The sequence below is a fragment of the Nelumbo lutea genome, chromosome 3, assembly GCF_056320005.1.
Source record: "Nelumbo lutea isolate HS-2025 chromosome 3, American lotus-T2T, whole genome shotgun sequence".
Classification (NCBI taxonomy): Eukaryota; Viridiplantae; Streptophyta; class Magnoliopsida; order Proteales; family Nelumbonaceae; genus Nelumbo; species Nelumbo lutea.
Genome location: NC_142686.1, coordinates 78899613 through 78971133, shown reverse-complemented (window position 1 = coordinate 78971133; position 71521 = coordinate 78899613). Strand labels below are relative to the sequence as shown.

General features: G+C 40.7%; 2 protein-coding genes, 2 long non-coding RNA genes and 5 other non-coding genes across 9 annotated transcripts; 8 read left to right on the top strand and 1 right to left on the bottom strand.

Moving 5' to 3' along the window:
• The first annotated feature begins 17299 nt into the window (after positions 1–17299).
• Positions 17300–21209, top strand: LOC148865911 (uncharacterized). The gene is made up of 2 exons (XR_016110821.1): positions 17300–18987; positions 20685–21209. It is a non-coding gene; the product is annotated as an uncharacterized LOC148865911 (long non-coding RNA).
• LOC148865916 (small nucleolar RNA U31b) lies at positions 17411–17494 on the top strand. The gene has a single exon (XR_016111756.1). It is a non-coding gene; the product is annotated as a small nucleolar RNA U31b (small nucleolar RNA).
• LOC148865915 (small nucleolar RNA Z195/SNORD33/SNORD32 family) lies at positions 17647–17725 on the top strand. The gene has a single exon (XR_016111752.1). It is a non-coding gene; the product is annotated as a small nucleolar RNA Z195/SNORD33/SNORD32 family (small nucleolar RNA).
• LOC148865914 (small nucleolar RNA Z196/R39/R59 family) lies at positions 17802–17889 on the top strand. Its single transcript, XR_016111753.1, has one exon. It is a non-coding gene; the product is annotated as a small nucleolar RNA Z196/R39/R59 family (small nucleolar RNA).
• On the top strand, positions 18126–18276 carry LOC148865913 (small nucleolar RNA snoR137). The gene has a single exon (XR_016111754.1). It is a non-coding gene; the product is annotated as a small nucleolar RNA snoR137 (small nucleolar RNA).
• Positions 18332–18456, top strand: LOC148865912 (small nucleolar RNA snoR86). Its single transcript, XR_016111901.1, has one exon. It is a non-coding gene; the product is annotated as a small nucleolar RNA snoR86 (small nucleolar RNA).
• A 14508-nt stretch (positions 21210–35717) lies between the features above and the next one.
• LOC148865910 (FtsJ-like methyltransferase family protein) lies at positions 35718–68402 on the top strand. The gene is made up of 11 exons (XM_088976148.1): positions 35718–36373; positions 60881–60928; positions 61008–61163; positions 61297–61343; positions 62146–62302; positions 62405–62466; positions 63212–63398; positions 63506–63595; positions 66266–66411; positions 66486–66615; positions 66996–68402. The coding sequence occupies exons 1-11, from the start codon at positions 35900–35902 to the stop codon at positions 68016–68018; spliced, it is 2520 nt and encodes an 839-aa protein (XP_088832274.1). The 5' UTR covers positions 35718–35899; the 3' UTR covers positions 68019–68402.
• On the bottom strand, positions 68391–70041 carry LOC148865909 (photosystem I reaction center subunit psaK, chloroplastic-like). The gene is made up of 3 exons (XM_088976149.1): positions 69636–70041; positions 68831–68911; positions 68391–68701 (listed from the first exon to the last, which is right to left on the bottom strand). The coding sequence occupies exons 1-3, from the start codon at positions 69732–69734 to the stop codon at positions 68474–68476; spliced, it is 408 nt and encodes a 135-aa protein (XP_088832275.1). The 5' UTR covers positions 69735–70041; the 3' UTR covers positions 68391–68473.
• Positions 68809–70337, top strand: LOC148865908 (uncharacterized). The gene is made up of 2 exons (XR_016109517.1): positions 68809–68943; positions 69100–70337. It is a non-coding gene; the product is annotated as an uncharacterized LOC148865908 (long non-coding RNA).
• Positions 70338–71521: the final 1184 nt, after the last annotated feature.

The following is a 71521-nucleotide window of genomic DNA, read 5'->3' as shown; positions in this document are numbered from 1 at the left end:
TGAGAAAAATACAATATGTACTAAAAATATATTAACTTAGTCAATAAATAGTATAATCACAAATAATAGTTTAACCTCTAATAAATAATAATCAATAAGTTGTAACAAAAATATAAAAAATACAACAAGTACAATAAATTAAATTTAAAATTTTGAAGAATAGTAGTTTAATCTCCACCAATTATTGATAATTTCCTGTTAAATAACAAAAAAAAATAAATTTATACATAATCATCGAAAATAGATTTATCACAAAAAAAACAATAAATAATTATTGAAATACCATAAATATTGATTTTAGTATATATAATTATACAATAAATACAGATTAAGAGTTTAAAATTATTATTAATAAATAGTAATTTTTTTGAAAGTTATTTTCTCGAATTATTACTTGATATAAGTGAAATTTGTATTTTACAATATTATGTAAAAATATTAAATTATTATTATGTTATAATTATTTTTCAACTTTTCAGAAACTTTTTAAATTTATTACGTAATTTCTTTATTTTAACTATTTAAAATCTAGTTTTGGTAAATATTTTGTTATTTAAAATACCTAGTTATTTAAATACTTAAATAATATGTAAAATATTTAAATTTTAAAATATTAGTTATTTATCGAACTTAATTATCTATAAAATCATAATTTATACTATTATTACATAATTTCATTATTAATTTTGGAATATATTAAATTATTATTATTTTCAATATTATGTTATAATTATTTTTCAACTTTAAAGAAATTTTTTAAATTTATTACATAATTTTGTTATTTTAACTATTTAAAATCTAGTTATGATAAATATCTAGTTATTTAAATATTTAAATAATCTATAAAATATTTAAAATTTTTTGTTATTTGAATTTTATTTATTTAAAGCTATTACATATTATTAAATGTTTGAAAACCATTTAAATGAATGATCCAGAAAACATAATTTAAATTGTTAGTACATAATTTCGTGATATATTTTGTAAAAATATAAAATTATTTTTTATGTTTTTAACAAATATTTTAAAGTTATTATATAATTTTGTTGGAATATTTAAATAATTCTTAAGATTTTTAATCCAATTTTTTCTTTAGATAGATATAGAAAAAAAAGTAGGGGAGAGGATAAGTAGGAATTAGAGATAATTTTTGGAGAAAGTGGTGGACATTGGGAGAGGTAGTTTAGGATAAATTTTAGGAGAATAGAGTATTTAGGTTATTGGGAAAGTACATCTCATTGGGTAGTTTAAAAAATGACATGGAATAAAAAAAATAAAAAAATCAAAAAAATGAGAAAATTTCTTGACCGCTTCATTTTAATATGTATATATATATATATATATATATATATATATATATATATATATATATATATATAGAGAGAGAGAGAGAGAGAGAGAGAGAGAGAGAGAGAGAGAGAGAGAGAGAGAGAGAGAGAGAGAAAGAGAGATACTAGCGGGGACCCGTGACGCAAATATTTTATTAAATGAAAGCTAAATAATAGAAAGGGTAATTTACTAAAATAACTCTTATAGTTTCATGGATGTACTAAAGTTTACCCTATAGTTAGCATTTTACTAATACACCACTTATAATTTGTAATGGATTTAATCAATCTTACATTAGATGACATTAGAAAATGATAATGTTGATCCTAATGTTCATTTAAATAAATTTAATCAAAAGAAAATAAAAACAAAAATATCATTTTTACCCTTAATAAGACACAGGCAACCACTCTATTGGCTATATTTGGTCAATTTTATTTTTTGTGCAATAAAAGTGTTAAGGGTATTTTTGGAATAAAAAATCGTGGGCCTAATGGCAAAAGAAACACCCCTTAATGAAAGGTTGATTAAGTAAATAAGTTGTAAAATATATGGGATGTTTTAATAAAATGAAAACTATAAAGTAGGTTGGAGTAAATATGCAAAACTATAAGGTGTGTTCTAGTAAATGACCCTAATAGAAACACAAAAGAGTATATAGTTTTTTATATATATATTTTCAGCCTTTTAAATATGTAATAATTATTCATATTTTATATACTACTTTTAATAATTTTTTTATAATACAAAAATAACAATAATTAATTTCAATTAGGTTTATTCATCAAACTGATCAAACCGACCATCCCGATCAACTCGGCCTAAGTTGGTCGGTTTTCTAGTATTTTAGGTCAGTTTGATTAAAAATTTCTCAATTTGACCAAGTTAAATCAATTTCACTTTGGCCATTTGTAAACCGATCAAAATCGAACGACCTAACCATGGATATATAAAATTTTATATTTTAAATGTAATTTTTAATATGGAAAAGTGGGAAATTTCCCATATTTCTTAGTCTAAAATGATTTATAACATAAATCTAATTTTTAAATTTATTTTTTAATAATTGCATTATAATTTTTAAAATTTAATTTAATTTTTAAGTTTAAATCTTTTGAACCGACTAACCAAACCAAAAAATCGACCCAAACCCATACAACTTGAGTTGGTTAGTTTTCACAAAAGGTCAATCAGTTTCAGCTGACCAACTCACCAATCTGACCAGGTGAATTTGGTTGGCCAAAGAGCCTACGACCGTAGCAAACCAAATAATGAACACATAATTTCAACTAAATTAATAGTCTCGTCTATGATAAATAACAATAGTTTAATCTCCAATAATTATAGAAAATTTATATAAAAAATAAACAATTATTGAAAATATAATGATAAGGAAAAAAATACAATTAGTACTACAAATATATTATCTTATTCAATAAATAATATAATCTCTAATAAATTTCAATCAATAAATGATAACAAAATTACAATAAGTACAATATATTAAATTTAAAATTTTCAATAATAGTAGTTTAATCTCCAAAAATTATTGAAAGTTTTCTATTAAATAGCAAAACAAAATAAATTTATACATAATCATTGAAAATAGATTTATCACAAAAAACAATAAATAATTATTAAAATACCATAAATATTGATTTTAGTATATATAATTATATAATAAATACAGATTAAAAGTTTAAAATTATTATTAATAAATGCTAATTTTTTTGAAAGTTATTTTCTTGAATTATTACTTGATATAAGTTAAATAGTTATTTACAATATCATGTAAAAATATTAAATTTTATTAATTTAATATTATGTTATAATTAATTTTCTACTTTTCATATTTTTTTTATTTATTACATAATTTCTTTATTTTAACTATTTAAAATCTAGTTATGTTAAATATTTTGTTATGTAAAATTTTTAATTATTTAAATACTTAAATACTTAAATCTAGTTATGTTAATTATCCAAAAAATCATAATTTATACTGTTATTACATAATTTTGTTATTAAATCTATAAAATATTTAGACTATAAAATATTTAGATTTTTTTGTTATTTGCATTTTATTTATTTAAAGCTTTTACATATTGTTAAATATTTGGAAAACATTTAAATTGATAATCCGGAAAAACATAATTTAAATTGTTAGTACACAATTTTGTGATATACTTTGTAAAAATATAAAATTATTTTTTGTGTTTTAATAAATATTTTAAAGTTATTATATAATTTTGTTAGAATATTTAAATAATTCTTACATTTTTCCGAACTTTCTTTAGATAGATATAGATAAAAAGTAGGGGAGAGGATAAATAGGAATTAGAGATAATTTAGGAGAGAAACTCTCTACTAAGTTAGGGATAATTTTGGAGATAAATTGGAATTAAAGATAATTTAGAAGATAAATAGGAATTAGAGATAATTTTGGAGAAAGTGGGGGAGATAGTTTAGGAGAAATTTTTGGAGAACTGATTATTTATGTTATTGGGAAAGTACATCTCATTGGTTGTTTTAAAAATGACATTGAATAAAAAAATCAAAAAATCAAAAAAATGAAAAAATTTCTTGACCACATTATTTTAATATAAATAACTTTTGTTTTACACACTATAATAAGTATAGGGCTACTACACCTAAATATAATGTTGTTTAAAATTTACTATTTATTTGGAATATATAAATTGAATTTGTCAGTTAACGTTTAATGTATAGTTGACAACTTATTTCATACCAAAAAAAAATAATGGAACCTACACCTTTGATAGTCTTTTATTCAAACTCCTTGTATGAATCCACTGAATCCTCTTTTTACTAACTAGCAAGTAGATGATTTTCCAGGTTAATCAATGATTGGGCTCAATCAGAATTAGTGTTAAAGATCCAGCATCTGAGGAAAGCAAGGTTGGCAGGCGTGGGCTAAATTACACGCAACGTTGTGTCAACTCGTTGTCTTCTCGAGCCTTTGCCTTCCTAGTTGACGGTTCGCACTAGATAATCATTGGCATTTATAACTAGATTATGTGACCCTCTCGGCCACCAGCAGCCACCCATAAGCGATTGCCGCTGGTCACTAAATTCATCTAAATTAAAAAAAAAAAAAAAAAAATCAGCTGGTGGTTGCCGCTAATAAATATTGAAGTATTGAACACCTCATTTTCTTCTCAGATTAAACTATGTTATAAGGTGACTGAATGCACTAACAATAAACAGGACCAGCCTATGCGTGAACATCAAGGGGACACCAATAGACCGAACTCGCTACTGGGGCCCGAACTCACCTTTGGCCCAAAATCAAAAAGTAATCCGAACTGGCCAACCTCGCAATAGCTCGGGATTTATCTCGCCGAACTGGTCAACCTTATAATAGCTCGGGGTATATCTCGCCGAACTGGCCAACCTCGCAATAGCTCGGGATATACATCGCCGAACTGGCCAACCTTGTAACAGCTCAGGTTATACCTCGCCGAACTGGCCAACCTTGTAACAGTTCGGGATACACCTCGCCGAACTGACCAACCCTATAGATACCACCGAACTCAATACTTCGCCTCGCTCACCACTCCGCGTCACCTTTGGGCACCAAAACCAAACAAGTCGTACCATGCTTGACACTGAGGAAGTCCGTGCGCGAGGGCGCTGCACCTGACTGACTTGGGATCTGACGCTTGGCGACCGCCCTCTAAACGGCCACCTGCCACCGCCACTGACACCACCATCTTCGGTTAGAGAGACGGTTAGGCAGTGATGGTTCTGTCCCAACAGAAAGGACGACGGTCGAATTGACAAGCGCAAGGGTAATCATACCCGACCTGACAAGGGCCTCGGAGTGAGTGCGCGAAGAGATTATAAGAGCCCCCTGCCCCCAACAAACAAGGTATGCAAACTTTGCGCTATCTGGTTTTATCTTGCTTTTGAAGGATTCTAACTTAAGCTTCGGAGCCGTTACACCGGGTTCCCCCCGGAGCTTCTTCATCTCCTCCGTTTCAGGTTCCCTGCTACCCAGTTCAGAAGCAAGGTCATTGACAACTAAGACCGGCCGGATCGCGCTTCATCAATTGGCGTCGTCTGTGGGAACGCTTCAAAAAACCTCCCTCCAAACTTCCATAACCCCTTTTCTTCAAAAAACACAACACTCATGGCCTCCTCCAGCAACGCCGGACGTGACATGGAGACAAACACCATCGGGGAACAATTTCAAGTCCCCGTGGTGTACGTTGGATAGTTCACCATCCCCCATTCGGTGGATGGGATCCCCAGCTTGAACGCACCACAAGCAGTGGCGCCCGTAAACCTTCCTACCACAAGCATCCCCTTTCCTCCCCCTATTGAGACAACATTTACTGAATCGACTGTCGTCCCCCTGGCAGCCAGCCAAAACCGGTTGGACGACCTGATGCAGTGCATGCGGGCAATGCAAGCCCAAATGCAACAGTTCCAACAACACCAGCTTCACCAGCACCAAGTGTTTCACAACATCTCCCAGTATCACTATCAACAGCAATTCCCCCAACTACCACTGAACCAACCACTACTTCCACCTCGCCACCCCGCTCTGAGGCCGGTCAAGGCCTCCCCGCAGGATGGACGCCCCCACCAGGGAAAGGCCTCCCAGCCCTAGAACCCCCTAACAGCCAGGCCTCGTCCCCAGGCCGAAGAGAGAAAAAAATCATCCCCGCCTCGCAGCTCGCAGGCGGGTTGGGAACCTCGCCCGCGAGATCGGCACCTTGGCGCTCCAAGCCCAAGTTCCCGCTCATGGAAAACCGATTCGGCGCCCTGGCGGTAGACTACCAGCATTCCGGGCCCATCGAGCTCGGTAACACGAAGGCCAGCAGCGCTAGTACAAGGCCCACTCAACAACGAAGGCGCCGGCGAAGTCGCCGAACCGCCACCCGTGTCTTGTCAGAGCTCAAAGGAAAAGAGACGAGCTCGGACGAGGTAGAAGCTGCCCCGATTCTCTCGGTTCCTTCCCCCCTCGCATCAAAACTCCTGGCGGTCCCCTTACCCAGAAATTTCAAGCTCCCACCTCTGGACAAGTACGATGGGTCCTTCGACCCCAACGACCACGTTGACGCTTTCCAGTCCCAAATGCACCTCGCCAGGGCCAGCGAATCATGCATGTGCGTGGCCTTCACCACCACCCTCAGTGGGGTAGCCCGCACTTGGTACAGGAACGTGGCCCCTGGGTCAATAAAGTGTTGGACCCAGTTCGTGCAGGTCTTCACCGCACACTTTGTCACCAGCCAACGGTGCTCCAGAACAGAGGAAAGCATCTTCGGAGTAGTCCAAAGGGAAGGAGAATCCATCCGGGGCTACATCAAGCGATTCAACGAAGCATGCTTGCAGATACCGCGGTTGGACCCCACAGTGCAGCTCGCGGCGGCCAAAAGAGGGGTAACGCACAAAGAATTCAAATGGCACATGGTGGCTAACCAGCTCGCAACCGTGGCCGAATTCCTCAAGCTCACGGACAAGTTCATGAGGATAGAGGAAGAAATCAACCAATGAACCGAAGGCGGGAATGAGAAAAGAAAGAGGGAAGGCGAGCTCTCCAACCCGGTCGACAGGAAAAACCCGGCCCGGGAGCCGAAGCCGAACCAATCGTTCCGAGCTCCCCTAGCAGTTCGGACGGATTACACGCCGTTAAACACAAGGCAGACCGAGATCTTAATGACGATCAAAGGCGCCCCCCCCCCCCCGTACGTGAAGTGGCCACCTCGCCTAAAGGGAAATCCGAACGAGAGAAATAAGAATTTGTATTGTAGTTTCCATAGAGACCATGGTCATAGTACCGAGCAGTGTAATAACCTCCGGGACGAGATAGAGGAGCTCATCCATTGCGGATACTTGAGAAACTTTGTACAGCACAACAATAATAACAATAAGGTAGGTCAGCAAGGGGAGCACGAAAAGGATGCCCCCGAGTCTAGCAGCAGAACTGCCGAACCATTGCAGCGACAGCCTCTAGAAGAGAGGCCAGTTCGGGGAACCATCCATGTAATTGTGGGAGGTTCGGTGGTAGCAGGGTGTACCTCGGCAGCGGCCCGAACTTCAGTTCGCAAAGCGGCCCTCAAGGAACCGAACCCCCCAAAGAGACCAAAGACCGAAGAACCAATCTTCTTCACGGAGGACGACGCGCGAGGGGTCCGCTACCCCCATGATGACGCGCTTGTCATTAAACTAAGGATCAGCGACTTCGAGGTCAGACGCGTACTCGTAGATTCGGGCAGCTCAGCGGACATCCTCTTTAAATCAGCGTTTTACCAGCTACAGTTACAGAGGAGCGAGCTGAAGCCCGCGAACACTCCCCTAGTGGGTTTCAGCAGAGACGAAGTCAGGCCCCTCGGAAAAATAACGGTACCTGTGGAAGTCGGCACATGGCCTTGTGCAGTCAGACTCAACCATGATTTCCTGGTGGTCGCGACCCCCTCCCCATACAATGCCATAATAGGGCAGCTGATCACGCATATCCTACGGGCGATGGTCTCCACCTACTATTTGGCCATGAAGTTCCCTACGGACATCGGTGTGGGGGTAGCGCGGGGTGACCAGCTCGAGTCCCGCAAGTGTTATGTTGCCGCCCTGAAGGGAAAAACCAAGGCGGCCGACAACCTCAAACTGGAGCGGCCTGCGGAGCAAGGTGAGGAACAAGCTTCTCCCATAGAGGAAACGGTCGCAATCCCGACTTCGGCTACGGACCCAGATCGCACACTTCAGATCGGAGCTTCCGTCGAGGAACCCCTACGAACCGAACTGGTGAGTTTTTTACTTCAAAATTTAGATATTTTTGCCCGGTCCGTGGCTGACATGCTCGGCATTAGCCCCAGCCTGATAACTCACAAACTTAATACTGACCCTGTAGTCAGACCCGTTAGACAGAAGAAACGCAACTTAGCCACAGAACGCTGGAGGGCGGTCGACGAGGAGGTCGAGAAGCTCCTCACAGCAAACTTCATAAGGGAAGTCCATTACCCGAGCTGGGTGGCCAACCCGGTGTTGGTAAAAAAGGCAAACGGCAAGTGGCGCATGTGCGTCGACTACACCGACCTGAACCGAGCTTGCCCGAAAGATTGCTTCCCCCTCCCCAGAATTGACCGCCTAGTGGACGCGACCTCGGGACACGAGTTGCTAAGCTTCCTGGACGCCTACTCGGGCTACAACCAAATCCGGATGGACCCATCCGATGAGGAAAAAACCAGCTTCATAACCGAGTTCGGCCTATATTGCTACAAGGTCATGCCCTTCGGATTAAAAAATGCCGGGGCAACTTTCCAAAGACTTGTAAATAGGCTGTTTCGGCCCCTGATTGGCACGAAGATAGAGTGCTATGTAGACGGCATGGTCGTCAAGACTCGGTTTTCACAAGAACTAATACAAGACTTAGATTCTGTCTTCCAAATCCTGCGTCAGTTTAGCATGAAATTGAACCCCAACAAATGTGTCTTCGGCGTCACCTCGGGCAAATTCCTAGGCTACATTGTCAATCGGCATGGTATTGAGGCCAACCCGGACAAGATAAAAGCCATTCTAGATATGAGACCACCTCAGAAAGTAAAAGAAGTTCAGAGGCTAAACGGCCGCATAACCGCTTTAAGCCGCTTCATGTCCAAATCGGCAGACCGCTGCCTACCTTTCTTCAAAGCAATCAAAGGCAAAGGGTTCGAGTGGACCCAGGACTGCCAGCTCGCGTTTGACGAGCTAAAAGGTTATCTCGCTAGTGTACCGACTTTAGCCCGGCCCGAGGAGGGCGAGGTCTTAGAACTGTACCTCTCGGCAAGCGACGAGGTGGTCAGTTCGGTACTAATAAGAGAAACAGACCGGGTCCAGCGACCCATCTATTATGTTAGTAAAATTTTGCAGGGAGCAGAGACAAGGTACCCGCAAATAGAAAAGCTAGCATACGCACTGGTGATAGCAGCTCGGAAACTCCGCCCATACTTCCAGGCTCACACCGTCATCGTCCTGACTGACAAACCTCTGAGACAAGTTTTACTCAAACCCGAGGTTTTTGGTCGACTGACGAAATGGGCCATCGAACTCAGCGAGTACGACCTCCAGTACAAGCCAAGAACTGCTATTAAGGCCCAAACTTTATCAGATTTTATCGCCGAGTGCACTTTCAGCCACGAAGCCCTACAGGTCGAGCCCGAGGTCCCCAGTTCGGGCGAACCTGGAGCTCCCGAGCCAATATAGTCTGAACCCCGTGAAGTAGCAGCCAGTGTGGCATCTCTCCTAGTCAGGCAAAACGCGAACTGGGATGAGGAGCCCTGGATCCTTCACGTGGATGGTTCCTCGAACCAGCAAGGCAACGGAGCTAGAATAGTCTTATGCGGCCCGGGCGGCACAAAATTAGAATACACACTACGCTTTGAGTTTGCGGCATCCAACAACGAGGCAGAGTATGAAGCACTCATAGTTGGGCTGGACCTAGCGCGAAAGGTAAAGGCAAAACACTTGGTCATCTGCAGCGATTCCCAGCTCGTGGTCAACCAAGTTACGAGCGAGTATGAAGCATGCGAGCTCTCCATGATCGCATTTTTGGCGAAAGTAAAAGAGGCCCTGCTCAACTTCCATTCACACTTCATCAGGCAAATCCCGAGGTCAGAGAACATTGAGGCCGAACCCGAGGGTCCACGTATGAGCGGACCCAGAGTGAGCAGGAGCACTTGAGTATGCAGGAGCGCCCGTATGAGTGGTCTCAGCGTAAGGCACCCCAGCAGTTTCATGCATCAGTGGAGTCACCTCGGGCTCCCTGGGCAGATCCTCCAGCGTGTGGTCTGGAACTTGGGGCTCCTCATCCAGGGGCAGCTTGGTACGAGTTCGCTTGGTGACCCGCTTCCTCCTCTTCATACCTTGGAACAGACGCCCCCCACGAGTTCTCTCCGCGTCCATCACACCTGCAGAAACGAGTTCGACAACAGAAAAAATGAAGGAACAGAGCAAGAAGGAAACCGCATAGCTAGAAACCTACCCGAACTCAGGCCGACCACAATAAGCTTGGCCTCCGTTAAGTAGTGATGGCACTTTAAACCTTGTCGTGCCCATTGCTGGAGGCCCTTCACCGTCTCTTTATCGAGAGTAACACCTGAATCAGGAGCGGCCTCACCCCACCCGGTCTGAAAGGGCCATCCTTGTGCACTTCGCACACCGAAGTAGTCCCGCTTCCACGAGGGACCTTATTAGGAAGATCGTGCAAAAGCTTAAAGCCCTGGCGAGGAGAAAGGTAATATGCCCGTCTTCCCCCAGGAAGAGAACCCGCCTGTCTCTTGAGCATCAAGATGGAGGAGAATATCTCTAAGGGGAAATTCTGCTCGCAAAAAAGGGAAACTGTCCCCACCAGGTTTTGAATAGAGTTCGGATGAAGTTGGCCAATGGTGACACCGAAGTGGTTTATGACTTCGACGAGAAGGGGGTGGAAAGGAAGTCGCAACCCCGCAGCGAGCTGCTCTCGAAAAATCACGATCTCATCAGGACCGTGTTCCCAAGGAAAGCTACCCGAAGGAATAAAATATGTATACCCCCCAGGAAGGTTGTAAGACATAAGTATAGATTGAAGCCCCTCAGGCATCATGGTCGAGGGACCAAACCTGTCTAGCATCCGACCTCGGCGAGAGGTAGATGCCAAACTACCTGAAGCGGCTCGGCCTACTGGTTCATAGTCCTCGAGTTCCACCTCAAGATCACTGAGGCAGTCGGGGGATACGGCTCGGTTTGTAGAACCTACGTCAGCCCTACTTGAAGAGTTGTCTGAGCTATCAAAGCTAGACATTGAGGAAAAGAGGTGGATTCAGGAAGGTACTCACTGGAAGAAAGTTTTGAAGGCTCCGAAGATGGGAACAAGCCAAAAAAAACCTTGGAGGCTATGTAACCAGCCTAAACGCGAGCTGAAAAAACTTGGACGTGAGCCGAAAAGTTGGATGCGAGCTTAGTAGGCAAACCGCAGAAGTGACAAATCGACTGGGGTCCCCCACTATTTATAGCTACAGTAACCAAGAACCAACTGTGCAGATCAAAGACGATCCGACGGCCCACATTTGCGCTGACCGCACGTCCCATGAGGTCGAGACGTGATTGGTGCACGTCTTTCCGAAAAGAGTGAAACGTCAGCGCACATCTTCTTGAAACTGACGTCGCGCCGACTGCGCCACACGTCTCCCTGACAGCCGCCCGCGCACGTACAGCAGTGGCACGCTTTTTTTAAGTTTGAATGACCCGCTGTCACATCTCAGCGGCGCGAATTTTTGAAATTCAAAACGCGCAATCACAACTATCAACATTTATGAGTAGTAGACACGTTTCCCGCCTTCTCGGAAATCGAAGAACCCTGGCGAAAGCAACTCGCGCAGTCAAGATTCGAAGGATGGGACAAATCCACCTACCACCTCGCGAAACTCCCCGCACCAGGGCAAGACCCTTGGCGCGAGGAGTGGGGGGCAATTGATGAAAGAAGATTTGGCCCGACCTCACAGTTATGCGATACGTGGCAAAAACAACAACTCGACAAAAAAAAGCAAGCCTAAGGTGTGAACACCAAGGGGACACTAGCGGACCGAACTCCCTACTGGGGGCCTGAACTCACCCTTGGCCCAAAACCAGAAAGTAATCCGAACTGGCCAACCTCGCAACAGCTCGGGATATATCTCGCCGAACTGGCCAACCTTGTAACAGCTCGGGGTATACCTCGCCGAACTGGCCAACCTTGTAACAGCTCGGGGTATACCTCGCCGAACTAGCCAACCTCGCAACAGCTCGGGATATACTTCGCCGAACTGGCCAACCTTGTAACAGCTCGGGGTATACCTCGCCGAACTGGCCAACCTTGTAACAGTTCGAGATACACCTCGCCGAACTTACCAACCCTATAGATACCTCCGAACTCAAGACTTCGCCTCGCTCACCACTCCGCGTCACCTTTGGGCACCAAAACCAAACAAGTCGTACCATGCCTGACACTGAGGAAGTCCGTGCCCGAGGGCGCCGCACCTGACTGACTTGGGATCTGACGCTTGGCGGCCGCCCTCTAAACGGCCACCTGCCACCGCCACTGACACCGCCATCTCCAGTTAGAGAGACGGTTGGGCAGTGATGGTTCTGTCCCAGCATAAAGGACGACGGCCGAATTGGCAAGCGCAAGGGTAATCATACCCAACCTGACAAGGGCCTCGGAGCAAGTGCGAAGTGATTATAAGAGCCCCCTGCCCCCAACAAACAAGGTATGCAAACTTTGCGCTATCTGGTTTTATCTTGCTTTTGAAGGATTCTAACTTAAGCTTCGGAGCCGTTACACCGGGTTCCCCCCCGGAGCTTCCTCATCTCCTCCGTTTCAGGTTCCCTGCTACCCAGTTCAGAAGCAAGGTCGTTGACATCTAAGACTGGCCAGATCGCGCTTCATCACTATTAAAATTATTTTTTAATATAAATAAATTAATTATGAATACCATCAAGATTATGAATAATGTTAAGTATTATTAAATTAATACCCTAATAAAGATTATGAATACTAATGGTGATAACTAATGGTAAATAAATATTGTTATATACTGAAAATAAATATTGTTAATACAGTTACATTCTCAAAATTATTTTTTAATAAATGTTGTTAATAAATACTAATAATTCCTATTTAATACTGTTACTGTTAATATTGCTAACATTTAAAGAATTTATTTATAAGTAAATCACTCAAACTGGTTTAAAAATAACCATAGATAAATACAGTTAAAAATAATACTGAAAATACTGTAATAATACTGAAAATAAATATAAATTAGTTCTGTAATAAATTCTATTAAAATTATTTCTATTAGTATTAAACTCGTAACTAAATTATATGAATACCATAATAAATAATGTTAATAAATATAATTTTGATAAATTTTATCGATAAATATTACTATGAATTACTGTTAATTATTAGAAATTTTTTGAAACAATGGAAATAAAAATTACAAACATGTGTCCTTATATACTGTTAATAGATACCGATAATAAATACTATTTATAAGGTAAAGTTTTGAAACATATATTGCTATATTAAATACTATTAATTAATATTACTAACATTTAAATAATGTATTACACGTGGGATGCACGAAGTGTTGGATTTGACTTTTGCTGTTGAATCATTTTTTAATTAATCATATTTAATTATTTAATAGTTTTTCCTTTTAGCAAATTTTTTATTTTTAAATATTGTATTAATTGTTCAATTATTTTCTTATTGAATTAGTCAACTTTAATTACTTGATCAAATTTTTATTTGAATAAAGTAAATTATTCAACTTTTTTCTTGCTAATTTAATTCTTAATTAGTAAATTACTTAATCATTTTATTATTTAACTATCCATTCTATAGTGAATAATCAATTATATTTGTTTAATCATATTATAGTACTTTTCTCAAATTATTAATTATTTAATAATGTTTTGTTTAAGTAAATTTTTTGAATTATTTAATCATTTTTGTTCGTAATTGAATAATTTTGTATTTCTCTTATCAATTTGTTAATTATGTAAATGAATTAATTAATTAGTTAAGTTAATTGAATTAAGGTAATTATTGATTAATATAGAAAGAAACGTGTGCTTACTTTTTTGTTTTCCTAAAAGTAATGTATGCCTACCCACGAATGAATTGAATTACTATTTCCTGAAAAATGTGGGTAGTTGAATTGAAATTCTATTTCTTGTAAAAATGGGATGCCATGTGTTTGAATGGAAGGAGACTATCGCCTGAAGACCTTCCCTTAATATATATAACCCACTTTATTTGGTATTTACTATTTATCTAATAAATCTATTTTGAGTTATTTGTTTTTAATAGTTAAATTAGGTTGCTTCCTAAAAGTTAAATCAAGTTTTTAATTAATAAAGTATTTTCTTTTTGAAAAAAAAAATCATTTAAAAACAATTGTGGGTTTATGGTAATCTTTAAATGGGTCTCACCATTTGTATTTAATAGACTATCGATAAACATGTATTAAACTAATAAATAACTGTCTATTGAAAAAGTTTAGGAGTGAAGCTAACCACTTTTTGAATCCTATTTCTTGAATTAATAGGATGCCATGTGTCTAAATAGTGGTAGTGGGTCCACTATATATATATATATGACCCATGTGATGCATGGGATTTATTAAGCGAAAGCAAATTAATAGAAAGGGTCATTTACTAAAATGCCCCTTATAGTTTCATGGATTTACTAAAATCTACCATACAATTAGCATTTTAATAAAACACCGCTTATAATTAGCAATTGATTTAATCAATCTTCCATTAAATGACAGTGGAAAATGAAAATACCATTTTCATTTAAGTAAATTTAATCAAAAGAAAATAAAAACAAAAAAAATACCATTTTTACCCTTAATAAGACACGGGCAACCACTCTATTGGGTATATTTGGTCAAATTTGTTTTTTGTACAAAAAAAAAAGTGTTAAGGGTATTTATGGAATACAAAATCATGGGCCTAATGGCAAAACAAATACTCCTTAGTAAAATGTTGATTAAGTAAATAAGTTGTAAAATATGTGGGATGTTTTAGTAAAATGAAAACTATAAGGTAGGTTTAAGTAATATGTAAGACTATAAGGTATGTTCTAGTAAATGATAATAGAAACACAAAAGAGTATACAATTGTTTTATATTTTCGACTTTAATTTATACTACCTTTAATAATTTTTTATAATACAAAAATAATAATTAATTTCAATTATGTTTATTCATCAAATTGATGAAAACCTACCAACCTGATCAACTCGACCCGAGTTGGTCAGTTTTCTAGTATTTAAAGCCAGCTTTGGTTCAAAAATTTCTAAGTTGGATCAGTTTCACTTTGGCCATTTGTAAATTGACCAAAATCGAACGACCTAGCAATGGATATATATTAATATTTTATATTTTAAATATATTTTTGAATATGGAAAAGTGGGAAATTTCTCATATTTTCTTAGTCTAAAATGTTTTATATTATAATATAAATTTTAATTTATTTTTTAATAATTGCACTGTAATTTTTAAAATTAAATTTAAATTTTAAGTTTAAATCTTTTGAATCGAATGACCAAACCAAAAAATTGACCCAAACAAGTACAATTCGAGTGGGTCGGTTTTCACAAAAGGTCAGTCGGTTTTAATTAACCAACTCCCCAACCTCACCAAGTCAATTTGATTGGCCAAATACCTTACGACCAAACCGAACCAACTCATGAACACTGATAATTCCAGTTAAATTAATAGTCTCATATCTGATAAATAACAATAGTTTAATCTCCCAAAATTATTAAAAAATTATAAAAAAATACATAATTATTGAAAATACATTGATAATGAAAAAATACAATAAGTACTAAAATATATATTAACTTAGTCAATAAATAGTATAATCTCAAATAATAGTTTAATCTCTAATAAATATTAATCAATAAGTTATAAGAAAAATATAATAAATATAATAAGTACAATAAATTAAATTTAAAATTTTCAATAATAGTAGTTTAATCTCCGATAATTATTGAAAGTTTTCTATTAAATAACAAAACAAAATAAATTTATACATAATTATTGAAAACACATTTATCACAAAAAACAATAAGTAATTACTAAAATATAATAAATATTAATTTTAGTATATATAATTATATAATAAATATAGATTAAGAGTTTAAAATTATTATTAATAAATATTATTTTTTTGAAAGTTATTTTCTTGAATTATTACTTGATATAAGTGAAATTAGTTATTTACAATATTATGTAAAAATATTAAATTATTATTAATTTCAATGTTATAATTATATTTCTACTTTTCATTTTTATAAATTTATTACATAATTTCCTTATTTTAACTATTTAAAATCTAGTTATGTTAAATATTAAGTTATTTAAATACTTAAATAATATGTAAAATATTTAAATTTTAAAATATTAATTATTTATTGAATTTAATTATCCATAAAATTATAGTTTATACTATTATTACATAATTTCAGTATTAAAATTTTAATATAGTAAATTATCATTAATTTCAATATTATGTTTTGATTTTTTCTAATTTGATGATTTTTTTAAATTTATTACATAATTTCATTATTTTAACTATTTAAAATATATTTATGATAAATATTTAGTTATTTAAATATTTAAATAATCTATAAGTATTTAATTTTTTTGTTATTTGAATTTTATTTATTTAAAGATATTACATATTATTAAATATGAAAAACATTTAAATTGATAATCTTGGAAAACATAATTTAAATTGTTAGTACATAATTTCGCGATATATTTTGTAAAAATATATATATATATATATATATATATATTTGTGTTTTAAAAAATATTTTAAAGTTATTATATAATTTTATTATAATATTTAAATAATTCTTAATTTTTTCAATCAAACTTTCTTTAGATAGATATAGATAAAAAGTAGGGGAAGGGATAAATTGGAATTTGAGATAGTTTAGCAGAGAAATTCTCTTCTAAACTAGAGATAATTTTAGAGATAAATAGAAATTAGAGAGTTTAAAAGATAAATAGGAATTAAAGATAATTTTGGAGAAAGTGGGAGAGATATTTTAGGAGAAAAGTTTATTTAAGTTATTTGGAAGATGCATAATTATTTTAAAAAATGAAATGAAATAAAAAATAAAAAATAATTCAAAAGAGTAAAAAAATTTTAAACTTTCTTATTTTAATATATATATATAATTGACAATTGTCAAATAAAAAAGCTACTTTGCTGATTATATGGATAACGTGGCTCTATCATCCGTCGTTGAAGGGAGCCCTTCCTCCCTTTTAGGAGTGAAACTGTGGAAGCGAATCCCCGATAAGGGCATTTACGGCAACGCGGAAGTATGAACCCAGAAAGACTCCAAAGTCCAAACCCTAATATTCTCCAAGCGAAACCCTAAATTTGCTTCTTTAAATACCTCACTAATCTCTTCCTCTTCCTCTCCATCCCTCCGTTCTTCTCTGTCAAAGCTTCTCTCTCTCTCTCTTCTTTACATATCCTCTGATCTTCGTCTCTCTATAGTCCTACATTTTCAGTCTCAAAGCAATCTGAAGATGATGATAGGTTTTGTCGCCCCAGTCTTACAAGCATCTCTTGATGCGACATGGTGATCGACAAATTCTATATCTGATTCCTCTTACAAAACCCAAAAGAACCACTTTCTATTTTCCTTCTTTTTTTTCCCCAAAAATCTTCTGTAATAGATGGATCCGATCAAATTTTGCTGTTTTTGATTCCTTTTTCCTCTTCAGTTTTTATCTATTTCTTGTGAATCTGAAATTTGCAGAGAGACATGAAGAATTTTATCCACCTGTTCTGTCTACGGAATGATGAATTCTAAACATGCACTACCATCTGATCTCTCTTGCTTTCCATTTAGATCTCTTTTCTTCTCTTTTTTCATTTTCGTTCGTTCTTTTTGATTTCAAAACCCTAATGTTTGCAATCAATGATGAAGGCTTTTAATCTCTCCTGAGGTTCTCAGTGATTATTATCTCAAAAAATCACCATCTTTCGGCTGAGATTGCATGTATGAATTATATTTCCAATATTAGTTTGATTCGTAGCTGCAATGCCTGAGGTATCTGATGCCTTGTCTGCAACTTCCAATAGCTGGGCGTCTCGTTTTGAAGGCAGAGATCGAAAACAGATCTTGCGACACAGGTCGCTCACGTTCCAAACAAGCTTCCTGTTACTTTATCTCTGTTTACATCATCTAATTTTTGTAGTGTTATTATCATATAATTTTCTTATTTTAGTATGTTGTTGCTTCTTACTGGTGAACTCGCTCCTAGATATGTAATGGAGGATGCTCATGTTTCAGAAGCATATATTGATAGAAGGAATCTCGCCAGTATAAAACAGCACGGTGGGTTCTATCTGGCCTCACTGTGTTACCTGTCTCCTGGTACATGAGATGGAATTCTTCTCTCATCTGTTTTCAACCTATAAATGACGAAGCCAATTTGCAGAGCAAGGGCGCCCAAAAATTAGATGACGCTACTTGCATTGAAGGTTGGCAATATCATTCAGCGATTCTCCGTGCCTATCAAATCCACTCCATTTTGAATATGGCCTCGAACAAGTCGCTACATTCAATATTGAAATCCACCACGTGAACATTATTGTTCAGTTGGTCCTTGGTGACCTTGGGAGTTGGGAGAACAACAACCATAAACCTAAGCTTAAAATAGGGCAAAACCTTGTAAAGAATTTGCATCACTATCTATGTTCTTCACTACAGAGCTCAATCGCTAGGCGAGGATTATTGGATGGGTTCACCATTGTGAGTTCAAGTCTTTACAACTAGATTCAAGCATGAAGGCTAAGGGATGGATGAATTTGTTTGCAAGCGATAGAGACCGGCTGGGTAGAGAGCAAAATGGGTGAGTGACACTCGAACCAATAATGGGATTCCCATTACTAAAGCTATCATGAGTGTCTGAAAGGGTGGCAAATTCTGCATTGATACTAGCTTAGTCCGAGATACTGCATCAAGCTCATGGTTTGTCACGTAGGAGGATTCATGAAATCTATTATGGGTGGGAAAAAGAGCAAGGTGCAGGTGAAATCTACTGATCTTGCCTTCCCATCGAGAGCTTTAGCCCCTAGACTGCAGTTATACTGGTATAATCTTATAACCGATTTTTATTTTTGTTAGGGATGTAGAGTGAGATTATCTCAGTCTCAACAATTATTAGGTCACCGCCGTTTTATTATTGCTCTTCTTTTCATGCCAATTCTAGGACTTTGTTTTTCACGACCGGGACAGTTACAAGTAGTCTTTGATTCATGTTTCGAATAAACAATACACCGTTCACATGCCAGTTTTTGCAAATAATGAAATAGAGACGAAGGCAGAGATGACACTATAACCATAAAGGGTATTTTAGGAATTTTTAAAAATACATCATGTCATGTCTGAATGGTGTGGGACGGGAAAAATGGTTTTAAACAATTGTTAAAGAACATAAGGATACTTTAAGATAATGTCTAAACAATAATATTAGAGTTATTCAATTTCCTAATTCATATACAGGGTACTTTTAGAAATTTGTCCCAAATTTAAGGGAAAATTCCCAATTTGTACGTTGTGTTTTGGGCCTTCAAAACGCAACAACTTACTACCTAAAGTTTTACAATGTGCCAGGCATGTTGTTAATTAGTCGTTAATCATTCATATTAAGTGGCATTTGAAAAGACACAAATGCCCTTTCATTGTCATTTAATTTTCTTTATCAATCATTCGATCTTGACAAAATATGATGTGACATTTTTTTTTAATGTTTGGATGATTAATAAAAAAAATTAGATGCCATTCAAAGGTCATTTGTCTTTTCAAATGCCATTTAACTGATGATTAATGGTTGATTAATGATAGGTACGTGATTGTCAGTTTTAAAAGTTTAGGTATTGAATTGTGGCATTTTAAAGTTTGGTGACCATATTGGCATGACCAAAATTGCACTAAGCCCCAGATACAAGGCACTAATTGAGAAATTTCCCTAATTTAATGAGGAGTTTATGTTTAAATCCTTCTAATAATATTTTGAAATTTGTAACCATTTAAGATGGGTTGTAAAAACCGGATGGATCCTTAGACCCAATCTGTTTTCTAACAATATTTTAAAATTTGTAACCATTTAATGACCCAAACGAATCATAAAAACCGATTGGATCATTGAAAACTGGTGATTTTACCAAGTTTTAAAAAATCTACATCTCCTAAAAATGGAAATTCCTTCCGGTTCATGAATTAATCGATTTGACCATCTGATCCGGTCCGAATCTTAAAACATTGCTCACCATTCCTTTTTGGGCAAGTTTCTTAAATTATCCTTACTATTATTAATAAACTGTACCTTTATTATTTAACTATTGTCTTAAACCATTCCTATTATTTATTAGAATTATTATCTCCATCAAGTCGTAACTGAAAGGACGAAATGCCCCTTTTGCCTTTTGGTATCTTCCTCGTTTAACCAAATTTGAAAAATCAACTATTCATTCTCCCCTATGCACAACAACGAACTGAAAGAGAGGGACGGTGAACAAAAGTGATCTTGATCCCTTCAACGACGATGTTGAGATCAAGCACACAATCAAAATTCAACGATCTTGATCCCCTCATAAAAAAATGTCACCTACACCTACAAACTCATATCTTCATCAATTTCAAGGACCGTGTTCATCGGCATTTCCCCTCGCTCCCTTTTGTTCACCGACCGTGTTAGTCTACAACAAAGGGTTTTCGAACAAAGAACATCAAAATTCAATTGAATTTTAGGGCTGCCCAATATTGAATATGAATTGTCTTGTTTCAGGGGAAACTATGGCTATGGTTCTGTTTGCAACTATGGTTAAGGATGCAAGAAACACCCCGGCATGAGCTTCTTTGGCGAGAAGACAACCACTAATATCATTGTTGTTGGGATTTCTCCTTAGAAGACATACTCAGAAGTGTTTGAAATGAACTCTAGAGCGGATAGCAAAGGTTGCAGGTGCGGATCCAACTGCAGTTGTGACCCTTGCAACTACAAATGAGGGGGGAAAATTGAAGAATAATGTTATGTATCAAAAGATAATATGTGGTACGTGTGTGTGTTGGTTCTTGTCCTCTTGTGAAGCTTGTCTTTGTGTCATGGCTTCTTCTGCAGATCCTAATTTGTGGAATTTGTAGTTGATGTTGTTTTCGGTACCTTGTATGTCACTGCAATATGCGTATCATGGCTCTTTCATGTATGATGACTGTGTGTACTAGAGCCCTTTTGTGTATGATGACCGATGAGATGAGAGACTTTGTATATATTTGCAGTTAATGAAAGATAGACTCCTTTCTACTATTAAAACAATATTGAATCTGAATCTAAATTCACAATTGAATAAATATCTTATGTTGGTTTCTATTGTATTGTTATAATTATAGAAAATTAGGCAAAGATGATGGGAATGAGAGAGAGGATGGTAGAGAGGTGGTGGCGGTCGAATCGCTGCTGTTATAGCGGCAGTTTTACAGTGGAAAAAAGGAAGATGAAAATTGAGAGAGAGACCGGGGCAAGTGGCTTTTCGTCGGTTGTGTTTCTAGATGTATTTTTACAAACCATAGTGCTTTTGAGTGTTTGCATATTGGGGTCATCGAATTTGATCTTCCTCAAAAGTTTCTTTCATAGTAGATCATGCGATAGTAAGGAGCTTGGAAACCTTTCCAAACTCCAAACATTGAATCTTCCCAATCATCAATACAATGGAATTAATCCTTGTTCAAAATCAAAAGCCGATTAGTCAATTAAAGGTTTGAAAACAATGACTTGTGGAAGCTTCCAAATGTGATGATGATTTGATGTTCTCTGTTCAAAAGCCCTCTGTTGTAGACCGACATGATCAGTAAACAGAAAGGAGATGGGGGAAATGTCGCATAATTGCAAAAACAAGAATTAGACAATCTCGTTAAAACAAAAACATGAGTTTTATGATTTTAGAGAAAAGGGTATTACTTTCATTTTATCAAAATGTAACAATGACTATATGTGAGCAGATTGTGACGGAATCCTAACAGTAGAGAGTAATTTGTCAATTGTCAAAAATAACAAGGATGGTTTAGAACAATAGTTAAATAGTAAGGGGTAAAACTAAATAGTAAGGGTATTTTAGAAATTTACCTGTGAACATTGTTCACCATTCTGCCCGCTATCTTTTAGAAGGGTAAATTACAAGGACCCCCTCCTACTATGGAGTCAGTGACAAAGATCACCCTATACTTTCTTACCCCTTGAACTTTCACCGTTAGACAAAGACCCCCTTTCGTTAATATTAAGTCAGTTAATTTAAAAGAAAATTCTCATCTAACTATTTAATTTTTTTTAAATGCCTGAACTACCCTTTTCTAATTTACTTTAGAAAAGGGTATTGTGAATAATCTTCCATTCTTAAATGAGGAATGTTAGGCAGAAGAACTCCATGGAGCAATTGTACTCCTACATACAAGAACTCCAAGAAAAGAAAATCAGGTCTGTTACAATTTCAAACAATTTTACTCCTTGAAATTGACTTAAAGCTCCTAGTGGAAGAAAAGAAAATCAGGTCTATTAGTTCCTGGCTAACAACTTACCATAAATGTGAATGAGTAGAATCTTTGGGTCCTAAACTCCCGTCGTACTGAAACCTCAAAAACTCTTTGTTCATCAAAGACTATCAATGCACAAACAGGCGACTACCACATGTGATTCAAGGAATTCTAAAGAATCAGTCTTTAACTAAGAAAAAAAAAAAAAAAGGAGAGTTTGTGATTTCTGCCACATGTTGTGATTCAAGGAATACTAGAGAATCTCAGTCTTTAACTAAGAAAACAAAAAAAAGGAGGAGATTGTGATTTCAATTGCAAAGAGGAGAGAGAGAGAGAGGAGGGGGGTTGTGTCTTTCTCTTTCTTTCTACCTCAACGCATTTTGTTCCTTATCTGTGCATTATTGCTACACCATATATCTTCTGGTTCCAAAATTTCTATTAAAGCTAATGATAAGTAATAGTTTGTCGTGTTCAATCTTTTAACTGAATTTCTATATGCATTTATCATCATTTAATAACTGGTTTTCTGATTTCATTATGAGAAGATGTGTTTTTCAGTTTTCTCTTACACTTGTAAACTCCTCGTCGGACGGTTGGAATGTAGAGCACATTACTCAGTGCCGGTGGTTAGCAACAATTACTAGTAGCCACATCAATTCGGTCTTTATCCCATGTCCATGACCACTACGCAATTACTGAAGATGGGAGAATTGAAAATTTCTAATAATCCTTTAAACGCACTAGTTGGAGATGATAAAACGAACTACCGAACTCTGTTCGGAGATCGTATGAAATAAATGGAGTGGGGACCAACCGCAGAACTATTTTTTATATCTCAATTTCGTTTATTGTCTAATAATCCTTTAAATGCACCAGTGAGATGACAAAAATATTTTTCAGTGAGAATTAATGTATATTTTTTTTCAGTCAGTTAGGTTTTAAGAGAGAATGGCAAAAAGGAAAAATACAAAAAGGTTGGTAGGGTATTTTGATAATTTAAGACTTTAAGGAGGTATTTGTCGCAACATAAAAGTTCGGGAGGTGTGATTGTCACGAAATAAAGCATAGGGGGTCTTTGTCATTATTTCCATAGTATAAGGGGGTTCTTGTAATTTACCCGGCCGAATGCTGTAAACCCTTTGGTTCATGGGAAGCGTGCACTGCAAATGAGAAATAAACACGTACCTTTATTAACTTAACAGGGATTTAACGGGATTTCTCTGTTAACACGAGCCAACCGGTTGAACCCTCCACTAAATGACAAAAGAAAAACAATAAAACCCATAACACGAGCCAACCGGTTGAACCCTCCACTAAATGACAAAAGAAAAACAATAAAACCCAAAACATCTGGGCTTCTTCTCTCATTCGAACTCCCCTCCCACCATTTACCAAAAAAAAAAAAAACTCCCCTCCCACCGTCTCTCAGGCCTCTGCATTCTGTGACCAAACCACCGGCACTACAGCAATCAACATTCGGAGTTAAGAACCAACCGATGACCGGAGACTGGTGTCCGGCGACCGGCTGTAAGTTCTTCTTCTTCTTCTTCGCTTCTATCAGAGATTTCCGTTGATGGGATCGATTTTTTGAGTCCAAGAATATCCACTATTGCTACAAAGGTGGAGCCCAGACGTTAACCCAAAAGATGTGGTTATTTGAACGCCTCTGGGTTCGGGAACAAGCTAGCCGAACAAATTGTAGAGCCTGTACGATGGAGATGGTTAAAAACAAGGTGAATGGGGAAAATACTCGAGGGTTCGAGTTCGCATAAAACATCATTGTTGTAACACAAGCTAGATAGGGAACCTAGGTGGTATACGGTGAAAGTCTCTACCCAAATATTACAGAGGAAAAAACGATGGAAGATTTGGCTGAGAAATTAGCGATGCAAGCAGCAGTAAGCAATGATAGAAGAGAGAGGCAAATGCCAGTGGGATTGTGAGTGGCTTTTGATGGTAAAAGGCAGTTGGCATCTTCTGCAATGGCAGCGGTGTAGCGAGTGGCTTTTGATGCAAGGAGATGTGATGATTCACCGTTGCAGCAACAGGACAGGATCCAATACGCCATTCTTTACTAAAGGTGGTCGGAAGAAAAAGAAGAAGAATAAAAGGGGAAAAACAGAAGAGTTTACCGCCGGTGGTTTTGTCTCATGCTGAGAGTTCGAATGAGAGTCAAATGTTTGGGTTTAATTATTTGGGTAAATTACAAAGACTCCCTGGGGTCTGTGACCGACAGTGAGACAAAGACTCCCTTCCGTTAGCCTTCTGTTCAAAAATACTTCAAATATTTTTTAATCTCTATACTACCATTCTAAAGAAAAACACTATTTATCTTCCCCGACCTTCTGATACTATCCTTCCGTTCCTTCACATTTCTCTCTCTCACCCTCTCTCTCCTCTCTCTCCTCCGATTTCTCTTCTTGCCCTTCCCCTGTAATTTGTTTTTTCTTCTCTCGTCTGTTATCTTCATCAGCTCGGACTAACAACGTCTAAAGTCGGTTGTTGAAACTGTCGAGCGTAATTAGTTGTAGGCAGTAGCATTGGAGAACAAGAAGAGGATGAAGCCGTTGGATTTCATGGGTTAGGCCTATATCCCCATGGGACCTTTGGTTGAGGAAAACTCAAACTGGTCCTCGGGTGTGCCAAGAACAAAGGCGTACAATGATACTGGTACAACCACTACTGTCGTCGCCACTGCCGCTGGGTGGTAATAGATCGAGCTCCACCAATCTGACCGTTGGAGTGGTTGGTTCCATCTGATTATGCTTAAACCCGGTTCTTTCGGCCACGTAATCACCAATTGCAGGACGCATAAGGTGGTGGTTAAGGGGGAAAGGCAGATCCTTGAAGGCGTTGGACAGAGTTCAGAAAAAGAGTCATAGGCAGGTGGAGCTGCTTACTCCGATCCCGAAACCCCCGGCCGAAGAACCTACGAAGGATGAAGAGAACAAAGAAAACATTAAACCAAAGGAGAAGAAAGAAAAGGTTAGTTCATCTTAACGTAAAATGGTCGTAAAGAGAAAGATCTTCAGATCTCTCTGACTAGCTTCTAAAGATTCCATCTGAACATAAGTTGGTGTTTGTTTTATGCAGCCACAAATGATTATAGTAGTTTTGAAGGTCCACATGCATTGCGAAGCCTGCGCTCAGGAAATCCAAAAATGCATAAAGAGAATGAAAGGTGATGATGCGCGATCCGGCCGGTCTTAGTTGTCAACGACATTGTTTCTGAACTGAATAGCAGGGAACCTGAAACGGAGGAGATGAGGAAGCTCCGAGGGGAACCCGGTGTAAAAGCTCCGAATCTTAAGTTAGAATCCTTCAAAGGCAAGGTAAAACCAGATAGCGCAAAGTTTGCATACCTCCTCTTTGGGGGAGTGGAAAGCCTTTTATAACCACCTCGCGCACTTACTCCTACACTCCTGTCAGGTTGGGAATGAGTATTTCCGTGCTTTTGCCAGTTCGGGCATCCTCGCCTCTGTTGGGGCAGAACCGTCACTGCTCTTTTTGTCGGAGCCGTCTCTGTAACTAGAGGTACCGGTGACAGGTGACGGTGGCAGGTGGTCGTTTGTAGTGCGGCCGTCAAGCGTCAGATCCCAAGTCAGTCGGGTGCGCCGCCCCTAGATACAGACTCCTTCGGTGTTAGGTACGGTGTGGTTTGCCCAGTTCAACGCTCTGGAAGCGAAGTGCCTAGAGCGGTGTGTGAGGCGGTCTTGAGTTCGGATAAGGGGGGAGGTTCCGAACTGTCATAAGACGGGCCAGTTCGGGTCTCTACTTTGTGTGACTCGGGGCCAAAGGGAGAGTTCGGGCTCCTCATAGGGAGTTTGAACTCTAAGTAGGGAGTTCGGGCTCCTCGTAGGGAGTTCGAGCTCTAAGTAGGGAGTTCGGACCGCTGGTCTCTTCCCTTTGGTGTTTGTACCCTCGGTACGTTGTTTTAAGCGTCGAGCTACTTGTTTTTTGCCACGTGGCGTGATTTGCGAGGTCGGGCCAAATCTTCCTTCATCAATTGCCCCCCACTCCTCGTGCTAAGGGTCTTGCCCTGGTGCGGGGAGTTCACAAGGTGTCAGATAGATTTGTATTGCACTTTGAATCTTGGTTCTACTGGCGTGAGGTGCGTTGTCAAGGTTTCTTGAGCTTCTTCGAGCGTCCATTTAGGCGGGAAGCGCGCCGGCCTGTCTAAACGCTGATAGATGTGGCGGCGAGCGCGTTATTTCGAAATTTCAAAAAAGCGTGCCACTTGGGGGGTGCAATAGCGGGTGTCTTTTCAAATTTGAAAAAGACGTGTTGCTGCCGTTTTTCCTGAGGAGACGTGCGCTGGTGTTCCATCAGTTTCGAAAAGATGTGCGCCGGCACTATCAGTTTCAGAAAGACATGCGCCAATCACGTCTTGGTCTCGGGAGACGTGCGGTCAGTGCGGCTATAGGCCGTCGGACTGGCTTTGATCTAAGCCATTGCCTTTCGGTCACTGTGAGCATAAATAGCGGGGGGGGGGGGGATCCCAGTTGTTGTCACTTCTCTCGAGCTCGCGTCTGAGTTTCAGCTCGCATCCAGTTCGCGTCCAAGTTTTTTCAGTTTGCGCTCAAGGTTTTCCGCTCACCCGAGCTCCTGTGGTCTACAACTTCTGTCCGGGTGAGTACTTTCTTGGATCTCATCACTCCCGATGTCTAGCTCGGATGGCTCAGAAAGTCCTTTCAACGGGTCTGATGCAGGTTCTACGAACCAAGTTGCATCCCCCGATAGCCCTAGCGAGCCGGAGGTAGAGCTCGAGGAAGAGTTCAAGCTCGTGGGCCATGGCGCTTCGGGTAGTTTGGCGTCCATCTCTTGTCGGGGTCGGATGTTAGACAAGTTCGGCCCTTCGACCATGACGCCTGAGGGGCTCCAATCCTTCATTACTTACTATAACTTGCCCGGGGAGTATGCTTATTTCATACCTTTGGGTAGCTTTCCTTGGGAACACGGTCATGATGAGATCGTGATATTCCGGGAGCAGCTCGCCGCGGGGCTGCGATTGCCTTTCCATCCCCTCTTTGTCGAAGTCTTGAACCACTTCGGCATGACGGTCGACCAGCTTCACCCGAATTCCATTCGAAACTTGGTGGGGACAGTCTCCTTATTCTGCGACGAGAGCTTTCCGTTGGACTTGGAGATTTTTTCTTCAATCTTGATGCTTAAGAAGCAAGTGGGTCCCCTCCCCGGGAGCAGGCGGGCTTACTACCTGTCTCCTCGCCCGGGCTTTAAGCTTTTACACGAGCTCCCCAACAAGGTCCCAGCATGGAAGCGTGACTATTTCGGGGTGCGAAGTGTGCTGGGGTGGCCTTTTTAGACCGGGTGGGGGATGGCCGCTCCTGACTCCGGGGTCACACTTGAAAAGGAGACGGCGAAGGGCCTCCGGCAATAGGCGCGACTTGGGTGAAATGTCAACAGTATCTGACAGAGGCCAAGCTCATTGCGGCCGCCCTGAGCTCGGGTAGGTTCTTCACCTAGTGACTCTTATCTTGTTGTCTTTCTTGCTTTTTACTGATGGCGAGCTTCTTTTCGCAGGTGTGATGGATTCGCGAGGGACCCGGGGTGGGCACTTGTTTTAAGGTATGAAGAGGAGAAAGCGGGTTGCCAAGCGAACTCGCGCCGAGATGCCTTAGGATGCAGAGCCCGAGGTGCCGGGCTATTATCCAGAAGATCTGCCCAGGGAGCCCAAGGTGGTCCCTCCAATGCAGGAGCCGGCAGGGGGCCCTTATGCTGAGACTACATACACAGGGGCTGCTACATACTCTGGGGCTCCTGCTTACTCCGGGTCTGCTCCTACGCGAGCTGGGCCCTCGGGCTCGGGGGCCCCGGGGGATTTCAAGAGTGTATTGACGCCGACCCATGCTCTTCAAAAGAGTAAAGAGGCTATCTTCCCCGAGGAGGTCGCGGCGTGGACTGATCTCCCTCTGCATCAAGTGGCCTGCCGTGTCGTTACCCATGCCATGGTGGTAAGTGTTTTCCTTTTTTAGAGCTCTTTGGCTTTTGTTTTGTTGGTTCTTTTGATCATTCAGTCTCTTTTGGTAGGTGAATTCTTCCATTCACGCCTTGTCGGCTCAGGTGGAGAGGAGCTCGAGGCAGGCGCAAGCTGCCGAAGAGGCTTGTCGCGCTGCCGAGGAGGCTACTCGTGCTGCCAAGGAGGTTACTCATGCTGCCGAAGAGAGTGCTTGTTTTTCACGGATCAGGCAGGCGAGGTCTTAGAGAGATGCCGAGGCCATGGGAGTGGTGGTGAAGCACATGGCGGACTTGAGGCTGGATCTGCAACATCAGGTCGAGTATCTTCAGGAGGACATCAGGGAGAGGACGCAGATCTTTTCCTAAGGTATCAAAGATGCCAAGAAGAAGGCCGTCGATGAGTACATTGCTTCCCCAGGCTTTGATGATCTGATGGTGGATTCATATAGGAGGGGTTTTAAACTAAGCCGGTGGATGATTCGGAATACGTATCCCGAGCTCGATGTTAGCGCCATATCCACTTCGCGCATAACTCAGGAGATGGCTAATGCTGCTGACGCCGAGCCAGACTCCGAGGGCGAGGCGGGGCCTTCGGGTTTTGTTGAAGTGCCTTTTGAGCAAGGGCTCTTCCCCCCAGGTGTCCGCCGTACAAGCCTTCATGAGTGTCGCAGAGTACGAGCTCGGCTTTGGTTGGTCGCAAGCATCGCAGGTAGGGGAGCGTGTAGGATCGTCGGTACAATCGTTCGTCTATTATGACGTGTTTGGCTGCCTGGCGCTGCACCCTCTTGGCTGCATTGCGGTCCGCAGGGAGGGTTCCGTCTAGTAGGAAGCTCGCGAGTGGGTCGATCTAGCTCGGCTCTGCTTCAGAGACGGGAGCGATCTCTTCTGCCCCACCGAGAATACTGGGCCGAGGTAAGTCCTCTATGTACATGGTTCTCATGGCGTTGTGACTCATGCTGGCTAGTCGGGACAGGGCGTCGGCCTCAGTGTTCTCTGACCTCGGGATTTGCTTGATGAAGTGTGATTGGAGGTTGAGCAGAGCCTTCTTTACTTTTGCCAAGTATGCAATCATAGTGAGCTCGCGTGATTCGTATTCGCCTGTAACTTGGTTGACCACGAGCTGGGAATCACTACAGATAACTACGTGCTTTGCTCTGACCTTGTGCGCTAGGTTCAGCCCGGCTATCAATGCCTCGTACTCCACCTCGTTGTTGGATGCCGCAAACTCAAAGCGTAGTGCGTATTCCAACTTTGTTCCGCTTGGGCTACGTAGCACTATTCCAGCCCCGCTGCCCTGTTGGTTCGAGGAGCCATCTACGTGAAGGATTCAGGGCTCTTCATCCTAGTTCGCGCTTGGTCTAACCAGGAGAGATGCTACACTGGTTGCTACTTCACGTAGTTCAGACTCTATTGGCTTGGGAGCTCCGAGCTCGCCCGAACTGGGGATCTCGGGCTTGACTGGCTCAGGGGCTTCGAGGCTAAACGTGCACTCGACGATAACATCTACCAAGGCTTGGGCCTTAATAGCAGTTCTAGGCTTGTACTGGAGGTCGTACTCGCTGAGTTCGATGGCCCATTTCGTCAGTCAATCGGAAACCTCGGGTTTGAGTAAAACTTGTCTAAGAGGTTTGTCAGTCAGGACGATGACGATGTGAGCCTGGAAGTACGGGTGGAGTTTCCGAGCTGCTGTCACCAGTGCGTAAGCTAGCTTTTCTATCTGCGGGTACCTTGTCTCTGCTCCCTGCAAAATTTTACTAACATAATAGATGGGTCGCTAGACCCGATCTGTTTCTTTTATTAGTACCGAACTGACCACCTTGTCGCTTACCGAGAGGTACTGTTCTAAGACCTCGCCCTCCTCGGGCCGGGCTAAGGTCGGCACACTAGCGAGGTAACCTTTTAGCTCGTCAAATGCGAGCTGGCAGTCCTGGGTCCACTCGAACCCTTTGCCTTTGATTGCTTTGAAGAAAGGTAGGCAGCGGTCTGCTGATTTGGACATGAAACGGCTTAGAGCGGCTATGTGGCCGTTTAGCCTCTAAACTTCTTTTACTTTCCGAGGTGGTTTCATATCTAGAATGGCTTTTATCTTGTCCGGGTTGGCCTCAATACTGCGCCGATTGACAATGTAGCCTAGGAATTTGCCCGAGGTGACGCCGAAGACACATTTGTTGGGGTTCAATTTAATGCTAAACTTACGCAGGATTTGGAAGACAGAATCTAAGTCTTGTATTAATTCTTGTGAAAACTGTATCTTGACGACCATGTCGTCTACATAGCACTCTATTTTCGTGCCAATCAGGGGCTGAAACAACCTATTTACAAGTCTTTGGAAGGTCGCCCCGGCATTTTTTAATCCGAAGGGCATGACCTTGTAGCAATATAGGCCGAACTCGGTTATGAAGCTAGTTTTTTCCTTATCGGATTGGTCCATCCGGATTTGGTTGTAGCCCGAGTAGGCGTCCAGGAAGCTTAGCAACTCATGTCCCGAGGTCGCGTCCACTAGGCGGTCAATTCTGGGGAGGGGGAAGCAATCTTTCGGGCAAGCTCAGTTCAGGTCGGTGTAGTCGATGCACATGCGCCACTTGCCGTTCGCCTTTTTTACTAGCACTGGGTTGGCCACCCAGCTCGGGTAATGGACTTCCCTTATGAAGTCTGCTGCGAGGAGCTTCTCGACCTCCTCGTCGACCGCCCTCCAGCGTTCTGGGGCTAAGTTGCGTTTCTTTTGTCTAACGGGTCTGACTACAGGGTCAGTATTAAGTTTGTGAGTTATCAGGCCGGGGCTAATGCCGGGCATGTCAGCCGCGGACCAGGCAAAAATATCTAAATTTTGAAGTAAAAAACTCACCAGTTCGGTTCGTAGGGGTTCCTCGACGGAAGCACCGATCTGAAGTGTGTGACCTGGGTCCGTAGCCGAAGTCGGGATTGCAACCGTTCCCTCTGTGGGCAAAGCTCGTTCCTCACCTTGCTCTGCAGGCCACTCTAGTTCGAGGTCGTCGGCCACCTTGGTTTTTCCCTTTAGGGCGGCAACATAACACTTGCGGGACTCGAGCTAGTCGCCCTGCGCTACCCCCACACCGAAGTCGGTAGGGAACTTCATGGCCAAATAGTAGGTGGAGACCACCGCCCGTAAGATATGCGTGATCGGCCGCCCTATCATGGCATTGTATGGGGAGGGGGTCGCGACCACCAGAAAATCATGGTTGAGTCTGACCGCACAAGGCCATGTGCCGACTTCCACAGGTACTGCTATTTTTCCGAGGGACCTGACTTCCTCTTCGCTGAAACCCACCAGGGGAGTGTTCGCGGGCTTCAGCTCGCTCATCTGTAACTGTAGCTGGTCAAATGCTGATTTAAAGAGGATGTCCGCTGAGCTGCCCGAATCTACGAGTACGCATCTGACCTCGAAGTCGCTGATCCTTAGTTTAATGACAAGTGCGCCATCATGGGGGTAGCGGACCCCTCGCGCGTCATCCTCCGTGAAGAAGATTGGTTCTTTGGTCTTTGGTCTCTTTGGGGGGTTTCGTTCCTCGAGGGTCGCTTCGCGAACTGAAGTCCAGGTCGCTGCTGAGGTACACCCTGCTACCACCGAACCTCCCACAATTACATGGATGGTTCCCCGAACTGGGCTCTCTTCCGGAGGCTATCGCTGCAACGGTTTGGCAGGTCTGTTGCTAGACTCGGGGGCATCCTTTTTGTGCTCCCCTTGCCGACCTGTCTTATTGTTATTATTGTTGTGCTGTACAAAGTTTCTCAAGTATCCGCGACGGATGAGCCTCTCTATCTCGTCCTGGAGATTATTACACTACTCGGTATTATGACCATGGTCTCTATGGAAACTACAATATAAATTCTTATTTCTCTCGTTCGGATTTCCCTTTAGGCGAGGTGGGCACTTCACGTATGGGGCGTCCTTAATCGTCATTAAGATCTTGGTCCGCTTTGTGTTTAATGGCGTGTAATCCGTCCGAACTGCTAGGGGAGCTCGGAACGACTGGTTCGGCTTCGGCTCCCGGGCCGGGTTTTTCCTGTTGACTGGGTTGGAGGGCTCGCCTTCCCTCTTTCTTTTCTCGTTCCCGCCTTCGGTTCGTTGGTTGATTTCTTCCTCTGTCCTCATGAACTTGTCCGCGAGCTTGAGGAATTCGACCACGGTTGAGGGCTGGTTAGCTACCATGTGCCATTTGAATTCTTTGTGCGTTACCCCTCTTTTGGCCGCCGTGAGCTGCACCGCGGGGTCCAACCGTGGTATCTGTAAGCATGCTTCATTGAATTGCTTGATGTAGCCCCGGATGGATTTTCCTTCCCTTTGGACTATTCCGAAGATGCTTTCCTCTGTTTTGGGGCACCGTTTGCTGGTGACAAAGTGTGCGGTGAAGACCTGCATGAACTGGGCCCAACACTTTATCGACCCGGGGGTCAAGTTCCTGTACCAAGTGCGGGCTACCCCCCTGAATGTGGTGGTGAAAGCCACGCACATGCACGATTCGCTGGCCCTGGCGAGGTGCATTTGGGACTGGAAAGCGTCAACGTGGTCGTTGGGGTCGAAGGACCCGTTGTACTTGTCCAGAGGTGGGAGCTTGAAATTTCTGGGTAAGGGGACCGCCAGGAACAGAGAGAATCGGGGCAGCTTCTACCTCGTCCGAGCTCGTCTCTTCTTTGCCTCTGAGCTCTGACAAGACATGGGTGGCGGTTTGGCGACTTTGCCGACGCCTTCGTTGTTGAGTGGGCCCTGTACTAGCGCTGCTGGCCTCCGTGTTGCCGAGATCGATGGGCCCGGAATACTGGTAGTCTGCCGCCAGGGCGCTGAATCGGTTTTCCGTGAGCGGGAACTCGGGCTTGGAGCGCCAAGGTGCCGATCTCGTGGGCGAGGTTCCCGACCCGCCTGCGAGCTGCGAGGTGGGGATGATTTTTTTCTCTCTTCGGCCTGGGGACGAGGCCTGACTGTTAGGGGGGTTCTGGGGCCAGGAGGCCTTTCCTTGGTGGGGGCATCCATCCTGCGGGGAGGCCTTGGCCGGCCTCGGAGCGGGGTGGCGAGGTGGAAATAGTGGTTGGTTCAGTGGCAGTTGGGGGAACTGCTGTTGATAGTGATAATAGAGATGTTGTGCAGCACTTGGTGCTGGTGAAGCTGGTGCTGCTGGAACTGTTGCATTTGGGTTTGCATTGCCCGTATGCACTGCATCAGGTCGTCCAACTGGTTTTGGATGGCTGCCAGGGGGATGACAGTCGGTTCAGTAAAGGTTGTCTCAATAGGGGGAGGAAAGGGGATGCTTGTGGCAGGAAGGTTTACGGACGCGACTGCTTGTGGCGCATTCAAGCTGGGGATCCCATCCACCGAAAGGGGGACGGTGAACTGTCCAACGCACACCACGGGGACTTGAAGTTGTTCCCCGGTGGTGTTAGTCTCCGTGCCACGTCCGGCGTTGCTGGAGGAGGCCATGAGTGTTGGGTTTTTTGAAGAAAAGGGGTTATGGAAGTTTGGAGGGAGGCTTTTTGAAGCGTTCCCACAGACGGCGCCAATTGATGATGCGCGATCCGGCCGGTCTTAGCTGTCAACGACCTTGCTTCTGAACTGCATAGCAGGGAACCTGAAACGGAGGAGATGAGGAAGCTTCGGGGGGAACCCGGTGTAAAGGCTTCGAAGCTTAAGTTAGAATCCTTCAAAGGCAAGGTAAAATCAGATAGCGCAAAGTTTGCATACCTCCTCTTTGGGGGAGTGGAAAGCCTTTTATAACCACCTCGCGCACTTACTCCTACACTCCTGTTAGGTCGGGAATGAGTATTTCCGTGCTTCTGCCAGTTCGGGCGTCCTCGCCTCTGCTGGGGCAGAACCGTCACTGCTCTTTTTGTCGAAGCCGTCTCTGTAACTGGAGGTAGCGGTGACAGGTGACGGTGGCAGGTGGCCGTTTGTAGTGCGGCCGTCAAGTGTCAGATCCCAAGTCAGTCGGGTGCGCTGCCCCTGGATACGGACTCCTTCGGTGTCAGGTACGGTGTGGTTTGCCCAGTTCAACGCTCTGGAAGCGAAGTGCCTGGAGCGGTGCGTGAGTCGGTCTTGAGTTTGGATAAGGGGGAGGTTCCGAACTGTCATAAGACGGGCCAGTTCGGGTCTCTGCTTTGTGTGACTCATGGCCAAAGGGAGAGTTCGGGCTCCTCGTAGAGAGTTCAAACTCTAAGTAGAAAGTTCAGGCACTTTGTAGGGAGTTCGGGCTCCTCGTAGGGAGTTCGAGCTCTAAATAGGGAGTTCTGACCGCAGGTCGCTTTCATATGGCCTCTGCATTCTATAACCTTGTTTCCATCATTTCGCTGTTTTCTTTAATTCTATTTTGAATTGCAATGCAATTCCTTGGAGCTGGAGCCGGCTTCGTTGAGACTACTGGTTCTAGAGTCATCTTCAGCCATTTCACCGACAAACAGATCGGATTCTGATCCTAAACACGCTTGGTTACAAGGGTCATACCCTGATATTTGGCTCATAAAACCAACGCAACTCCCGGTGTAACAACTTTCTCTACAACCACTCCCACCATCATAACCGTCATAATGTGGATGATTAAAAAGGTTTTGAGAAGGAATCATGGCCATATTGGAGTACCGAAGAATCAAAATAGCTGGCGTGATGGGAACTGAGGAGGAATTAATACTACATAATTTTTTTATCAACAATGTTTCGTTGATTAGTAGACAGAATACATCAAAAAACACTTTCACATTATATTTGGAAATGGAATATCCAAGAAAAGTAGATAAAGCACAAAGTAGGGAAAAAAAGAACACAATTAAGCATTGGCAGGCCATAGCCATATTTATGGCTAACTAGTAACTCCCAGACCAACACCAACCTCATAGAGGAGGCGTAGTCATTCACTCTTTCGGTGTCTTCCTCTGTTTTTCCGAGGAGAGAAAATAAGAGATAGAGGAGGCATAGTTTTCCGATTTATGAGGTGTTGAATCGAAGGGTCGTATCCATCCCTTAGTTCTCCTCATGGCCAAAGAGAGGAGAGAGGAAAAAAAGACGAAACAATAGGTTAAATAGGTTTTAAGAGAAAAAGGGCAAAAAAAAAAAGAAAATATAAAAAGTTTGATGAATATTTTAATAATTTAATAGAGGGTTTTTGTCTCATAATCATAGTACAGGGGGTCTTTATCGCAAAATAAAGTTCAAAGAGGGTTCTAACACAAACCCCATAGTACAAGGGTCTTTATAATTTACCCTTATTATTTTGTTTATGTTTTCCATTGCCCGGTTCAGCTAGTTGGACCACCTTTAACAGAAAATTCCCGTTAAATTTCAGTTAAGTCAATAAAGCCACCTGTTTGCTTTTCATTTGCAGGTACACGCTTCCCGTGCACCGGAGAGTCCACAGGATGCGATCTCCTATTAAAACCCTACCGCCTTCAACGAGACGAGTCTGAGGCCTGTGAGAGAGAGAGAGAGAGAGAGAGAGAGGGACGGGGAAGGTGAAGGGAAAACATTCCTGCAACGAACCTGAGGCGTGAGGGAGAGAGATGGGAAAGGTGAAGGGAAAACATCGGCTTGACAAGTTTTACCACTTAGCCAAGGAGCAAGGTTACCGCTCACGAGCAGCGTTCAAACTTCTCCAGCTGGAGGCCAAGTTCAGCTTCTTGGCCTCCGCCCACTCTGTTCTCGACCTCTGTGCCGCACCTGGTGGTTGGATGCAAGTGGCCGTACAGCGCGTCCCCGTCGGTAGCTTCGTCCTCGGCGTCGACCTCTTTCCCATTCGGCCGATACGAGGCGCAGTCTCCGTGGAAGAAGACATCACCACGCCTAAGTGTCGTGCTACCATAAAAAAGCTAATGTCAGAGAACGGCTGTCGAGCTTTTGATGTTGTGTTGCACGATGGATCGCCTAATGTCGGAGGCGCTTGGGCACAAGAGGCCACCAGCCAGGCCTCTTTAGTTATTGATTCAGTCAAGCTCGCGACCGAATTGTTGGTTCCGAAAGGCACATTCGTCACCAAGGTAATAGCGTTTCCTCTTTGTTCACATAAATTTGTAAATTTGTGACATCTAAGCATATTATAATATTTTTGGTGCCCCCTCTATGCGATGAATTGTTGTTGAAATTGACTGGCTTGCCATTAGCCTATTGCATATCAGTTTCTTCCTTTGTTCTTGTAGTTGTTCCTGGGCAGCTTAGGTTAGAGATACCTACATGCTTTTCTAACCTTAGTCCATGACATATTGATTAGCTTATCTGGACATCCGCTTCTCCACTCTATGATATGGAGGTTAGGAAAGGCCGACCGGATGTGGCATCCAATTTCAACCTATGCTTTTTCAATATATATACCATCTTTAATCCCCAATTATCTACCCTATACACCTGAACAAGTCCGGAATTCTTTCAAAGATTGACATCGTCATCATCATCATCTAAGCCTCATTCAAACTATATGGGGTCGGCTACATGAATCCTGTTTCCCATTCCATTCTGTTTAATGATATATCCATTATTAAATTATGAACACTTAAATCATTTATTACTACCATAGTTTTCAAGGTGCCAAGGCGAGGCTAGGTGACAGGGGGCACCTCGTTGCCTAGTTGCCTAGGTGATGGATTTTCTAAGTAAAAAACATCTATCCTAGGGTAGTTTCCTAGGTTCCATAACCATATTTCCTTAATAATTTTCTATACTTTTCATAGGAAAAGTAAAGGCTTCACGTTAAAGTATAGAAAATCAACATATTCATGAGAAGAAAAAGAAGAAAGAAAAGAACATTTAAAAAAATATAGGGGCTGAAACCCCTATTTTTGTTATAGGAGAAAAACTGAAGAAGATGTGTTGATTAGACAAAAATTTGAGTTCTTCCTTACTTATGGTTCAGGTTTTGAAGTCTTTGAGGGTTCAATGCAGCGGTTGATAAAAAAATACAACAGTTAGCAATGTATGTGTTGATTAAACCCTAACAAATAAGAAAAATAAAAAGAAAATAATATATAAACATACAAAATGAATATTGTAGTTTAATAATGTCTATTTTATAATTATAATTTCCAAAAATTAAGAATATAAAAGTATTTTATACCACAACATACAGAACTGCTTGGCGATTAGGCAAGGTGAGCCTCCAAGGGTGCCTTGTTGCCTAGGCAGCTGCCTTGACAACTATGATTACTACTTTGATCTTTTTTTGTCCTTTCCAAGATTGACATTTGAAACAAAAACATGTGGCCTACCCTTACACACTGCAGACTAGTGGAAAGCACTATATAGTATATCCTCACTTAGTGATAGTTCATATTCTTCCTTACCAAAAAAGAATAATCTAAAATCTAATGAATTACAAATGATTTGTACAAAACTTTAGAGTCATGGGGCCACAAATAAGACTTACATCAGGTCCTTTTCTTTTATAGACCAATTTGAATTTGTTTCTAGACCCAGCCCTAAGAAATCCATTTCACAGATTAGAGAACACTTCCGTAACATAGATTCAATGGCTTTGAGAACTATTGACTTGACTTGCAGATTGGATAGGCCTTGTTTACTACAATTAAATGTCACCTAATGGTTCCATCAACCGAGGGATAGAATCACGATAACATGGTTTAACAACCCTTATACCTTCCTTGTCCTTATTCTGATCCAAGTCCATAGCTGATCTATCAATCAGGATCTCAACATGAAGTCCTGATTTCCAAATCACATCCATCTTATGATGTCAAAAGAAAAAGCTCCAGAAGAATGCATCATAATAGGGGCTCCACCCTAATACATCCACTCCCCTTGGGTTTGATGTTAAAACAATGGCTTATCCCTGTTTTCCATCTTCTTTTACATAAAATAGGGGCTCCATTCCATTATTTTCACTCCCATTTTTTATGCAAAAACAGGGTTGTGTGTCATTGTGTTTTTCACTCTTTTTTGACATAAAAGAGGGGCTTCGTCCCATATTCTATTTTTTCTTTGGTTTTGTTTCTTTTCACATGAAAACAGTGGCTTTGTGTCATTCCTTCTATTCGTTTTCCCTTTTTTATATTTTTCTCCTTGAAATGAGATTATCAAGCACGTCATGTTGTTTTAGACTTTAGAATTTGATTTCTTTAGGCTAGAACTAAATTGTATCCATAAAACTTACATCTCATTGTAGGCATTAGAATTTAATTTCTTTAATTTTGTAACTTTTATTTGTAGCATCATACTATTGTACTGACAATTGATGTGTGTAATTTGTCGAACACTTGAATTATCTTATTCTTGGATGTGTATAAGACTCAAATAATCAAATTTGATTTGTTTTATTCTTGAATCTTGTGAGACATAAAAATACTTTTAGCAATAGAGTTTAGACTTCAGAGAACATTATGATTATTATTTTTTTTTAATTTGGAAATAAGGATAACTAAAGGTATTGTTTTTTATTGCTGAAAAAGGAGAAATAAATTGGAGTTGAACTTAGTCAAACCATGGTATCTATTGAATCATAAATGTTGACTATGGTATGTAATAAAAGTACTGCAATTGTCACTATTACTACCTACTTATATGATGCCTATAGGTTAGAAAGTTAGTGGAAAGTCATTTTGTCTATTTTTTTGACTAGTTTAGGTATGTGTATAGGTTTTTTTAACAACTTTTAAAAATTGAAAAAAAACTTATGATTTATGATACAATTATGACCTGGGTGACTAGGGTTCAAATCTTGGAAATGGCCTTTCTGTACGTGATGGGGTAAGGCTGTGTACATCTGACAATCTGTCCCTCCCCAGACCCTGCATTAGTAGGAGCCTTGTGCACTGCACTGCCCTTTTATTTATGATACAATTACAATGTTCAAAACATTGAGCTATAGATGTATTGATGGCCATAAGGAACAAATAAATAAATAAAAAAATATTACTCTTGTACTGGAAAGGTCACCCTTAACCACTTTGTTGTCCACAAGAACTACTTCCGTTTTGCAGATAATAAGGTTCATCTGGACTATCCTTGTCTTTCCCTTTGTCTAATTCTTGATTAAAAGGCCCTCGAATGGTCCAACCACATCATCAATGTGAGAATCATGCTTATTCTTGAACCACAAGAAGGATGTCCTAGGCCCTTGCTTTACAACTCATTCACTTTCACAACCTTATCCTTTAGATCTGTCTCCCTTTAATCATTTTTTTTGATCAGCAACTGAAGAAATTTTTATTAAGATTAACGAACAAAAGGGTACAATAAGTTGTTAGGGCAAAGACCCTTTACATCAAATATCCCCCCACACAATTAACATTGAGTCCAGAACAAATGGTGCCTATGAATTCCTTGCTCAGCTAATCCATCCAACCCATTAGCATACCTCCTAACGCATTTTACATGGATTTGCATATTTCTTGATATCAACTTGAATCTTCTGAAATGCCATAGAACCCCTTCTCCTTTTTTCAACCAGCCAACGGCTATTTTTGAATCCCCTTCAACAATCAGCCTTATAATTCCCATATCCTTAGCTTTTTGCACCCCAACAATAGCAGCCATGAGTTCAGCTTCAACCGAGTCACATTTATTCCCATTCTCATCTGTAAACACTCCACCAATTTTGGAAGGCCCTGGATTGCCAAGGCTTTCCATCAAAGCTCAGCTTTATCCACCCACCACTTGGGGGGAACTAGGCTTCCAAGACCTTGTGTTTCCTGGAGGAAGAAAGAGCAATCAATCTCTAGTTCCAGGAAAAGTAATCCATTAGAGAAGTCTGAGAATAATTTCAAAGTTTTCACCCAGTGTGCAGCTCTTACAGTAACAATCTCCAAACATTCATCGAATCTAATCATTCATTGACTCTTGGATCTCAGGAGCATAGTCAATGCCAATTTGGCAAGTTGAAATGTTAGTCTCCCACTCATAACAGAAACCTTTGACACATAGGGCCTGTTCTTTTCCTATTTTTTTGATAAATAAAATCATCTTCCATTAATTTAATGATTGGTTACATGAAAATCCCCTTAGAGGCGCGAGGTGCCGCCTCTCCGAACAGCAAATACAAAAGCTACAACAGAGATTACATGAATGTTGATGTTAAACACGAGTTACAGTTGTGCCCAGAACAATGTTTCTCTATTTATCCCTTGTTTTGCCAAGATATCAAATGCATTAGCTGATCTTCCAACCCACTGTACTGTTGTAGACACATTTCTTGTCAGCCATTTGAATTTCTTTAACTCATTTTTGTCGCCCCAAGTGACATCCTCTGGATTTTTTAACTAGTCCACCACTGTTTTAGAATCTCCTTCCATCAGAAGCTGCTCCACACCCACTTCTTTTGCAAGAAGTATTCCTTGTATTGCGTCTAACAGTTCTGCCCGGATAGAGTTCCCAACACCTAAAGGGCCAGAGTAGAGTAAGACAACCTCTCCAGCCTCATTCCTCACTACACCTCCCATCCCGGAGGGACCCAGGTTACCCTGGCCACTCCCATCAAAATTCAGCTTCAAAGAACCAAGAGGGGGGACCCAGCTATTCAATACCCTTACCTTGTAGGAGGAACAACTTGCTACCAACTTCCAATCCTTACAACAATCAGTAAAAAAGAAATGGTTAAATAATTCTAGAGTCTTTAACCAATGTATTGACCTGTACATAATGCAGTCCTTTAGGGATTTACTGCTCCTTCCTTTTTCTTGAAAGATCCTGGCATTCCTTTCTTCCCATATTGTCCATAACAATGCTGCTCGTGCGCACCTCCACATTTTCCTTCCTCTTTTATGGGGCCAAGAGAAGAAGAATGGTTAAAGATTGTGCTTACTTCTACTGGCATATCCCAACTACACCCAAACAAAGATAGAAGCCAAACCTAGAGCTCTGTAGTTACACTACAAGATAAAAATAGATGATTACAATCCTCACCATGAGATCTGCAAAGAATGCACCAGTTTGGTGAAATACAAAGGACGGATCTTCTCTTTTGTAGGTTATCCATCATGTCTACTTTATCATGCCACACTTCCTAGCACAAAGCCATAACCTTGGGGGGACCAGTCTACACTAGACTTCTTTGGAAGGGAAATTTTGTTGAGAGGAAGTTTGGTAGAGGAAATTGAAAAAGGAGCCACAAGAAAAAGACCCATTGGGGTGAATGGTCCAAATCCTTTTATCAGGTTTCGAGGGATCCAACCAAACCTTATCAAGGAGACACAAAAGAGTAGATAAACACTCAATTTTCTCATCCCTTAACCCTTTACGGAAACGAAAATCCCAAGACGATGTTGACAAATTTAAAATCGATGGAAGGAATTTTGAGATCACCTCTTTTTTATGCAAAGAAACAGAGTACAAAGAAGGAAAAAGGTCTTTTAGAGGGAGATCTCCAACCCAAATGTCCTCCCAAAACCGAATGGAATTACTAGAACAAGCATCATACCTGACACAATTGAGGAATTACGAAAGAATTTTGTGAATTGCTTTCCATAGTGTGGCTAGGTTAGCCCTCCTTGATGCACCAGCATCCCAACCACTCTCTGGACATCCATGAATACTCTTCACTACTTCGTGCCAGAGTCCATCTCATTCCAAAGGCCACCTCTGCAGCCACTTCCCTAACAAAGCTGAGTTCTTTTTAAGCGCATTCCTGAGCCCTAATCCTCCTCCTTCTTTTCTTCTACCTACAACCCCCAACTAATTAAGTGATCTTTTTTACCTTCTCTTGGTTCCTGTTGTGAGGACTATTTAATTGTTATTTTACTGTTGCTGTTAGTGTGCTGTCAGCCAGTTAGTTTCTTTCTTTCTTATTAGTTTGTTACTAGGGAGTGCCACCAGAGGCATACTTGTAATCTCCCATTCCTTTTATATTAAGTTAATATAAATAACTAAACTGGCGGCAGCCAGAATAGTTTTTGTTCGTGTCTCTCAATCATATCTTCTTCTCCTCTTTTCTCTCTTCTCTTCTCTTTCTCTCTCTCATCTCTCTCTCTCTCTCTCCATGAATGATTACATGGTATCAGAGCAAGGTTTTGGGCTATAAAAATCTGTTTCTCCCATTTGAACCTACTTCGTTCTCTTTCTTCTTTGGTTTCTTGGACGTGGAAGACAGAGAAACCCTAGTAGGCCACTTGCGACTCCCCTTTGGGTTCTTCCTTGGTCGTAACATCAAGGGGACCCTAGCAGAAGAAGGGCGATGCAGTAAAGACTCCCTTATCTGTTCGATGCTGTGAAGTTAATTTCTGGGTTGGCACCTTCGTATAGGTGCTGGACGGGGTATGTGTTCTTGTGTTTTTCTATGGCCAATGGTGTGAAGGCCTTAATTTTTTTGGTTTTATGCTTTCGTTTAGATGCTGGACTGTTAGATTGCATGTGCTGTAGTCGAACTGCTAGTATACTATTCCAATGGTTGGTGTTGGACTGATTTTTGGGCTGTTTTAATGGCTGAACCATCATTGAGTTGATTTCAGTAGTTCGTTTTTCCACATTCCAGAAGTAAATTTCTTGGGGGTTGGTATTCTAATTGTGGCTGTTGTGTAGTTGTGTGGGATTTGGTCTGATTCAACAGTACTCTATGGCAAACTATGATTCAACTTCATCGGGGGTTACACCAACCCGCAACACAACTGGTATGGGAAGTGAAAACATGATGTTTCCCATGCCCATTACCCCTTTAAATGGTCTAAACTACCTGGAGTGGGCTAAAAGTGTAAAACTTTATGTAACAACAAGGGGAAAAGTTGGTTACATAAATGGAAGGGTGAAAAAACCCAAGAGCGAGGCAGCTGAACATGATAGGTGGGACCAAGAAAACAGTATGGTGATGTCTTGGCTCCTTGCAGCCATGGAACTTGATGTGAAGAGTTTTATGTGGGTAGACACTACTAGTGAGATTTGGGAACAGATCAAAACCACCTATTCTGAGCAAAGGCATTATGCCAAGGTTCACTAGTTGCAAGTTGAATCATTAACCTGTAAACAGGGTAATCGTAGTTTGTCTACCTATATTCAGCCCTTCCATATGGAAAGAATTGGATCATTATCATGCTATAGAGTGGAAACATGATGATGATGGTAAGGCCTACAAGAAGCTGGTTTCTCAACAGCGTGTGTTTGCCTTCTTGTTGGGACTGAACTCTATCTATGAACCATTGAGAGTTTAGATCTTTAGGAAGTAAAGAGTTGCCGTTGGTTCACGAGGTATATCCCCTTGTTCAATCTGAAGAAAGTAGGCAGAGTGCGATGGTTACAACCATGGGGGAACAAGTTGCATTGGATGCAATGAGTAATAACAACATGGGGAAGAAAAGTGATACCAAGAAGGCTGGTGATAAAGACAAGTTGTTTTGTACCCATTGTCGGCGCTCATGACATACACGTGACACATGTTGGGACATTCACGGGAAACCCAAGTGGACAGTGAAGAACTGAGAACAGGGTAAAGGGCAAGGTCAGAAGAAGACGAACACAACACAATGCAGCACATGTGGCAACCCAAGATACTCGGGTTGCTGGTACGACCCGGGACCACCTTACTAATTCTGACCCCAAGGAAGATATCATGAATTCCTTCAGAGATCACTTGGAGTCATATGGTAGGGCTTTGCGACAGATGGATAATTCAGTCACTGGTACTCCTACTTCATTTGCATCTACATCAGGTAATGCGGCTTCTACATTCCATGTCACTACTATCACTGGTTCTCCTTGGATCATGACTCAGGGGCCTCTAACCACATGACTGGTAAGCCGAACTTGTTTCAGACTTGTAGCCTTTTGTCAGGAAGGGATAAAGTGAGGCTTGCAGATGGATCATTCTCTTCCATTATAGGCCAAGGATCAATATCTCTTCCCCACGGCCTTAACCTGAATTGTGTATTGCATGTCGCTCAACTTCCTATAAATTTGCTTTCAATCAGTAGTATCACAAACTTTTTAAACTGTAGTGTAACCTTTTTTGCTGGTTCATGTGTTTTTTAGGATCTAACTTCTGGGAGGACGATTGGTAGAGGGAGACTAGTGGATAGTCTCTACATTCTTGACAACAAAGTTGGTCTCTTGGTGTCATCCTCAGAGTCATATAGTCAATCAAATAAGAGTCAATGTTCCAATGTCAAACGTGTCAGTTGAGCAAACAATGTAGAACAACTTTTCACTCAAATAGTAAAAGATCAAGTGTTCATTTTCATGTTGTGTATTCTAATGTATGGAGGCCTACTATTATAATCTCAGAGGGTGGATACAAGTACTTTATCACATTGATCGATGACTTCTCTCGCTATACATGGGTATTCCCTATGCGTAGTAGAGACGAAGTTCCAAAGATTGTGAATGACTTCTAGAGGATGGTATTTACGCAATTCCATGTTGAAATACAGATCTTCTAATCAGACAATGCAAAAGAATATTTCCATGGTGAGCTTAATGAGTTCTTTGCCTCCCACGGATCTATTCATAGGAGTTCATGCGCAAGAACACCACACAAAATGGAGTTGCAGAAAGAAAAAATAGACACCTCCTTGAGGTAGCTCGTGGGGTGATGTTACACATGAATGTTCCAAAATGGTTTTGGATGGATGCTATACTTGCAACTGCTTATGTCATTAATCGCATGCCCTCCAGAGTGCTGAACTACATGGTCCCTCATCAGTTGTTATTCCCTCAGTCCCCTTTATTTTCCATTCCCATGAGAGTTTTGTCCATGATTTGTCTCCGTCTCGAGGTAAGTTAGACCCTCGGTCCATTCCTTGTATCTTTCTGGGGTATCCCTCCTCTCAAAAAGGGTATTGGTGCTTTGATCCCGTTAGTCATAAGTTTTTTGTGTCTATGGATGTGTCCTTCTTTGAGTTTGAACCGTTCTTCCCTGCTTCTCCTCAGGGGGAGAGTAGTAGTATGGAAGAGGAGAAGCAGGTTCAGGTCCGCCAAGTCTCTCTTCCTTCTATTTCTAGACTTTGCTCCCTTTCGTGTCTTCCAACGTACAAGCCGTAGAGATCAGCAATGTGATAGAGATGTGGAGCAGCCAAACATTGAGCAATCGACACTGTTAGACTCCCATGAGGTAAGTCCAAACCCTATTGCACCTACTGATCCTCCTACTCCTACTGTGGATGACCTTGACATTCCTATTGCTCAAAGAAAGGGAGTAAAGTCATGCACTACCAAACACCCCATTACCTAGTATGTCTCCTATGATCACATTTCCCCCTCATGCCGAGCTTTTTTATTTGCAGTTGATTGCATCATTGTTCCCATAAATGTTGCAAAAGCCTTAAAATGCCTTGAGTGGACAGATGCTATGAAGGAGGAGATTAATGCCCTTCATAAAAATCAAACTTGGGAATTGGTGGATATTCCAAGGGGGAAGACCCATTGGGGTGTAAGTGGGTGTTTACAGTTAAACACACGGTAGACGGGACAGTTGAAAGGTACAAAGCAAGATTAGTAGCCGAAAGGTACACTCAAGTGTACGGGGTTGACTATGGTGAGACTTTTGCTCCAATAGCTAAGATGAACTCAAGTAGGGTCCTCCTGTCATTAGCTGCTAACCTTGACTAGGAATTGCATCAACTGGACATAAAGAATTCTTTTTTAAATGGTGACCTAGAGGAGGAAGTATACATGGTTCAACTCCCTGGATTCTGTGCCAAGGGAAGTGAAAATAAGGTGTGCAAGCTGAGAAAGTCTCTTTATGGTTTAAAACAATCTCCTAGAGCTTGGTTTAGTAAGTTTCACATGGCAGTTCAGTAGGTAGGCTTCAAACAATGTCGGTCTGATCACACACTCTTTGTGAAGAGATGTAACAGGTTGCTGTATTGATAGTGTATGTGGATGATATCATCATTACAGGAAATTGGAGTTCAAAAATACAAAAATTGAAACAATTCCTTGCATCTAAATTTGAAGTGAAAGATTTAGGTCCCTTGAAGTATTTCCTTGGAATTGAAGTCGCCCGCTCAGAAAGAGGTATCTTCATTTCTCAAAGGAAATACACTCTTGATCTATTACAAGACATAGGCAAATTAGGTGCAAGGCCAACAGATACTCCCATGGATGTTGATCACAAGTTGGGTGACTGTGATGGTGAACCTCTGAAAGATGTGAAACAATTCCAAAGGTTAGTGGGAAAGTTGATTTATTTGTCCATGACCTGTCTAGACATTGCCTATTCAGTTGGGGTTCTAAGCCAATTCATGCACTCTCCTAAGAAACCACACATGGATGCAGCATAGAGAGTTCTTAGATACTTAAAAAAGTATCCCGGAACATGTATACTATTCAATAAGCATAATCACCTAAAGGTGGAAGTCTTTACAAATGCTGATTGGGTAGGTACTGTGGATGATAGAAGGTCCACATTTGTGGGAGGAAACCTAGTGACCTGGAAAAGCAAGAAACAAAGTGTGGTAGCAAGGTCAAGTGCTGAAGCTGAATATAGAGCTATAGCACATGGGGTGGCTGAAGTCCTTTGGCTAAAAAATCTTCTAGGGGAGCTTGGAGTTGTTGTTCATAATCCTATGTCTCTTTACTATGATAACAAGGCAGCCATAAACATCGCCAATAACACTGTCCTACATGAGAGGACCAAGTACATTGAGGTGGACAAACACTTCAGAAGGGAAAAATTGGAAAAAAGGGAAGTTTGCATCCCTTATGTCAACTCCAAGGAACAACTCGCTGATGTCCTCACAAAAGGACTTCCATACTCGCGGCATAATGAACTATGTGACAAGTTGGGCATGATAGACATATTCAACCAAATTTGAGGGGGAGTGTTGTGAGGATTATTTAATTATTATTTTACAGTTGTTGTTAGTGTGCTGACAGCACCAGTTAGTTTCTTTCTTTCTTATTAGTTTGTTATTAGGGAGTGCCACTAGGGGCATACTTATAATCTTTCATTCCTTTTATATTAAGTTACTATAAATAACTAAACTGGCGGCAACCATAATAGTTTTTGTTCGTGTCTCTCAATCATATCTTCATCTTCTCCTCTTTTCTCTCTTCTCTTCTCTTTATCTCTCTCGTCTCTCTCTCCATGAATGATTACAGTTCCCTGTTGTAGTTTGACCTGCCCTAGAATTCTGTCTTGTTTGTTGACTGTAAAGTAAACAACAAGAAGTAGGAGAGGAAAGAAGAAGAGAGAAAAGAGAGGAAAGAGAGAAAGGCTGGTTCGAATTAGAGAAGAAGACATCCCTAGATCCGACCAGACCTGTTATTATATTATTAACTTATTGGAAAAGACTTAAGTGCCCTTCTTTAAGTAAGAGGCACTTGAACTAACATAACGGTACACAACAACATTCTCAACAAGTACAAAGACCGAAATACCCCTTCACTAACACCACTAACATTCCCAAAGAAAATCTCTCATCAATTTTTCCAATTTCTTTGCTTCCTTAGTCAGTATCCTAAAGACAGAGAGGTAATAGGTAGGTAAATTCATGAGGGTAGTTTTTATCAAAGTGATCCTCTCACCCAAAGAGAGAATTTTTCTTCCACACAGCTACTCTCTTTTTGATCTTCTCCAAGACTAGGGTCTAGAACCTACTTTCCCTAGGGTTTGCTCCTAATGGAAGCCCTAAGTAGTACAAAGGCCAGGAAGATATGGAACACTCAAGACAATCTGCAATCGTCTCAACCTTTTCAAAGTCTAAATTTACTCTGGCTATGCAGCTTTTTCCTAGATTGATTTTCAAATTGGAAACTCCTTCAAAAGCTCTAATCAATTTTTTTTTTCAGGTTTTCCACCTTATCACCGAAGCCTCCATCACAGAAGATCATCAAGTCATCTGCAAACTGAAGATGAGTTATTGGAATTCAGTTTGTGCCTACTTTCCATCCCCTTATCACATCTTCCCTGTCAGCCCTAGTAATAATTTGGCTGAACACATCAGCTACCAAGGTAAAGAGAAAAGGTGAGAGTGGGTCCCCTTGTTTAATACCCCTACTAGCTAAAAAAAAATCCCTCACCACCCCATTTACTAGGATGGAATAGTGACAAGAGATGACACGACCAAACACCCAACTACACCATCTTTCCCCAAACCCACATTTCCTCAAAACCTTTAGTAGGAATTGCTAGTCCACAAAGTCATAGGCTTTCTCAAGATCAAGCTTACAAACAAAGCCTCTTTGCTTGGACCTATTCATCTCTTCCACACATTCATTGGCAATCGGGATCTAATCAAATATTTGACGCCCTTGGATGAAAGCTCCTTGAGGGAAGGATTTCTTTAATCATCAAAGACAAGACCTTGGCCAAGATCTTATAGATACTAGTCACCAAACTAATTGGCCTAAAGTCTTTAGGAGGGAAGCATTAGCTTTCTTTGGAACAAGGGCCAAGAAAGTAGCATTAATACCTTGGCTTACTATATGCTTCTCTACAAACTCATTAAAAACCTCACAAAGATAAACTTTCATCACCTCCCAACAATCTTGGTGAACCATTGTAAAACCATCTGGGGCCTGGATCTTTGGATTTATCCATCAAAAACACCGCCTTCCTAATCTATTCTTCCTCAAAATTTCTTTCCAACCATCTAACCTGATCTTCCTCCAACCTTGCCCAATCTAACCTTTCTATTTCCATCCTCTCTTCCAAGGGTCTTCTGTAATCTATTTGAAATGATCCACAATCTTCCTGGCAATATCATCCTGATTAGTGAATGCCTCCCCCTACCTCTAACTTAGACTCAAAGTTCTTTCTCTTCCTCCCATTTGCTACTTCATGAAAAAACTTAGTATTTCCATCACCTTCCTTAATCCACCTATGCCTCGATTTCTACCTCCAACTTATTTCTTCCCTCAGTAGGGCCTCTTCTAGTCCTTGAGGGAAGGATTTCTTTAATCATCAAAGACAAGACCTTGGCCAAGATTTTATAGATACTAGTCACCAAACTAATTGGCCTAAAGTCTTTAGGAGGGAAGCATTAGCTTTCTTTGGAACAAGGGCCAAGAAAGTAGCATTAATACCTTGGCTTACTATATGCTTCTCTACAAACTCATTAAAAACCTCACAAAGATAAACTTTCATCACCTCCCAACAATCTTGGTGAACCATTGTAAAACCATCTGGGACCTGGATCTTTGGATTTATCCATCAAAAACACCGCCTTCCTAATCTATTCTTCCTCAAAATTTCTTTCCAACCATCTAACCTGATCTTCCTCCAACCTTGCCCAATCTAACCTTTCTATTTCCATCCTCTCTTCCAAGAGTCTTCTGTAATCTATTTGAAATGATCCACAATCTTCCTGGCAATATCATCCTGATTAGTGAATGCCTCCCCCCTACCTCTAACTTAGACTCAAAGTTCTTTCTCTTCCTCCCATTTGCTACTTCATGAAAAAACTTAGTATTTCCATCACCTTCCTTAATCCACCTATGCCTCGATTTCTACCTCCAACTTATTTCTTTCCTCAGTAGGGCCTCTTCTAGGTCCTTCAACTGTGCCCTTAGATCTCTCTCCCCCTCCATTCTAGATTGGGCCTCTCTTTCATTCAACTCTTCTATCCTAGAGAGATTCACTTTTTGCTCCTCAAGTCTTCCAAAGTGTTCATTGTTCCAATCTTTTAGTTTGGCTCTCAGCCTCTGCAGTTTCTTGTGAAATCTTACCCTTTCCATTTTGTCCCCCTAAATTCCTCATTCCACCAAAGCTTTACTTTATTCACAAAGTCTGGGTGGGTTAGCCACATGTTTTCAAACCTAAAAGGTCTAGGTCCATTGGTAAAATCTTCCACACCTATTCTTATAGGACAATGAGCCGAGGTTACCCTAGGGAAAGCTCTAGACAACAAGTTTCCGCAATAGTTTTCCTAATCAACATTAAAGATAAATCTATCCAATTTCGACCACAAGGGAATTTCCTATAAGTTAGACCAAGTAAATCGAGCTTGCAATAATGGAATCTCCTTTAACTCACAATCACCAATAAAGCTATTAAACTTTCTCATGCTAGTTGTGATGGTTTGTTGGGAGTTATTAATTTCTTTAGAAAATCTTATCACATTGAAATCCCCTCCCAAGCACCATGGACCTTCCCATAAACCTTGAATTGCATACAATTCCTCCCACATGTCATTCCTTTCTCAATAATTATTGGGACCATAGACATTAGTTAACACCCAAATGAAGTCATCCTCTACATTCTTAAATTTGATGGAAATTGAGAACTTCCCTATTAACTCCTCCACTACCTCTACTACATCATCTTTCCAGTGTGACAATCCCCCCTGAGGCTCCCCAAGATGGGGCTGAAGTTCATCCTACAACTCTAGACCTCCACACACTCCTCACCCATCTTCTGTCCAGCTCTGACAACTTTGTTTCTTGCAACATAACAATGTTAGGCCCTTCTAAGTAAATCCTTAATCACCATCCTTTTCCTTGCACTCCCTAAACCCCTAACATTCCAGATAACTATCCTCATAGGCACAAATCAAGAGAGCACCCTCAGCCGTAAGCCACAACTCCTTACTTCTTGCCCTTTCTCCTGTCTCCTCTACCACTAAACTCCAAATTCCCTTCTACGTCACAAATTAATCTTTCCACATCAGATCTTTTTTTTTTTCTTTTCTTTTCTTTATTCGTTTTTGCCTCCCTCTTCTTATTATATGTTTTCGCCTGTTCTCTCCTTTCGGCCCTTGCATCAACCTGATCTCCCTCACCAATAACCTCCACAACTGAAGTCTGAAGTTCTCCTCTAATAGGGTCAACCCCTTCCTATCCCCTATCCATCACCACTCTGTTGAACCCATCCACATATCCTTCCTTTTGTTTGAGTAACTCAAACTCTGTGCAAATCGGTCTCCAAACTTTGTCTACCTCTCCACTCCTCTTTTCAAAAGACCCTTCCCCATCTCTCCCACCTTCCACCTCTAGACGTACTCTTGTCGTACCTTCTGGATGGGATGCTGGTACCTTTGTTTTAGGCATAGCACACTGGTTAGTATCCACAAGCAAATTGACATCCATACCTAATTGGATAGGGAGCGCACATGGAAAGCTAGGACTGGGCTGTTTGCCAAAGATGATTGAGTTTGGTGTCGTTTGCTTACAAGGGGAATTTTGTGGAGTGTTCGTGGTAAACCTAACAGCAATGCCTAACTTACCCCCTTTCAGACCCAAATCTAGTACTCCCCTTTCTGGTTCATCCTTATCCATGTTCATAAGAGGATTGTGCTTTTCCATTAAAATCCCGTACGCCCTGAGAGTTTTTGTTGGCTTCCACATCTTGAGATAGTGAAATCTGTCCAGCATTCGCAACACCTCCTAACCTTCGTTCTTCCTTGGGATAGTCTACATTAGTCCCCTCTTCTTCTATAAACAAAACCTTCGCATTCAAGCTCCATGTTTTGATCAAGTTTTGTTTTGCGCACAGATCGAAGCTACCTAGACTCGAGGCTCCATCTGACTCAGTCGTTGTCACTACTACTTTCTTCTCTCGGCCAAACTCCTGATTCTAACCTTTCTAACACAGATCGCTTGATGCATCTTGGATTCCGCCTCTCAGGTGACAACTGATTCAAGTTCTTCACTGGGATCCACTAAAGGGAACAACTTGATTGCGTACTTTTCCCTCCCTTTTGAGAATTAGCATCGTCTATCAATTGCTCCCTCCATTTGGTCACGAGTAGAGTTAAGTGGTCATCTGACCTAACCTTCTTAGATATGGGCTCAAAAATGGACCCAACTAAAATAGGTTCTCCTCTCACTCTTGTCCTAGGAGAAATAAGACGGTCCACGGGCTCAGTGTTCTCGTCTGACCCCACCTGAAGACTAGGTCCACCACCTCAACCCACCCTCGATTCACCCACCTTATTTCTCAGCCCAAAAACTTGCTTTTTAACACTTGCCTCTTCTTTATTCCCCTCCCCAACATTAAAGCTTGTTGTGGCATTGTTCCCAACCACCCATGCAAAAGTTCTGCTACTTGTCAAGGGGATTTCTTGCGTTTTAAGCCTCTGACTTTCCAAATACCCCCTGTCTTTATGACTCCCCAAAAGTTGTTGGCCCATTTTAGTATAAGTCCCAAACTTTTTTGAATCCTCCAATCTGCTTCTTCCACATACAGATTCTTCCTCAACCTGTTCTCCTCCATTCTTGCTTCCTTCCACAAGCTTGCTTCAATGGAGGAAGCCAGCTAGACTGACACAAAAACTCCCTCCACTTTATGAAGGGATGAGAGATCATCATATGGATGGCCGAATCCTACAAGAAGGTTGGGCGAAATTTAAAAAATTTCTCTCCCATGTGGGAATCGCATTCCCTATTTTAGAAAATTGCATTTTCAAGGATCAATCTTGAAACCAAACCGGATTAGATCTGAAACCAAAAGGGAGTAGAGGGATATACCTGATACGGAGTAATAGTATACCCCCAATGAAGGTGTTCACGCCCAAGGAGAAGACCAAAGACTGCTTCCACCGAAGATGACACGGTGTGAGGTTAAGCAGAATTACTAGGACGGTTTTTCAGCGAGAACTAAATTCTTCAACAAGAATATGATGGAGGGTTGGTGAGCACGACTTCAGATTGCCTCTTCTTGCAAAAGGCAATATCAAGAACCATTCTTGATCACTCTCACTGGTGGAGATCGAACTGGGTAGGGCGGCAAGAGTAGGAAAGAACAAGAGCAGAAGACATGAGCAGTCGAACTGTATATTGTCTTCTCCCTTAATTCAGTAGACTATGAGATGTCTTTGGTGGTCTGCCCTGCTCTCCTATTTATAGCTTTAAAGAGATGTTCTCCCAATCCCATTAGGAGTTTCCTAATCCAAATCTTATATTCAGATCTGGACTCTCTTTAAGAGATAAGGATAATCCCTTATCTTATCTGCATAAAAAGATCAGCCATCCTAATCCAATTAGGAGTTTCTAGATCCAAATCTTGGACTCTTTGAGTGGATAGGGATAATCCCTTATCCTATCTGTTGATCCAAATCCCATTAAGTATATGTGCTCAGTTAACCTCTTAATCTGATGCCCAGTTGGTTATCTTTGTATGGTGTGGGACCCAAACATTGATCTACACATCAGCCACATGGGTTCATTCCAGCCTTTGTTACAAGGCCTGGCCGAATTCACTGTAGGAGACAGTGAACCCCTGAGTCCATCGCCATGGGCTCTTAATGGGCCCAACATTTACACTAAATGGTCATTGGGTCTAACAACCTTATGAAAACCCAAGGACTATGGGCAGATGCAAGATTAGTCCATCAGGTATTACCCTTAAATGGTCTTACACTTAATTTCTCAGCTCATAATGATCAAAGACTGCCCGACAAGAGATGACCTCTCCCTTGGCTGCAAGGAATACTATTGCACTCTCTACTCACATGGATCTCTGGAATTAAAACCTTTTGCAAACATTTTGAAACGATATATATATATATATATATATATATATATATATTGCAAAAAAAAAAAAACAAATTTCAACGGTTGAAATCAATTGCCGACAGTTTAGGTTTCCATCAGAGAGAGTGCATCCCCGACAATATATTCACCTCTCCCTCGGTTGCAAGGAACATTGCTGCACTCTCTACTCACATGGATCCCGGGAATTAAAACTTTTTGCAAACATTTTGAAACCATAATGTATATATATATAGATATATTTTGCAAAAACAAATTTCAATGGTTGAAATCAACTGCCGGTAGTTTAGGTTTCCGTCAGAGAGAGTGCATCACCGATTATTCACTTTGTCCAACAAAGGGGCTGATCCTGTCACTATGATCACCCACTCAAATGATTTCTCGGACTATCCCAACATACCCAGGTTTTGACCCCCTCTAAGGATCTCACTAATTGGCATATCAAATACAGCCCAATCCGACACCTAGTGTAGTATCACAATCGAGTCTAGGGGTCAGGTGTAACATTTCAGTTTTGCCCATCTATCTCCAAGGTCCAGGGCAATACTGGAATTTTGGTTCAGTTCAGGGTTTCAAGAAAACCCACACTGCATGTACCTTAGGTCTCACCCTGGCAGTTGAGACAAGCCACCCCAACCAACTTGGCAGCACATCATGTTAGCCTTGGCAAGATAAATCTCCCCAGATCTATCCAATGGCTGTGAAGATTCTAAACTAACACGAGTCTCATATGTGTCCAGTTTAAGGGTAGTACACAGAAACACACCATGATAACACAAATCAAATATGTACTTTATTCATTTACATTAAATGTCATAATGTACATCATTCTGATTGGAGCTAAGGGCATACATTGTCTAACACTTTAATCTCCACCTTCCTTGGTATATCTTCAGGCCTCACTCTGCTCAGAAGAATAGCCACAGAGTGGAGGTCCCCCCAGTAAGCACCATCCAATCTCCCTCCACACATCACTGCAATGGTCTTTGCTACTTCTTGTCTCTACAGATGGAAAGGCAACCCTATTATTTGTATCAGAACCTCATCTTCAATTGAGAAGTTCTTGGCATTAGAGAGAGGATTCCATTTGAAGATTGTGATAGCCCCCAAATCAGTTTGGAAGTTGACAACCGAGAAGTCTACTTTGTTCTCCCTAAAATCAACTACAGCTTTACTTTTATCGAAGGGAGTTGAAATAAACTCACTTTTCAGCTTCAGGTTCAATATTAAGTAATTTGCAACTCTCCTCCATTCAATATTCTACATCTCTGCATCTATTATGAATTTGTTATCCCACTTTTCCTTCTTCGCATAATCCAAAACCCTGCATTGACCATTGGCTTTTGCTAAGATCATAGTTCCTTGCTCCATGTTTCCAGTAATAGTATCTCTCTCAAACACCCCATCTACCTTTCCTGAACTCTCCTTTGTTGCTGTTACTCCACGGAGAAAATATTCCTGAAGCACCTTATTCACATCCTCCATCCCTGATTTTGTTTTTTTGTTGGGAAACAAATCAATTGTTTCTTTCCTCCATCGAAAAACTCAGCCAGAGCTATGTAGCAACCTTTCGCATTCTTTCTGCTTTCAACTATATATTTCTTACCTTCATTACCTGCAAACTCTTGGTTGTTATTTTGCTTACCTTTCGAACTTTCCCCTTCCACAAACTTATGTAGCCATTCCACTACTTTTATCCCAGACAACAAAACCATAGCCCTCCTTGCTTCCCTTATCTTCAGACTCAACTTTTCTCTACCTTTTTCTTCCTCAAAGAGGAAATCCTTAGCTTCAACCTTCAGGTTTCTTCTCCACCTTCCTACCTCCACGAACCTTTTCTCCATTTCTGGGATAAAAGATTTTGCTTGTTCGTTTCCTCTTAACTCTTATCTCTTAAGAGGAAGCTTATAACTTTAAGAGGAAAATGGGTGTTTGTTGCCTCTTATCTCTGATCTCTTAAAGTGGAATTTTATAACTTTTTGTTTTCTAATGATACCCCTAAAAAGCAAACAAAAGTTCTCATATATGGGGTTAAAATGGACATTTGAAAATTTTCAGAATTCGGAACAACATTCTTTGCATTCAGAGTAGAAAAGTTCACCAATACCAATATACCTCTTAATGTAATTATTGAACTTTCAGATGTCAGATGTCAGAGCAAATGGACAAGCCCATACCCATAATCTTCAGCCTTCTAGTCACCATCATTGGAACTGGTGATTAATGCCTTTTCTTTTCCTTTATTGGTTATTGCATGCATAATTATCAAGGCATATTGGTTGTCTTTTTGCTTGAGCAAGCATCTTGTTGCCTGGATGGCTGACTTTCTAACATAATTCATGACATTCAGGATGGGTGCCCTACCAAGTGTACCTTGTTGCAATAGTTGATGCCTTGACAACTATTATTAGCAGCCTGCTAGATGCCTCTCTCCTTGATGTTAAGTGTTTTATGGTTTGTAAACCCTTTTAACCTTCTTTTTGATCAACAACATGCGTAGAGGCTCATAAAAGATCAAAGAGGAAGGGGGTGGCTATCAAGCTAGATCTGGAAAAAGCCTATGACTTAGTGGATTGGAATTTCTTGATTGAAATTATGAGATGTAGGTTTGGAAACATGTGGTGTAAATGGATCATGGGATGCCTGCAAACTTGTCATTATTCAGTTATAGTTAATGGACAGTGTATGATTTCTTTGAAGGATTCCGTGGGCTTCGGTTGGGTGACCCCCTCTTTCTTTTTCTATTTACCCTGATTGCTGAAGCATTAAGTAAATTGATTTCAAAAGCAAATGGTGTGGTTAGTTGGGAGGGACAACGTTTTAGTAATTCATTTACAGTTTGTAGATGACATTCTTATTTTTTGTGATGAAGAAAGTAGGGAGGGAGTGGAAAATCTGAGGATGGTTGTGAATCTCTTTGAGAGGATGTCTAATTTGAGGATTAATTGGTCAAAGAGATTACTGGTTGGAGTCAACATTGAAGAGGATGATGTGAGATTTTTGGCAAGTTCTCTAGGTTGTGAGAAAGGTGAGTGGCCAATGAAATACTTGGGTTTACCCCTTGGAGATAATCCTAGATCTGCTAGTTTTTGGTCTTCGGTGGTGGAAAGGATAGAGAAACGATTGGCGGTGTGGAAAAGAAATTATATCTCATTGGGGGGGGGGGGAATAACCCTAATTAAATCCACTTTAGCAAATATCCCAATGTACTACATGTCAGTGTTCAGGATGCCACAAAGGATAGTGAGGAAAGTTGAAAAAATCATGAGCGATTTTCTATGGGAGCTAGGGGAAAAAAGAAGGATCATTTGGTTAGATGGGAGAAGGTGAGGAAACTAAAAGAGGAAGGGGGTTTTGGAATAGGTAATGTTAGAATGAAGAATTAGGCTATGTTAAGAAAATGGCTCTGGAGGTTTCCAAATGAAAATGAGAAATTATGGCACAAAGTGGTTGCAAGCATTCATGGCATGTCGTGCAACGGATGGGATGCTGGATGTCTCTGTAGGGCTAACTTGGCTGCTCCCTGGAAGGCCATCCATGATATTCTCCCTACGTTCCTTAATTTTATTAGGTATGGTTTGTATTCTGGTAGTAAAATCAGATTCTAGGAGGATTTGTGGATTGGGGATACTCTTTTAGGGGAGAAATTTCTTTCTCTTTGTGATCTCTCTAGGTTCAAAGGTAAGCCTATTTTCGATTTCCTAAACCAGCATTCTCACCTTCCAGGATTGAATTGGAACCTTGGTTTTAATAGGAATCTTAGAGAGTCTGAACTGTTTGCAGTCTCTGAGTTGGTAGAATTGCTGAATTCAGTTTTCTTGGGGGAAGGTGGGTCAAATTCTTGAATTTGGGGTCATAATTTTGATGGATCTTTTTCTTGTAAACCCTTTCTACATTTGATGGTTGCCACACAGTCTTCTATTCAGTTTCCAGTCAAAGAAATTTGGTGCCATCCTATTCCCCCTAAAATCAGTGCTTTTTGTTGGGAAGTCTTTCATGGTTGTATTAATACCTTTGATGTACTTCAAAGGAAAAGACCAATTTGGTGCTTGTCCCCTAATTGGTGTGTCCTGTGTAAGTTGAATGGTGAGATTGTATTCCACCATCTTTTATCATGCTCTTTTGTCAGTTTTATTTGGAATTGGTTTACTTCCCTTTTTGGGTGCAGGTGGTCCTCTCCTGACAGGATGGAAGATTTATTCAACCCTAATGGTTTCAGTGGTAAGACAAAGAGGGGAAGGATTCTGTGGAGGTGCACTAGAGCAGCAATACTTTGGACCATTTGGGAGGAAAGAAATGATAGAATATTTGAAAGTAAAAAAAAAAGGAAGCTTTAGATGAAACAATAATATTGAGGGTGACACATTGGGTAAAAAGCTTAAATCTGTTCTCAGATCTTAAAGTTGAAGACTTTTTCAGGGTTTGGGGACTTATTGCTGCTTCATCATCTATGAGGCAACAATTTTGTGAGACCTGGTTCCCTCCAACAGAGGGTTGGAAGAAGCTGAATTTCGATGGGAGTTGTGTGGGTAACCCAGTCCCTTCAGGTATTGGGGGGCATGAGAAATGAAAATGGTTCCATTATTGCTCTGTTCTCTGGTCCTGTGGAGGAGGGTGATGTGGCTAGGGCAGAGTTTCTAGCTGCAGTGTATGGGGTTGAGAAGGCCAAAGAGCTGGAGATTAATAGACTGATCATTAAGGGAGACTCAAAAACTATGATAAAATGGTTGTAGAAAGGGGAAGGAGTGACCCGGAAGCCGAAGAATGATTTCAGAAGGTTCAAATGGATGTCAAGGAATATGTCTATTCAGGTGGATTGGGTTAGGAGATCGGCCAACAGTTTGGCTGATAGCTTAGCAAAGCAAGGGGTTCAAAGAACAGATATGTTTTGGGCACATTTGTAATTCTGTCCTGGGTCAGCTTCTATGCTTGATTTCTTTGCAACTTCTTGTTGTATCCTAAAGCATCTTAATTAATGAAAAATTTCAGAGTTATTGATAAAAAAAAACGCAGATTCATTAATTAATTAGAAGATTAAGTGCAACAAGAAGTGGTGGACAAGCATTCCACTTTGTCCAGTTCCCTAGACCCTTAACCTTCCCATCTAAATGAATAACCTTTCTTACCCTTATTTTTTATTTCTTCCATTATTGGGTATTTGGCAGTAACCTACTCCCTAATATCCTCACCCACTCAAAATATCATTCCATCTTTACCATAACCCTTCGATTGAAATTTCCACACCCATTTTTCATACTTGATATCTTCAATACCCTCTTTAAATCTATCAGAGTTATCCCTCAAGTCTTCCCATCTCCTAAGTCCTACCTTGTAAACCTGATGTTTGTATCCTTTGATTGGCATCATAGAACTAACTAATAGCCTATAAAGAATCATAGAACCATTACTAACCCAAAAAGAAGAAAATCATAGAACTAGGTCCCGTCCTTGGGATATTTTTATAGCCCTTGGTTCTGGTGAACCACCATTTATTAGAAATAACTTACCAACTCTCTGTTTGCTTTTACCTGACTAATATTTTGAATTTTAAATTCAAAATCCTGGGCCCCACTTCTTCAATCCAACTTTCCAGAAATTCCCTTGCCCTTATTTTCAGCCACCTGTGTTCCATTGTCTTCTGAAATATCTAAAACATCATTGCACTTCTTCCACTACATTGTCCCAACTGTAAGACTTCACTACCCACTGGTAAGCTTCATTGCCCTTCTTCTCTGCCTTTCATGCATAGTGTCTATCGTAGCATTTTTGGGAATTTTTAATCCATGCAATATGTTTTCCTTAAATCATGAATTATTGGGGTAGCCATTCACCTCATAGAGCATCTCCATTTCTGGTGGGATATCACTTATGTTATCACAAAATTCCACTAACATCACCTCATAGAGCAACTCCATTTCTGGTGGGATATCACTTATGTTATCACAAAATTCCACTAACATCATCTTGACATTCCTGTAATATAATTAACATGGATTCCTAATGGCCTCGAATGTACACAAACCCTAAGCATGTAAATGAATACCCATTACACATCCGAAAAAAGGTCAAGAAAGATGCTAAACCTTTGAAACAACCCGCCAATGGACTTCTTCAATCTTAATATAAGTTCTGGATCATGTTCCATCTACAATTTCCATTGAAGAATGGTTTCCCGCCTTACCTATGCTTTGTAAAATAAAGGGAAACATAGCATTGCCTATCAATCTAACCCAGTGATTTGAAAGGCGCGTCTCAGGTGTACCCAGGCATACAGGCAAGGCGCATTTCAGGGTAGGTGCCTTGCCCAAGTCCTAGGCGCAGCCCTTTCAAAAGGCGCACGCCTGGTGCGCCTAGGCGTGCACCTAGTGCACCTCAGCCTCAGCCTAAGCGTATGCCTGGTGCGCCTGGTGCACCTTGCACCTCAGCCTAGGCATACACCTTTTGAAACATTGACGCTTTTTTGCTTTTTTTTTTTGTGTCTAGCGGCTGGGCCGGGGGCTCTACCCCCGGATCCCCATGCTACACCCCTATTTGGTAATATTGTTCATTCATCCTAATAAAATGTCTTCTTAAGAAGCAATAAAACTATAAAATCAGTATTTTCTTTGTGAGGACTAAGAATTTAAGGCCTAACATGGACTTGTTTGGGCTTGCCTCGAGGGGTGTGTTACGAAGGCGGCTTGTAGAATCAGGAATGTAATATGTTTTACATCATGTTAGCTACTTGAAGTAATGCAATTGAGAAAAAAAGAGATTGTGGGTTTTATATGCTTGAAAAATGTTTTATATACGATTTTATTTTTAAATTCTCATTTGAATATGCTTTACACGTTATATTCATGTATTTTAATATTAGATAATAGGTTTTTTAAAACATTTATTTTATTTTATTTTTATTTTTGTGCCTTGTTTAAAGAGACACGCACCTCGCCTTGCGCCTTAGGCGTAAATTGACCCCTGCGCCTTTTTTGCGCCTTGTGCTTTTAAAACACTGGTCTAACCTTGAAAGATGTGGTGTTTGCCAATTCATCCTCATGAGGAATCAATAAGCCACCAACAAATTTAAACAATCCATTTCTTTGCTATCTCCATTAACTGGAACTTGGTTATGTGTTCTCTCCAAAAATTTCTTCATTTCTTTTCTCAATGCTATGCTTGGACTTCTTATCTTTTCATTCTGTTTATAGGTCTTTAGGTCACAGGACTACAATGCGATCCTCTACTGTCTCAAGCAGGTGAAGTTTCTTTTGTTTTGGGACATGATTATATTCCTATAGTTGGTATGAGTGTCTAATTCTGGGTTTTCATTAACAGCTATTTGGGAAGGTTGAGGTCACCAAACCAGTTGCCAGTCGTTCAGCATCTGCGGAGATTTATGTAGTTGCTCTGAACTACAAGGCCCCTGCAAAGATTGATCCACGTCTTCTTGATGTGAAATTCCTATTTCAAGGGGTCATAGAGCCCCCCAAGGTACTTTATTTTAACTTATCAGTGTCATTTGCTTATTTACTTTTCTGTTTTTCTCCTGCTATGATTTAACATTGAGTTTCTTGTTTTTTTATCAATAACATCGAGTTTTTTGTTATAAACTATCCTGGTGTAGGTAGTGGATGTTCTCAGAGGAACCAAGCAAAAGAGACACCGTGATGGGTAAATTCTCTTTTTAGCACGAATTTTATTGATTTGAGTTGGTTGTCATTTTGTGAACAGCATCTTGCTGACTCTAATATTAATCAATAGTGGTAGTTACTGCTCCTATTCATATTTGATAGAATTCAGGTATATAGTGTTCTTATATTTTGAAATAATAAGGAGAAGAGGAACCTGTAGAAACAGTAGAGAGAAGAGAAGAGAGGAGAAGAAGAGAAGAGAAGAAGAGAAGAGAAAAAAGGTCTAGTCAAACTAAAGAACTGCTCTCTCTAGTCGGCCAGGTTTTATTTATACCTTTCTAAAAAACAAATCTGAATTACTCTTGTGTCCTCACTTAAGTGAGAGCTCAGCTAACTTAAGACCTACTTGTAATTACATCCAACATATAACTTAATGTGATTTGCCTATACTACCCCTCTACAGCTGACTCTAACAATATTCTTACTTTGTTTTTACCTCTTTTGGTGAGTATGCTCAAAGGAACATGTTAATTTGCAGTTCTAAGGTTTAAAAATGTTTGATAAACATCCATGTTACAAGAAGGGAATTTTGTTGATAAGGGGGGGGGGATATAACAAAAGAGGGGACATGATCTAGGTTGCGTACTTCATGTCATGAATATGCATACTGATATAATGACATGAAATTTTCTGTTCTTTTGTTTTCTACCTTTTGAGGAAATCATGTATTACTTCTCCCTACTATTATTGTGATTATGTGTATAATGTACTCGTGAATAAATTTGGAGTTGTATTAGAAAAAGCAATGAAGTTTCAGTTGCTGCTGCTATTCTTAACTGCAGGTATGAGGATGGAAATACAACTTTAAGGAAGATCTGTTTGGCTTCAGATTTTGTGTGGTCCGAGACTCCACTTGATATTTTAGGTTCTGTTACTTATATCTCCTTTGACAATCCTGCTTGCTTATGCATAAAGGATCATAGTTTAACAACAGAAGAGGTGAATTTACTTCTTGTTGCCATTTTTGTTTAGCTGCTGCTCTCCCATGTATTGTCGTCCTTTTGGAAGTGTTTCAACTAACTATGGGTCTCTTTCTCCTAGATTAAAACTCTATGTGAAGATTTACGTGTTCTGGGAAAGCAGGACTTCAAGCATCTTTTGAAGTAAGTCATGATATTCTCTCTCTCTTATGTGTTTTTGATGAGTGTAATAATGCTTATTTTTGAATGTTTATTTGGCTTAACATAATAGTATGCCCATGTCATGCTTGCTCTGGAAACTCTTCTTTTTTGGGAAGATATTTGGGTGGGCACTCAACCCCTAAAAGACCTTTTCCCTTCCCTCTATTCCATCTCCTTCTTTAGAAAGAAACCTATCTCAAGGTTCCTCTCCCCTTAGTTCTTCCTTTGGCTTTAAACTGGGATTTTGGGTTTCGAAGCGGTTTAAGGGATGATGAATCTGCTTTTGTTTCAGATCTCTTGCTTCTAGACTTTGTGTGTTTGGACTCCCTAGTCCTAATAAAAAAATTTGGTCTCTAACACCGGTTCGCTCTTTCACTTGTACATCTTTAAATTCCTCTGTTCCACCCCCTCCACTCAGGTCTTTCCCATTAAAGAAATCTGGTCAAGAGGCAATACTTCCTAAAATATAGCTGTGTTCTATTGGGAAGCCTTTTATAGTAAGATCAATATTGTGGAAAACTTGCAAAAGAAGAAACCTTTTATGATCTTGTCCCCAAATTGGTGCTTTATGTGTAAAGTGAAGGGTGGAAATCTCAAAGTCACTAACAACCTCCTCTTCCATATCCTCCCCTCCCTGATGGTCTTCTTTGGTTATTTATTTTTAATAATCTTTTTTTTCCACTGTATATGTATTTGCGTATATCACAATGTGTATTTGTGCATTTAGGTGGAGGATGCACATAAGAAAAGCCCTATCCCCCTCACAGAAAGCTACTTATACAGCTGGAGATGATGAAGATAGTAATAAGGATGATGAAGATGAAAGGATTCTCAATGAAATGGAGGAGTTGTCATATGCTATGGAACGCAAAAAGAAACATGCAAAGAAGCTTCTTGCCAAAAGACAAGCGAAGGTCTATATTTCTATTCAAGATACATTTTCAAAGATCTCCTACAAGATGCTTCCATGAGAATGTAATTTTTGTTGACCTTTATTGGCTTGTTGATTTTAAACTTCCAGGACAAATCTCGCAAGGCAACAGGGATGCAAATAGATGCAATGGCTGATGGTTACATTGACAAAGAGTTGTTTTCTCTTTCATCTATCAAGGTTTGTTTGTGTTTAGGCTCAGCTTATTCCTTTTTAGTGTTGATCTCTTTGAGTGAGATTTCCTGTTCGGTGTTAAAATTTTTGAAAATTAGCCAATACTCTTTGGTAACTCAAGTTATGACATAGAATTTGATAATTTGAGTTATGATACAAGAAGCTTTGAGTTAATATCCCCTCCTTTTGCACATCTGAACAGTAACTACAGAAAAAAGAAAAAAAATCCCTTCCCCTTTGGTGCTTCATATGTTGCCTTAAAGTTGGCCGCTGCTAACACCAGGTACACTTACACATACAAATCACATGCCATAGATTTGGACAACTTTTTAAATTGATATATCATATACAAAATCCCCCAGAAAAATAAAAAAGCCACCCTTGACAAAGGTGTCTGAGGTGTGAGCCTTAATGTGCATGGATGAAGCATATCATACTCATTTTTTGAAGATAAAAGTAAATTTTGTTAAAAAGAAAAAAAGAAGATACAAGAGAAGAGGCCCATTAACAAAAAGACTAACTGGGCTGATGAGAAAAGACATAAATCGTATACAAAATTCTCCAGAGACAAAAAAACCACCCGACAAACAACCTAGCTAGGACTCTTGGGGCCCATCCACCAATAAAGATCAAAGCCTCCTCCTTATTGGTGGACGGCAGAAAAATCAAAAAGCAGTTCAGGTTTCAAAGGTGTTTGCCAGACCGAAGGGGGGCTTATTTGGACCGGGTCCTGTTAAGAAGATGAAGAAAACAAAGAAGGTTTTGAAGTAATGAGGTTCTCCAAGGGATGATGTTAATCTGTAGTCAATGGAGAAGGGTTGGGGCGATTCAGATCTTTTAGTGGTTGTTATGGTCCCGCGCGTAGGATCCCGTGACGGTTGGTCCGTGGGGAGAAAGCCCTGCTTTCCCTTGCGCCTTCCCTTGCGTGACCCTATTGCGGAAAACCGAATGGGTGATTTGTCCAAGAAACCACTCTAACTCTCCCTTGGGGTGATTTGTCCAAGAGACCACCCGAACTCTCATCACTCTTTTCTTGACTGGAAAACTGAATGCTTTATTTCAATTCGTAGCTCCTTAAATAGGAGATTACAGAAGGGAATTCCTTGTTGGATTTGGCTAGGCTAGGGTAATCCAACTCAAACTAAAACTCCTAATTTCCTACTCAAACTAAAACTCATAAATCTTACTTAAGAAGATAAGATAAGATAAGATAAGACAAGGGATAAGGGATAAGCTTGCGGCGAGTTGGCTTGACGTGTCCAGATAAGGGTGGGCCCACCCCTATGAGCTGTCGTGTGGGCCCACCCCTATGAGCTGTCGTGTGGGCCCCGCTCTGCTGCTGCTGCTGGGTGCGTGCGCGCAGTGCTGCTGCTGTGCAGTGCGTGCGCGTGCCTCATGTGCCGCTGCCGTGCGGTGCCGGGCGTGTGCGCGGTGCGTGCTGCGCGCCATGGTGCCGCTGCTGTGCGGTGCCAGGCGGTGCCTGCTGCTGTGCGCCCTGCTGTGCGTGCTGCTGCCTATGACTGCGCCGCAGTGCGCTGCCGGATGGTGTGACCATAACAGTGGTAACAGTATTGCTTTGTTGGGTGGGGTGGTAATTGGAAAGGGTTTTAGGGTTTTGAAGTACTTTTATTTTTGGGGGTCTTGTGTTTTCTGTTAAGGGTGGTTGTTCTTCTGTTGTTTTTCAGGGCTTGCTGGTAGTGGTGTCTCCATTTGTGTTGGGTTGGATTTTTCTTGTTCTTTGGGGCTGGGTGATTTCTCATCACCTCCTTAACTCCTTTGCACCTTCTTTTTCCTTCTTGAATAGATTTAATTTTTTTCATTTATATTAAAAAAAGTGATCAAAGCCTCCCTCCAAATGTGAAATCACACCAACAAAGCCGCAGTGCGCTGCCGGATGGTGTGACCATAACAGTGGTAACAGTATTGCTTTGTTGGGTGGGGTGGTAATTGGAAAGGGTTTTAGGGTTTTGAAGTACTTTTATTTTTGGGGGTCTTGTGTTTTCTGTTAAGGGTGGTTGTTCTTCTGTTGTTTTTCAGGGCTTGCTGGTAGTGGTGTCTCCATTTGTGTTGGGTTGGATTTTTCTTGTTCTTTGGGGCTGGGTGATTTCTCATCACCTCCTTAACTCCTTTGCACCTTCTTTTTCCTTCTTGAATAGATTTAATTTTTTTCATTTATATTAAAAAAAGTGATCAAAGCCTCCCTCCAAATGTGAAATCACACCAACAAAACAAGTCCATTAGGGCAAAGGAACTATCCTCATTCCCTATCTCCCCTGCCTCCACCCCCACATACTCATGATGTGAGAATGAGAACGTACAAATCATATCACACTTCAAATCAAAGCTGTCAAGCCTCATAAACATGCTGTGGCCTTTATGATATGAAAAATCAAAAGGAAAATGTTAATGGTATTTGCTTTTCCTAAGAATTAAGTCCAACTGGGATTTATTCAAGCTGATTCTCATTGCCAGAGTAAAATATAGAAGGATTTATTACAACTAGAAGAGGCTCCACAATCACGCTTTAGGCAATTGAAATGTATACCCTCATACCTTAACATTTTGAGAAAATACTAGTGGAGACTTATCAACTTTATGGCTTTTTGTGTGTGTGTGTGTGTATTATGTGCATGCATAAGTATTAAGTCATTGTAATGTGCCATTTTCAATGTTCAGGGAAAGAAAGACCTGATAGCTGTTGGTTCCATGGAAGCCAATGACATGAATGGCGATATTGGAGATAGTGATAATGAAGACATGCGCATGGATGAAGTTGAAGAAGCTTCATTCAGTGATGCTGACACTGATGAAGAACAAAAACGGTGATTTATAGGCCCTCTATCCTTCTTGAGTAATCATGAAAGTAAACATTAACTAAATACTGTTATGTCTGCAGTTATGATGATCAACTAGAGGAATTCCTTGATCAAGCATATGAACGATATTTGGATAGAAAGGGAGGAAGCACAAAACAGCGAAAACGTGCTAAGGGGGCTTATTCTAAACACAGGGATGAACTATTGGAGGTATGGAGCATGGTTATCTTTTTTGGTTGCATGTTTGCTTGCACGTGTAGAACTTCTGGTTCTCGTGTCTTATGCCTTTTCTTTGTTAGTTGGAACCTGCTTCCTTTCAAGTTGTCTTTGATTCTATGGAGTCCAATTTCCCTTGTTCTTCATTCATTTTCTTGCCGCAACAATTATCTTGTCCTGTAATCTTTTCTCCACCACTATCTTTGTTTGTTCTCTTGCCCTGAGATGCATGTTAGGTCTAGCGCATGCATAGAGATGGGTTGTTTCCAAGAACAAGAAGTGGCCCTCCTGTTAGCACTATCATGGAGGGAGGCCATTACAGTGTGGGTTGCAGAATTAATTTTTGTTTCATCAATTTTCTTTTGGTGTTGCAGGGTGGTGATGATGATTTAGTTCATTCAGATCCTGACTCTGACAAAGACCAGAATGATGAAGCAAATCCTCTGATGGTGCCACTTAATGAGCAGGAACGGCCAACTCAAGAGCAAGTGACAGAGAAGTGGTTTAGTCAGGATATCTTCACTGAAGCAGTGGAAGAAGATAATTTAGAAAAGAATGAAAGTGAAGATGATATGGACGAAGATTTGGACGAGGAAAAACTTCCCATTGCAAAAAGGAATAAGGAAAGTGCAATGCATAATTTGAAAGAACCTGATATTCAGAGTCCCCAAGATTCCAAGGTAGAAGGGGACTTTGAGATAGTGCCTGCTCCAGCTACAGATTCAAGTGATGATTCATCCTCCTCTTCAGATGAATTGGATGAGGAAGACGATGATAAAAAGGCTGAGATATTAGCATATGCAAGAAAGATGCTGAGGAAAAAGCAGAGGGAGCAGATCCTTGATGATGCTTATAATAAGTACATGTTTGATGACGAGGGTCTGCCCTCATGGTTTGTGGAGGAGGAAAAGAGACATCACCAGCCAATCAAGCCTGTAACCAAGGAAGAGATTGCTGCGATGAGGGCACAGTTTAAGGAAATAGATGCCCGTCCTGCTAAGAAGGTGGCAGAGGCCAAAGCCCGGAAGAAGCGGTTAGCAATGAAAAAGCTCGAAAAAGTTCGTCAGAAGGCAAACGCCATTTCAGACCAGACAGACATCTCTAACCGATCAAAGAGTAAGTTGATTGACCAACTTTATAAGAAGGCAATGCCCAAGAAGCCCCAGAAGGAGTATGTGGTCGCAAAGAAGGGAGTCAAAGTCAAGGCTGGCAAAGGGAAGGTCCTAGTTGATCGTAGAATGAAGAAAGATTCACGGTCTAGTGGAATGGGCAAGCAAGGGAAGGGCAATTCAAAGAGGGGAAACAACAGAAAAGGTGGCAAAGGGTCTAGAAAATTTCATTTGAACAAGGGGAAGAAAGTAAACAAGGGAATGAAGAATAACGTGCATGGTGCATGACTGAGGTATTGATCAGGAAAAAAAAGAAAAAAAATTGAGATGATGAGTTACTTAAATGTGTTTTCTTTTTTCCCATGGAAAATAGGCCTCTATTTTGACCAAGGGGATTGATTCATCATTCCATGGACTAATTAAAAATACATCATTCAGGCGCATCTGAGATTCAGGTCTTTTAATAGGGCTGCCCTCTCTTAGATTTAGTGAACATAATGATGGTGTAGTCTGGGACAGCCATCCTGATTGTATTGAACGGTTGAACGACCTTTTGTTTTTGATTTCTGTTAGTTTGGTTTGTTTATTCTCAAAAAAAAAAATCAGATTCAAGCCTAAGTATGGCATATCTATTATGCCGAAGTTAATCAACAAAAAGGCTTTGGGTACAAACAACTTTTTCATACATGTAAACTCTTGTGCATGGTACAACTGAATGACACAGGAAAAGCATCTAAAAAAATTTACAATGCACCAATGTTCTTGAGGCCAAGAACAACCCCAACACCAATAATGTGACCAACAGTTCCACATGCCAAGGTATCTGCAAGGGTGAAACCAGCTGGGTCTCCGGTCTGCAGGCCAGAGTCCCTCGTCTCCAGCTTCAACCCTGCTGTGGCCTTCCTGTTGGCCGATGGAGCCAATCCGAACCTTCCAGCAAACAGCATTAGCGTTGTGGATGTCACCATTATCTGCTCAAAACAGAGGACAGAATTTTTTCAAGCATCATCTAGGCATTGCTTTTCTATTTGAGTAGATGGATCTATACTTTGTTAAAGCAGTAAAAGTGCACAGTAGCCAAATCTCACTGAAATATTTACCAGATTTGTAGGTGAACCAATGAAGTCACAACGAGCACCAAGAGCACCCTTCCCCTTGCTTCTGATAGGTTGAAATGACACCTACCAATGAAATTACATGCCAGTTTACAAAAGTAAGAGTTATATTCACTGAAGTTACACTCCACAGTGTTGCTTTCCCCCATTTTTGCATAGAAAAAGCTACAGTTCTTCAAAATCCCTTGAAGCCCAGAAAACATTTCGATTCCTGTTCTGCTTTCTAATTAATTCTAATTATGCTTTTTACTTAGGTAAGTGCCTGAGTCACCTATTAGCAGAGTGAAGGAGATGAAACTTCTGGGGAATTGAAGTTAGATTTATATCTACTCAGCTGTGTGGTTAAACTTGAATTTCTGTCATTATATCTGAACGTGCACTGTTACTAGATTTGAAGGCATGGGAAGATGGTTCTAGTCCTAATCAATTTACTACTGAAGAGCGAAGAAGCAAAGACATCTTAAGAATCCAACATATTACCAAAGGGAAAATCTATGATGCAGAAAAGATATGGTATGGAAAGAGTTTTGACCAATCAAAACCCACCCATGAAGTTTGGTAAATGACACTTGATTGCCTGCCACGTTTATGATTCCAATTGACTGGTTAGAAGATTTTCAAATATCATATCTTTTCCATATCATAGTCTCAAGCCTTTTCTTTGCCTTGTTTGCTAAATGAATCTGACCTACACAAGCAACAGATCCAAGAGATTTCTTGAAAATTTCTGCAACAAAATGCAATCAGCTGGTTTACTGCCAATTTCTAAGGAATGCAAGTGAAAACTCACCAGGCTGCCTGCACGGGCAGTTTGTGATTTGGGCCTTAACCCACGGAATTGAGGGAGAGAAGTCATCACAGCAGTTGGGGAGACGAGTTTAGTTGCCATGGCTACTGAATGAATGATCGGAGAAGCAGAGTCTCTCCCTATAAATCCTTTTTACCTTTTATGATTTTGATTCTCTCACTCTCTCTAGTCTGGTTTCAGAATGTCAGAAGTTCTTAAACCGTTGGAGAAAAAGTGGACGTTACAGCAGAACCACAAGCTGTGATATGTGGCTTCAAAATGCCATGGCATGATACATTTTGGTACTTGGGTATGACGTGGAAAATTCTGATTTGTTCTTGGCAATTGGATAAGGTTGTGACCTATGAGGTGCCTCAGAAACCTAGCAAGGATAAATTGTTGGTTAGTTGGTTGGTTTCCAATACATGCGTTCCATAAAATATTAGGTGCATTGGACTGTATCACCGTAAGATCTACACGGGGACATCTGCTGATAGGAGTTATGAGAGTAGGGTCCACCCAGATCGGATTCGGTCCTCACAAGATTGTGTTTATATTGTATTCAGCTACTTGCAACAGAATTGGAAATATCTCTCTACCTATATGTTTTTATTCATGGTTATTAGGGCTGTCAAAACTCTGATATCCAATGCAACATCCGATTTAATTATTTTTTAATTCATTAGATACGGATTTAACTCGAATTTACATCTGCGCCCCATAGCATATTCCAACCGTGTATTGGAAACATGGATCTTTTTCAGGCCAACAATTTAATGGCCCATAAAAGATACGGTTTCACTTTCACACCCTTTTATCTTTTCTCAATGATATAGTTTTCTTTTTCTAATTTTTCTACGTAAACTATTTATTTCTTTTCCATATATCTCTAAATCTCTATGAGGTTTGCTGAGAGCTTCACGACTTCCATGTTTCCTTGATGATCAAACTTTCGTTTTCAGTAATTGTCTATCTGAACTCGTTAATACTTATTTTTGATTTTCTTTCCATTGTTTTTGTGCAGTTGATAGGTGTCATTGATGGCAAAGGACACGTGGCAAAAGATCCAGAAGTGACCATAGTGGAGGGGTTTGTAGAAACGATAACTTGCCCACTACCTCTACTAGAGCTGCAAGTCGGGCCGGGTTAGGTTGGGTTGAGGCCAATCCTAGCCCAACCCTATGTTCTAAACCCCCAACCCTAACACTAACCCTAACCCTAACCCAACCCAACCTTCAACCCGACCTACTCAACCCTAATCCTAACCCTAACTAATTCCTTCAACCCTAACCCAACCCGACCCAACCCGATGTAAAATTCGGGTTGGGTTGGGCCCAACCCAACCTTCTCATCCCTTAAAACCTAGTAGAAAAGTAAGTATTTATTTATCATGAGTTATGACTTATGATAGAATTTTTCTCAAAAATATAAATTCATGAAATCAACAATAATGAAACATAAAATTATGGAAATAAAATCACTAATAACAACTCATAGGATCAAGCAACTAATTTGAATCTATTTGATAGGTCACACATAAAAATTACAAGACAAAAGGAAAAGACAAGTAGTCAAGTACCTGTGAATAACTTAAAGAAAGGCATGATAGTATGTAGGGGGTTATACAACTATCATGCATCTAAACAAATCAGTGTATGTTATATATATATATGACATGTAGTAGAGTTGTAGACTAGTAGACTAGTAGTCTAGTACTATAGGGGGTTGGGTTCGGGTTGCTCGGGGGGTCAACCCTAACCCTAACCCGATCATTAACTCAGCCCAACCCAACCCGACTTTTTCGGGTTGGGTTGGTTTGCAGCCCTAACCTCTACCAGTTATAGAGTTTGTTCAAGGGTAGAACAAAGTAGAAAGCATGTGAGTCCATG

Coding starts and splice junctions, on each gene's coding strand:
- LOC148865910 (XM_088976148.1), top strand. CDS start 35,900: ATGGGAAAGGTGAAGGGAAAACATCGGCTTGACAAGTTTTACCACTTA. Junction 61,344..62,145: donor CAAAAGAGACACCGTGATGG/GTAAATTCTCTT, acceptor TCTTAACTGCAG/GTATGAGGATGGAAATACAA. Junction 63,596..66,265: donor TTTCTCTTTCATCTATCAAG/GTTTGTTTGTGT, acceptor TTCAATGTTCAG/GGAAAGAAAGACCTGATAGC.
- LOC148865909 (XM_088976149.1), bottom strand. CDS start 69,734: ATGGCAACTAAACTCGTCTCCCCAACTGCTGTGATGACTTCTCTCCCT. Junction 68,912..69,635: donor CTGCCCGTGCAGGCAGCCTG/GTGAGTTTTCAC, acceptor TTTCATTGGTAG/GTGTCATTTCAACCTATCAG. Junction 68,702..68,830: donor TTGGTTCACCTACAAATCTG/GTAAATATTTCA, acceptor TGTTTTGAGCAG/ATAATGGTGACATCCACAAC.